The 72,089-nt window shown below is 44.8% G+C and overlaps 4 protein-coding genes and 1 long non-coding RNA gene across 8 annotated transcripts in view; 3 read left to right on the top strand and 2 right to left on the bottom strand.

Annotated features, from left to right (window-relative positions):
• The first annotated feature begins 5,460 nt into the window (after positions 1-5,460).
• LOC127294689 (senescence-specific cysteine protease SAG39-like) lies at positions 5,461-12,316 on the top strand. Its single transcript, XM_051324559.2, has 2 exons — positions 5,461-11,490; positions 11,585-12,316. The coding sequence occupies exons 1-2, from the start codon at positions 11,058-11,060 to the stop codon at positions 12,169-12,171; spliced, it is 1,020 nt and encodes a 339-aa protein (XP_051180519.1). The 5' UTR covers positions 5,461-11,057; the 3' UTR covers positions 12,172-12,316.
• Positions 12,317-22,882: 10,566 nt separating this feature from the next.
• On the top strand, positions 22,883-24,032 carry LOC127341798 (senescence-specific cysteine protease SAG39). The gene is made up of 2 exons (XM_051367760.1): positions 22,883-23,351; positions 23,446-24,032. Exons 1-2 carry the CDS (start codon positions 22,919-22,921, stop codon positions 24,030-24,032), a joined length of 1,020 nt encoding a protein of 339 aa, XP_051223720.1. The 5' UTR covers positions 22,883-22,918.
• Positions 24,033-28,452: 4,420 nt separating this feature from the next.
• LOC127294680 (UDP-glycosyltransferase 73E1-like) lies at positions 28,453-30,350 on the bottom strand. Its single transcript, XM_051324551.2, has one exon. The coding sequence runs from the start codon at positions 30,227-30,229 to the stop codon at positions 28,757-28,759; it is 1,473 nt and encodes a 490-aa protein (XP_051180511.1). The 5' UTR covers positions 30,230-30,350; the 3' UTR covers positions 28,453-28,756.
• Positions 30,351-42,545: 12,195 nt separating this feature from the next.
• Positions 42,546-45,513, bottom strand: LOC127294668 (uncharacterized). Of its 4 annotated transcripts, none has more exons than XR_007846905.2 (4): positions 45,362-45,513; positions 44,146-44,253; positions 43,638-43,746; positions 42,546-42,749 (listed from the first exon to the last, which is right to left on the bottom strand). It is a non-coding gene; the product is annotated as an uncharacterized lncRNA (long non-coding RNA). The 4 variants fall into 4 exon arrangements; XR_007846908.1 differs by having other exon boundaries at positions 44,146-44,265; positions 45,362-45,504; XR_007846909.1 differs by lacking the exon at positions 45,362-45,513 and adding an exon at positions 44,821-44,918 and having other exon boundaries at positions 44,146-44,265.
• A 26,420-nt stretch (positions 45,514-71,933) lies between these two features.
• The window catches only part of LOC127294663 (UDP-glycosyltransferase 73E1-like), a 1,690-nt gene continuing 1,534 nt past the window's right edge, over positions 71,934-72,089 (top strand). Inside the window, exon 1 of the mRNA XM_051324531.2 lies at positions 71,934-72,089. This exon is cut by the window's right edge and continues 1,534 nt beyond it. Coding sequence (XP_051180491.1) covers positions 71,994-72,089 — 96 coding nt within the window. The 5' untranslated portion in view covers positions 71,934-71,993.

Below are 72,089 nucleotides of genomic sequence, written 5' to 3'. Positions count from 1 at the left end.
AAAAGGATCCTCTCCGAGGTGGGAGGCTCCAGCTTGCCCCTCAAGTCGGCGGTGATAATCCACCTGCAGTTCCCCTCCCGGCTGGTCGTCCACCTGAATCCCGTGAAACTCGGGGTGTGGGCGGCCAAGGTGATCCGACAGGGAGTCGAGGTCATGCTCGAAGATCAAGCTTCCTCCGTTTCCAAGCTGATAGAACTTGGTGTGGAGGGGTTCATTTGGCTCCATCTGAAAGAGAATTGGATGAGTAAGTTAGAGAGTGCAAAGTGTGGCAAGGTTTTAAGTTGATTTAAATAAGATAGACATGATCAAATTTTGGCAAAGTCTCGAAGGCAAGAGTGTAGTAAATTTTCACAAATAAGTCCTTTCATTTGATTTCAAAGTTAAATTTTTCAGAACGCCCATTCTAACTAAGGTCTTCTAAGGTCAAACAATGGCTCTGATACCAACTTGTCAACACCCGGATTTTTAAGTCCGAATGCCTATTATGTCATACATCGCAATCCCAGGAATATTGTTGTTGCGAGGCATAATAGTTAAGTATCACAGTCATCATTCATTACAAACCATAAGTCTTACAAATTGGAATCACATGATCCATATTACACGAATAGTTGATCTATTGATCAACGAACAAACACAAGTTCATAGTTCAACATAGCGGAAGCGTAAGATACAAGGACTCTCTAGTCCACAGGCCAACGCTTGACGTCGGAAAGCGCTTAGTTGTTGTAGGCGTCCTGCTGGTCATCTCCTTGTTCATCTTCATACTCTGGCCATTTGAATAGCCAGGGACAAAGCCGTGAGTACGTTGAGTACTCGCAAACTAATACTAATGTAAGTGCTAGACATTCTAGTAGGGTTTGCTAAGCTCTAGTTTATTTGCATAAAGCTAGTTTTGGTTCACAAAGTTTTGAGAAAAACTTATTCAAGTGCTAACTAACCCAAGGGGAACATTAGTGTCATTCCCACCATTCAAGTGGTGATTTCAATTCAATCCACCACAAGTCAATTCACCATCACCTTTCAACATCATTTTCAAAGATATGACATCGGAAACTGTATGGCCTTTCCAACCGTCCGTAACCGTGGACGCGGCTATTCGAATAGGTTTACACTCTGCAGAGGTTGCACACTTGTGCCACAACATTTGATTTCATCCGTCGGGATTTCCCGAATAATCGTAACACGCACGCGGATCATCAACCATAACCTTTCACTTACGAATCCTAGTATGAGCACCTCTCCCCATGAGCTTGGCCTCCCAGTGAAGACCAACTGTCAACCTGGGAACTGCACAGGGCTTGGGCCGGACATTCACCTCATTTCGCATCATATCGTATCGTTTCTTTTGTGGTAGAGGCAGCTTTCGGCATAACCCCGATGACGCTTGTTTAGAGGGAACCCATACTAAGACGCATAAACTTCCAGTTAAGCCCTACCCATAATCAGGTATTGTGGGGGTACTTGAGAATTGGAAAGGTATCGCATTCAAACCAACATCATGTTTTATCAAAAATCACCATCTTCTCTTGGTCATATTCACCTTCAACATTCATTCAATGGAAGGCATCTTCATTCCAAGGTTTTCAAAATCCTTTCAAAATCACAAAGTTCCCATCTAGAGTAGTCAAGTTTAGTTCATTAGCACTAGCTCTAATTCATGAGAGGTGCTACCTTGCTTTGCTTGGAAAAGGCTAACTCACTACTCTAAAAACCAACTTGTATTTTGACCAAAGTTAACTATAAAAGGAAATCATTTGGAAAACAAGTAAAAACTTGGGATGGGTTCACATAAGAAAAGGTAAGACATGGTGCCTTGCCCCAAGGGGCTTTGCACTTGGCAAGAATAAAAGCTTGCATAGTAATTTAGCTTGCCTTGGTAGTTCTCAAACTGTTCCTCTTCCTCCTCCTGGTAGCAACCTTCTTCTTCGGCGTACTCTCCGGTGCTACCGTCTAAATTTGAATACGAGTATAATTACTCACTAATTCCAGGGCTATTCCACACATCACAAATCAACACACCACTACTCTAGGCACACACATAAATAAACTAGGGTGCATGGGTGGTGGGATTTAAATAGGATTTGTATTCTATATGTAAATGATAGTTTCCATAGGGTTCTTGAGAAATAATTTCCTCTCATTGAAATCTTCTTAAGATTTAATTTCTCCAACAATCATGGATGAACTCATCTTGACCTAGATCAAATGTTCATCATCATCATCATTTGGTAGAATGATTTAAATGAGGTGGAACACCTCATGCCATTTAAATAACACTATATTTGATTTAAATCTCAAGAAATTCATATAAGAGAGTTTGGAACCAGGGGTCCAAACATCCCATGAATTCATGTGAGACAAGTTTAAATGAAGTGTAAGACTTCACACAATTTAACTTTAATAGTTTTGGATAATATCAACTAGTTAAACTAGTCAAAATATCCATTCATTAAACCATGGCATGATCATGCAAAGTGACCACACCCTTTTATTGCATAAACAATTAGTGTAAGTCAAATGTGAGCTATTAGAGTTGGAATTAACTTAATATCTATTTTGGTTGATTTTTAAGAATTATTTGAATAGGGAAAAGTCCCTGGCTTGTTATTTTTGTCACATTAATTCTACAAAGAATTTGACCAAGAGGCCAGTGGCATTGGATAGAGAATTTTAGTGGCTTTCTAACAATGTCAAATTCACTAAATTTGGTTTAGCCAATTTGAAATGGTTGAATTTCAAAGTTTGGGCAGTATTGGATTGTTTGGAAAATGTTTAAAACGAATTTGAATTAAACAGGCCGGCGGGAAAAGCTAACGGGCTGAAATGGTTTAAACAGGCCCAAGGCCAGCCCACCACGCGTCTGTGCCCGCGTGGGCTGCTCGACAGGGGTCCCGCATGTCAGCGGCGTTTAAACGCCGAAGCGGTGCGGGCGACGTGGAGCGTAGGATTAGAGAGGGATCTAACGGCTGAGGTGCATCGTCTCGCCGGCGAGAGAGAGGTTCGCCGGCGGCTCGGGTAGGGGGTGGGAGAGCTAACCAGGGCTCCCGCGGTGGCTGGCAGTGTGCGTGATGTCGATGTGGACGACGGCGAAGCTCCTGGCACCGGCGGCAACTCCCGGATCGGCTCCAATCGACGGCGGCGAGGTGCGGTGCGGCGGGCTCCGGGCTTCAAATTGGAGCAACTCCGGCAAGAATCGAGCGAGTGGTTGGGTGGAGGAGAAGCGGTGGAGGGGGGAGAACGTGGTGGTGTGCTCAGCTTCGTCCAGGGAACACGGTATTTATAGATGGCCAAGGGTGCGGCGTGGCCGTGAAGAAGTCGACCGAGGTGCGGCGGTTCCGGCGAGGTGTTGGGCTAGGCGAGGGTGCTACGGTGTTCTCCTCGTCCAGGCGAATCTGTAGGTGGCGATGGCACGGTCGGGCGGCGTCTGTGGGCGAAGCATTGCTTCCGTGTCTGCCGTGCTGGTCGCGGGATCGCGTTGTCATCTCCGGCGACGGCGGCCACGGGTCGGGGTCGAGGGCATGTCTAGTGACCGCGTGGCGACGCGGCGATGCTCAACGGCTGGTCGGCGAGTCCAGGGCGTGCTTGTGGTGACGGCGCGGCGCGTGGCCGGTGTGTGCCCGCGGCTTGCACACGCGCGTCGTGCGCAGCGTCCAGGGCGCCATGGACGCGAGCTGGTCGCGGCGTTGTCGAGCTCCTCCTCGACCAGGGCTGGGCTAGGCGAGGCTAGGCAGTGTGGTGGCGTGCGGTGGCGAGGGGGCCAAGGTTGGCAAGCAAGGAAGAGAGGGGGAGGCTCGGCATGGTGATGCCATGGCCGGCATGGCCATGCCATGCAATCTAGCTCCTCCTCCTTAGCTCCACTATGCTTCCCTTAGGGTTAGAGGGGGCAGGGGAACCATGTAGTGTAGCTTTGGTGTGAATTATGTGAGGTAGATCACTATTTGCAATAGTGTGTGAATAGGGTTCAAAATTGGAAAATACAAAAATATCAAAAATGGAAATAATTCAAATGGTGAATGTTTTTGAAAAGTGAAAGTTGAGATAAGTTGTACTTGACCAGAGATGAGTTGAGGTGGTGGTGGAAAAATTGGATTTCAAAAATGGCCCAAAATGGCTAAGTGAAGATTGTTGAACTCATTATAAAGTTGCCACTTTGGGTGAGCATAGCTAGTGATCAAAGATGAATTTGGCAGGGTGGTCTTCATCAAAGTTGTTCACCTTGATGTTGACTTTGAAATGGTGCAAGGAGTTAGCAAAGAATGGTTTGGGAAAATTGAATTGCAGGGGCTCAAAGTGGTGATCAGACTGAAATTGGCAGATTTGGTCATCATCACATGTGAGTGGGAAAAGTGTTGGAAATTCATTTGAATGGTGAACCCTTGATTCCAAAAGTTGTAATAAGTGTTTCACAACATTATTCAACTAATGGTGAAGACCAAATAGGTCTAGGGTTAAAATTTCGAAAAATGCCATAGGGCATATGTGAGGGTTTTTAGGGTTTTTCAATTATGGGAATTTCTTCCCTTTTGATTTATTTGGTTGGTGATCTTCACATGATCACTCTAGGGTTTTAGAGCATATCAAGAACAAGTAATAACAATCATCATGGCATATCACTCAAATGCACAAGTCCTATGCATGGTACTATATGCAAAAGAAAAGTTTTTGTTGGTTTGAAAATTTGTAAATCTGGAATTCTCTAACTTTCTTTTTCATTGAAATTTGGGGTGTTACACCGAGAATCCCTTTGCCCGACGTCCTCGCCGCGCCCGGGTCCTCTTCCGCGTCCATGAACACCTCGAACGCTGACTCCGGCTTAGATACCCCGAGACGCGCCACCGCGTCCGCCGTGGCCTGGAGCTGTTGCGCCATGGACTACTGGCGCCTGTCGATGGTGTCCATGACACGCGTGTGGTCAGAGACCGCGCGCGCGTGAAGATCAACTTGCGACGCCAACTGCTGGTACGAAGTATCCATTAGATCCATGCGCGAGTCGAGGGCGCCCATCTGTGTCTGCAGCGCCTCGAGCCCCTCTCGAATTGTCGCCATCGCCGCATCCACCCACCCCGCCGCGTCCCCCATCGCCTCCAGCACGATCTGGGTTTGCGCGGAAGCTTTCAAAGGCGCCGTCGCGGAAAACGCTGCGGACCTCGAAATCCCAACGATCGAACGAACCTCTGATACCACTGTAACACCCCCTTGCCGCTGATGAGATCAGAGCGTGAGGCCTCCACCAGATCGAACTAGAAGATACAGCTTGAAGAAGAAGAAAGATAATGGAGATCTGAGAAAAGAGAAGCAGAGACGGGGACGAGTTTCTTACTCATTTGATTCATAGCCATATTCAGTTTACAGCTGGGCTTATAACCTGCCCTTCCACACACTCCACGCCACTGGACCCACATAATTAACCCACACACACACGCGCCATCGTTATTTGCCTTTGCTCCTCGATGGCGCAACCCAGGTCTACGTCTCTGCTGTTGGCGCGATACCTGCAGGTGTTACACTGCTCCTCTATCTAGCCGTGGGCAATGGCTGCATCATAGCCGCAGCTCGGCCAGCGGCAGGCGGCTTCCTCCACAGTCCATACTCCGGAGCCGCTGGCTGTTGCGGTGGTGGACGCAAGATTCTCTCCAAAGATCGCATCTGGAGCTGACGTAAACTGGACGCCCTGTTAACTTTCCGGTGTACTCCATGCGAGCACGTCCGTTCGATGCGGAGGGGGCGTGCCCGCGCCCTGTTCGGCAGAATTCCCCACCGAGGTCCCCGGCGCCGGAGCCCAGTCGGCCGTGGCTGCCTGTCCCTTACAGTGCAATGCAGTGCGGCCCGCGTGCCGTGGTGGGTCTCGAGGGGTTGCGTCCGTGCTAAGCAAGAACCGTCAGGCTGGCCTTGGTCCGGCCATGGCCATGGCCAGGCCTTTTGGCTGGGGAGTGCTGTGCCATCTTCGGCAAGGCTGTAAACGGTGGGCTCGGCTCTCCGTTTCAAACTGTTCAGTGGTTTTGTTCTTACACTGGAACAACAAAAGGCACGCAATGCCATGCACAAAAGAGATGACCGTCGTGCAGATGCAGAACTGATCTCTGCGGTAACTGCTGGATCACGAGTTGGTTGAGTGGATTTCTGTTAAAAATGGGAGACGTGGTGCCATTATCGATGTATATTCTGGATGATTGGTGGACACAGTGGCAGGCTGCTTTAACATGGGTGGGTCAGCCAGACAAGTTCACCATGGTGAGCGTCGCCCCAGCGGTCCAAGTCCTGCACAAGCTAGCCGTTCTCAACAGAGGAGCATGTGCAAAGGTTCACTTACATGGCCAGGATTTGTCTCACCGATGGAGGATCCACTGGTAAGTGTATGCCGAAACCTGAAACTTCGTCAGCATTGCACAGTTGCACGTACAGTTGTCAGTTGATAAATCCAGGGGAGTCAGCGAGCGGCATAGATGATTTTTTTTCCTGAAATATTGTCTGTGGTATATATTACTGGCAAATGGGAAGATGAAGAGGCTACCTGTACCTTCCACTAAAGAATTGTATGTTTAGATTAATATGTCAATTGCACAGTGCATTCCCTTCTGTCCATTTGCATTGCCATCCATACCATCAGAGATATCTAAGATATAGGTTCATAATACAATGAAATCACTGATGTGCTGCCCTTAGTGGAACTTCTCAGGTTGAGTTTCCAGCATATATGATGTGTCATCTAGAATCTCCAAGATTCAAATTCATCCATTATTTTCCTTATGGATTATCTGATATTTTGCTCATTACAGTTCGTACTGTTATGTTTGGATATTAGTAGATTTTCATGGCCATTCCAAGGAGCATGTTGCTGGTATATTATGAACTGCCCTAGTTTATCAGATCATCTCATATGATTTTTTTTAGACGTGCCTTTCACAGGGGAGGTTCTTACATTAGATTTTCTTTATTTGGTAAAAATGGTGCCAATAGCTGGAGCGGGTGTTCTGAAAGATCTGCACGAATGTTTAGAGCCTGTCAATGTTCCAGTGCTTAGCTAAACCAGGTAAATATCCTTGAAGTATTCATTTTTTCTAGAACTGATCTTGAATCTTGACATTGGAGTGGCATGTCCCCTACAATACACATATTCTTAACAACTAAGTTGGATATGAAACTATTGTCATATTACGGTTGACTGCGAGAAAAAGGGGCATCAGAAGACACATCATTGAAGTTCTGTTTACATGTCTCTGGTCAAAACATATTCAGTAAGGTGAATTACATTGATGTATATTCAGATATTAGTACATTTTCATGACCATTCCATGGAGATTGCTGCTGGAATATTATGAACTTCCCAAGGTTATCCGATAATCTCATATGATTTATTTTAGGCGTGCCTTTCCGAACGGAGGTTCTTACATTTTTTTTTAGAACTTCGGAAAGGGTTTCCCCCTACCTAAAATTTATTAAAAAAAGGGGGACCTAAGGCAGCTCAAAGTTGTACATGCAAGAGATTACAGGGAGGAAAAACATCTAGAGAAAAAGCAAAAACACACAGAGAAGGGAAATTATATAGTCCAATCTGCTAGCCAATGTTGGATAGAAGCCTTCTCCTCATGTTTGGCTCTAAGAGCCCAAAGCTTGCAGGTGTCCATGCACTGCTTGGCAACTATGTGAACTGGGGTTTCAACATCATCAAAAACTTTCCTGTTTCTTGCCAACCAGATTTGCTTTGTTTGGTAAAATGGTACCAAACTGCCAATAGCTGGAGCGGGGTGTTCTTAATGATCTGCATGAATCCTTAGAGCTTGTCAATGTTCTTTCTCAGACAAACCAGGTAAATATCTTTGCCGCTTTCATTTTTCTGTAATTGATCTCCATCCTTGATTTTGTAGTGACATGCCCCCTATAAAACGCAAGTTCTTGACAACAATCATGAAACACTGGTGTGGGTCCTATTTTTGGCTTTTGAACTGCTAAACGACCAGTAGGATATCAGATATAATTCAAGAATTTAGAAGATTACTAGGAGACTACTAATGCTCTCTCAACTGCAAGAATGACATATAAAACAACATCTGAGTAAAATACGTTATATTATGAGAAATGAACTAAGTTGGAAATGCAACTATTCTTGTAATAAGTAATATGTTCTATCCTCTAGTTAATAGAAGCTGCTAGTGACCACAGCATAGTCTATCATTTCCTCCTCCAGAAAAAACCGGTATCAGAAGACGTATCTCTGAATTTCTCTTTATCTGTCTCTGGTCAAATCATACTCATTCAGGTGCCTTAAGTTGTTGTTCAATGGTCCTTTATCTATAGCATTCTATTCTGTTACATTTGCAATCCTCTGCATCATGACTCTGCATCTACCTCTTCACTTTAACTTCGATTTTTTGATTCTATCTGGTCCCTCTTTAGTTATTACTACATAAACTTCTTAATCCTGCATTGTCGTATTTATGATTCTATCCGCATCTACTTTTAGTACATCCACGGCCACTTCGCAATGCTTCCCATCAACTGCTGATTAGCAACTGTGGCTGTTACTGCACTAATGTCAGTACTGCAGAGAAACATCGGTCTAATAGGACATTCATTCTTACCTTTTTTTTCCCACTATGCTCAGTGTTCAATACCTCTAGTTAATAGAAGCTGCTAGTGACCACAGCGTAGTCTCCTCCAGGATCTAACTAATAAAATTGTCATCTGGTGAGTGGAACCGTTGATGTTCCCGTGTTAGAGCATCTCCAGTCGTGTCCCTCAAAGGGATTTGGGGCACGTCGGACAATTGACCGCACCCAGCCGCGCGCCCCAAAGGTCCTTTTAATGTTCGTCGCCCTGAGCCTGTCCCCGCTACACAAGGGTGGTTGCGGGCGCGCCAGGCGCAACGCGGGGGCGACATGGCGACTACCGGGCTAGCCGTTTCGTCGACATAGAGTTGGCCATGCGGCATGTCTTCTTATTTATAAGTAAGCCTGTCGCCTACCTTTGGTCCCGCTCAGGTCAGACAGGGAGACGTCTCGTCGCGGTGAGATGTTTCGTCGCGCATGGCCATGCACGCCGGCGTTAATACGCCCTACCGCCCCTCACCTGCCTCCGCTCTATAAAAAGGCGTGCTCGCGCACCGCCCCCTCTCTCACACATACCTTGCCGCCCCACCCCTCCTCATGCGCAGGCAGCTGAAGGCGCCTCCACACGCACTCCATGGTGTCAGGTTCCAGGGGCAGGGGTCGCGGTCGCCGGGGAAGGGGAAGGGGCCGTTGCCATGGACGATTGGCAGGGGCAGTGGACGATCACCGACACCGATGGAGGAAGACACGGCCGGTTTCGCTGACCTCTCCGACTTCGAGTTTTCATCCCTATCTAGGAAAACCCTTGAGCAAAAAGTTACGCGGATTGTTCCCCCAGATCTATGCAAACATCGCTTCTGATCTATTTCGGCCGCTAAGTTTGCGCACTTTCTTGATGGCCAGGGGCCCGCCGAGGTGAAACTACGGGCCAACGGCTGCGCTGCTTGCATGTGGCCCGTGGAGGTCCTTTTTCGACGGGCAAGGCCAGATCAACCTCGTCAACGGTTGAGAACAGTTCACCCGCGCACACAGGGTAGAGATCGGTTGCTTCCTAAACTTCACATACGTCAGCAGGGATGGCGTGCTCACCATGAAGGTGTTCGATGACACAATGTGCCGTAGGCACTCCCACTGTGACAGCGACGAGACACAATGCGCCGAAGCCTCTAGTTCAGGTTTATGTTGGTCACTACTATGTAAAAAGGCAAGTATTGGTAGTTTTATTTAAATTTCCGCTACAAAGAAAAAAGTTTTTGGCGACCTGTTTAGGGACGTGGCAAGGAACGGTCGTCCCCCAAATGCGGCACGAAGTGCCGGCGGCCCCCAAACAGCCGATCCGGCGCTTCTGCCAAACGTCGTTTGGCGGATGCGACTGGAGATGTTCTTGTCTCTCCTTTGATACCACAAAGTGATCAAGGAGCCACAGGAGGACAACCATTAATGATAGACCTAAAACACTGCTACAACTGGATTTCGTCCGCAAGGCATGTAGCGGGGGTGGTGATGAGTATACCGAGCCATACGTCTGACCGGGCCTTGGGCTGGGCCGGGAAAAGCCCGACTGCAGAAGACTAGGCCCAAGCCCATCCAAAAGCCCGGAAAGCCTGTCGGGCCGCGGGCTGGGATCCATCATTAAATGCTGATTTTGGACTACCCAGGCCTGGCTCGGCAGTCGGGCCAACATTTTTGGGCCCAGGCCCAACAGTTTCGGGCCAGGCTGGGCCGGGCTGCCCATGGCCAGACATGGTGACGAGGCTCACCATGGCACCAACTTGGGCAAGGAGATGAACCACATCAATCATGAGGATGGTGTGGCACTGTGGCATGCCTTGAGCCACAAATGCAACCAATATATTCTGCACCGAGTCAAGTGCCATCTTGGTAGTCCGTGCTTATTGTTTCTTCAGATAAAATGGTCTTATTCCCATAAATCACCATCCGATCATATGTAATAATCATTGCTTTTGGTGTTGTTATACATATAAATACCACAAATTAATATCCTGATATACACCTGAGCAAGTCGGTTAGTTTCTCTCACACTTGAGTTCAGTTTAATTCCTATTTGTATCGATTATACAAGAGGGGTCACCATTAATGGTTCAAATTAACTTTAAACAAGCATCTATGGTTCCTTCGGAAACTCCGTTATAGGCCTGTCATATGAAAGAGACACTGAAGATGTAGACTCCTGCATTATCAGGGGTCGTTCTCACAGTTTCAGCAACTGTACGGCTGATGCACAATAGTTAACTCTGTTCTGCCGAGGAGATCAAATACTCTTTCACGGCTACGCAGGAAATGAATACTCCTTCACGGCTACGCAGGACTTTGCCCCGTTTCCACACAATACAGCTTCGTCCACGCACCGCACCTATGTACCTATCTCCTACATAATAAACAAAGCACATGTGAGTACTATATATATCACCTAGTTCCACTGAACAATGCAAACCAAAACGTACTCAGTCCTACAAGTAAGCAATTCAGACGAGGGCCTGATCAAACATGGCCATCCCAAGGGCTTCGCTCCTTGCCATCCTTGGCTGCCTCTGTTTCTTTAGTTCTGTCCTTGCAGCTCGAGAACTCAACGATGACTTGTCCATGCTCGCAAGGCACGAGAGTTGGATGGTGCAGTACGGTCGCGTGTACAAGGATGCTACTGAAAAGGCGCAGAGGTTCGAGATATTCAAGGATAATGCTCGATTCATCGAGTCGTTCAATGCCGGGGGCCGCAAGTTTTGGCTCAACATCAACCAATTTGCGGACCTTAGCAATGATGAGTTCAAGGCAACCAAGACTAACAAGGGGTTTATTCCGAACAAGGTGAAGGTTCCTACAGGATTCAGGTATGAAAATATGAGCCTTGATACACTCCCAGCAACGGTGGACTGGAGGACGAAGGGTGCGGTAACTCCCGTCAAAGATCAAGGCCAGTGTGGTAAGTACATTTAGGCTACAAGTGAGTTAGATATGAATCTTCTCCATGAGAATGCTGTTTATAATTGCATATATCGCAACAAAATCATTTGCAGGTTGTTGCTGGGCTTTTTCTGCTGTTGCTGCAACTGAGGGCATTGTCAAGATAAGTACTGGTACTCTTATCTCACTCTCGGAGCAAGAATTAGTGGATTGTGATGTCCATGGTGAGGACCAGGGCTGCGAGGGTGGTCTCATGGACGATGCATTCAAGTTCATTATCAAGAATGGAGGCCTTACTAAGGAGTCCAGCTATCCATATTCCGCAGCAGACGGCAAGTGCAAGAGTGGATCTAGCAGTGCTGCAACTATCAAGACCTATGAGGATGTGCCTACCAGTGATGAGGGTGCCCTCATGAAGGCAGTGGCAAGTCAGCCTGTGTCAGTGGCTGTCGATGGAGGCGACATGACCTTCCAATTCTACTCAGGAGGCGTGATGACTGGTTCCTGTGGTACTGATTTGGATCATGGTATTGCAGCCATCGGTTATGGAACGACAAGTGATGGTACAAAGTATTGGTTGCTGAAAAATTCTTGGGGCACAACATGGGGCGAGAATGGATTTTTAAGAATGGAAAAAGACATTGCTGACAAGAAGGGCATGTGTGGCCTTGCCATGGAGCCCTCCTACCCCACAGCTTAGCTAGACTACAAAATGCCACATATTCACACACATACACAAGATTGAATAAATACATGTCCCTTCTTCTAGTGTTGTATATATGTCTATATATGCTAGTGTTGTATATATGTCTATATATGTTGTAAATTGTGTTACTCAAACTCATTATATCTATCTACATTGTCTATGTTGAATGTAGCAAGACTGATGAATATATTGTGGTTATATTTGCCAAGGTTTTGGTTCGCCGAAAAAAATTCTGAGGGAGGTCAGGATTTCCGGTTAGCACGGTTACAGGAAAATCCCGACAGGTTACCGGACAAGAAATCAAAATTTTCAATTCAAATTTCTTGGTATCACTATTTACAGAGGGTTCTAGCTAAAATTCAAAATGTTCATTTTTTAAAAAGAAGTTGGAATTTTTCTTGCCAGTAACCCTATTTCCCGAGGGTTGTCAGGATATCCGGTTACAGACCGGTAGCGGTAAGCAAAACGCTGGTGATAGCTAAGAAGTTCCAAAAAAAGGTATTGTTGGATGTAAATTTTGAGTGGATATCTGTGAAAATGGGAGGCAAGGTGCCATCATTGATGTATTCTGGATGGTTGGTGGACACAGGGCTAGGCTGGTTTAACATGGGTTGGTCAGAAAACAACTTCACCATCTTGAGCATACCCACAGTCCCGAGCACAAACTAGCCGTTCTTAGCAGAGGAGCATGCGCAAGGGTTTACTTGCGCAGCCAGGAGTTGCCTCAATAATGGAGGAATCCACTTGTAAATGTGTGTGCTTAAACCTGAAAATTCATCAGAATTGCACATTTGTACATACAGTTATCAGTTGATAAATCCATGGGATGGGACTCAGAGAGTGGTAGAAATGATTTTCTTTTGTTGCTGCCTTGTTTGTGTCCTGGTGGTTTGGACTAGTAATAACGACAAAGTGGCTACTTGCACCTTCCGCAAAAGAACTCTACGATTCGTAAATTGCATATTATGTGAGAACTCTTCGCTGTTCTCATATCTCATATCATGCACTTGGAGTTGGCAGTGATTTAGTCGATAATGGAAGAATGGCTTGTATCTAGTTAGCCTGCATTTGTGCTACATGGAGTTGTAGGAATGACTCCACTGTGTATATTAACTGCACACAATGACTATGGTTATTCGTGCACTCATTATTACATTTGACATTACCTTCATATAATCTAATATATCTTAGATATTGGTTCGCAACACAAACAATCACTCATTTTGCCATTTGTCAAATAAGATTGAGTTTCCTGCATACATGATGTGTCAACTAGAATCTCAAAGATCCAAATTGATAGCTTCTTTTATGAACAGGTTACTGTTACACATGTGAAAGTTGATTTCAAGATATTACGTTCATTTAACAATTCATACTGTTATATTAGGAAATTAAGTAAAGCCTCATGATTTTAAGTATATTTTTATGAGCATGCCATACAGGATTGTTGAATTTCAAGGTTATCAGATAATCTCATGATTTATTTTATGCGTGCCTTTCAGTAAGGAGGTTCTGACATTAAATTTGATTTGTCTGGTAAAAAAAATTGTGCCAGATACCTTGACCGGGTGTTCTAAACGATCTGCATAATTGCATAGAGCTCATCAATGTTTTTTAGATCAACAGGGAGGACCCCCTCCCCAGTTCCATTGATAAAATCAACGAAACCAAACAGGCCCCGAGGTTCAGTACAGATCCAAAAGAAAATGAGATCCAAACGAAAATAAGACTGAAAAACAGCGAAAGAAATGTTTAACAGCACTAGTCTTCCCGACTACAAACGATCAGGCTATTTTCACGCTCCAGCAAATAACTGCATCCAAAAGGGACACCAGCGATCAGGCTTCACGCTCCAGCAAGATCTGGCGAGATGCATGAGGCCGCCTCCAAGGTCGAGGTAGGGGTAGACCAGGTACCAGGCAGCGCCTTCTTCTTGGCTGAAGGAGGGGAGGGACTTTGGCGGGAACGGGCATCAGTTAGCCACCCTCGATGTAGAAGTTTGCCGACATCTCCTTCAGTGCCAGGTCGCAGAAGTGGTCGACGAGGGGAAGCATGTGGTCCTTGAAGATAATCTTCCATCGTCTGACTGACAACAAGATCATCCGAAGAATCTGGTGCAAATTAAGCCATGTTTGCCCATTAAAGATCATATCATTACAAAATTTCCAAATGCACCAAAGAGTGGCAGCACAAATAGAATTCAAAGCCGAGTGCTTCTTGTTTGCCACCCAGAATCTAGCAATAGAAATATAATCATGACCAACTTGGATGTTGAAAACGCTGGTTATGAATTTCCAAATTTGCTTCGCCACAATGCATTGGAAAAAGAGATGATCAATGCTTTCATTTTCAGAACAGAAAACACAACAAACAGGTTTATTCAAATTTCTTTTAAGCAGATTATCCCTAGTCATAAGCTTGTTATGAGAAAGGAGCCACACAAAAAATGTGAACTCTAGGAGGTACTATCAATTTCCAAACAGCAGGAATGTAAATTGGCATCACACCCCAAAATTAATGATAGCATACAAAGAACTGGAAGATAGACCCCAGAAGATTCATACTTCCATATCAGAGAGTCACATTCAGCTGAGAGGGTAATGCTCATAGCAATTTCTTCAAGTTCCTGCCATTTTTGCATAAGAGCAGGAGGAAAATTCCTTCTAAATGTAAGCATAAGGGTATTTCCATCCCAGACCTGAGAGATGGTTTTATTTTGTTCATTACAAACTACAAAAAGGTCAAAGAATTGTACAGCCAGAGGGGAGGTACCAAACCAGGTATCTTCCCAGAACCTGATTTTGGTCCCATTCCCAACTTTCCATCTATAACCAAACTTGACACTCTCTGCTGCCCACATCACCCCTTTCCAAAATTGGGAGATACCAGATGTGGAGCTACAGAAGATGTTGGGGTTATGTGTGTCATACTTGGCATCTACTAGGGATTTCCAAAGTTTCCCATCATCTAGGGAATATCTTTTTATCCAGGAACCAAGGAGACACAGGTTAACATTGGCCAGGTCAGGGTCCCTAACCCACCAAATTCTTTCTTTTTGCAGACCAATTTCCAGTTAGTTAGATGAAGCTTCCTGTGGCCTTCAAAATCATTCCACAAACAATTTACCATCTGGGTATTAATAAGATCCAGGGCCCATTTGGGAAATTTAAAAAAGGAGAGGAGATAAATGGGGATGCTAGCCAGACATGCCTTAATAACGGTTAGTCTAGCAGCATAAGAGAGTAATTTCCCTCTCCAGCTGACATAGGCATCCCCAATGGGCCTGCCGAAGATGGTACCCGGGGTTTACTGGAGGCCCATGACTCGAAGGATAAGAAGATTCGGAAGCCCAAGTTATTATTAAGGAAAACTAGAGTTGTATTAGGAAATACCACTTGTAAACTTGCGGGACGGGTTGGAAACCCTCCCGGACTCTGTACGTAACCTGTGTATTATGAATCCCTAGACTCCGCCTCCTATATAAGGGGGAGTCGAGGGACAAAGATAGCATCGATTCATTGTTTCACGCAACCCTAGTTTTCACATCGTCGAGCACTTTTCGGCTGAAACCTTCGAGATCTACTTGCCCTCTACTTCCGACTAAAACCCTAGTCTACAATCTGTAGGCATTGATAAGTTAATCCCTTGTCAATTGGCGCCGTCTGTGGGAATTAGAGGCGTCAAGGATCTGATCTCGATGGCACGTTCAAGATCGTCGACTTCGTCAACTGCAAGCAACGCGATGGACAGAGGTAAACATATCGAAATTGGTCTAGTCGATTTTGTTCCTCACCCGCCCTCCCGTTTGGATGCATATGCGTATCTGGAAGAGCCTATGGAGATGACGTTCGGAAGGTTCCACTTTCGCGTCGAGAAAGAAGGAGCGTATCGTCTCGAAATTCCGATCTCGTCGGGATTATCAGCGGTCGATCCTGATTTTTCGGGTTCAGCATCATCAATCGAGTCAGGCGACGAGGAGACTTCGTCGCCACGCTTCATCAGCACCAGGGCAAGCAAAAAACTCGCCAAGATCTTCAGCGACATGTCATTCGAGTCATCTACGGACTCCGATATAAGCGATGACTCGAGCAACATCGACAGCTTCAACTTCATCGACAGATCCACTACTGTTGGAAAGGTCTTCACCAATCTCTATGATGGTGTCACTTTTCGGCTGAAACCTTCGAGATCTACTTGCCCTCTACTTCCGACTAAAACCCTAGTCTACAATCTATAGGCATTGATAAGTTAATCCCTTGTCACCAGCCAGCAATCCTTTTTAGGATTTTATCTATCAGTGGCTGGATATCTTCTCTTCTAAGCTTATTATAGTGCAAAGGTATACCTAGGTATTTGATAGGAAATTTACCCAAGGCACATCCCAGAATGTCGATGTAAGAATTTACTTCTTCTTCACTAACCCCCAGAGGTATAAGCTCACTCTTCTCATAGTTTATCCTCATCCCTGATACTTGTTCAAAACAAGTGAGCACCACCTTAAGGTTTGATGCAAGAGCAGGATTTTTTCAGAGAAAAGAATGGTATCATCTTCATACTGGAGGCAAATAATTCCCCCAGGGCAGAGATTTGAACAAAGACCTCTAATGAGGTTAGCATTAGATGCTTTAATCAGCATCCTAGTTAAAACATCTACTACTAGATTAAAGAGAAGGGGAGAGAGGGGATCCCCCTGTCTCAACCCTTTGCCTGTGATAAAAAAAATTCCAACAGCATTATTTAACTTGACTCCAATAGAGCCTTGAGTAGTAATAACTTTGATCCAGGCTAGGACTTTAGGGCAGAAGCCTCTCTTATAGAGAACATCTAAAAGAAACTCAATGTCAACTTTATCAAAAGCTTTTTCATAATCTAGCTTAAGGACAAGCCCTTCTTTTTTTTCATGAACTATAGAGTGAAGGACTTCATGGGCAGTCACTACACTTTCCAGAATAAACCTGCCTTTGATGAATGCAGATTGGTTAATGGATGTAATGATTCCCATGATAAGAGCAAGTCTATTAGTTAAAACCTTAGTAAAGATTTTAAAACAGCAATTCAAAAGGCTAATGGGCCTGAACTTCTTCATGCTACTAGCCTCAGGTTCTTTAGAAATCAAAGTTAAAATGGAAAAATTCAGCCTAAATAAATCTAATTTACCCTCATGAAAATCTTTAAACATATCCATGAGATCATTCTTTCGCATGTCCCAAAAATGTTGATAGAAAACAAAAGGCAAACCATCCGGACCAGGGGCTCCATCAGAGTAAGAATCAAAAATAGCTTTCTTGATTTCCTCCTCTGAGAAAGGAGCCTCTAGACCTCTATTCTGTTCATCAGTAACACATTCATTAGAGGAGTAAAAATCCTCAGCTAACCTATAAACAGAAGGCACTTCTTTTTTTAAAAGCTCTTTGTAAAAGGAGGTAGCTAATTCAAGAATCTCTGCCTCCTCCGTGATGGGCCCATCAGGACCATCCAGGGAATGAACTAACATTTTCCTCCTCCTCTGGTTGGCCACAGCATGAAAGTAAGCTGTATTTCTATCTCCTTCATTGATATCCCTATCTCTAGATCTTTGCTTTGCTTAGCTTTGATTTCTTCCTTCAACCAAAGGTTGTGCATCTCAGCATAGATGCTTTTTAACCTAAGAAGCTCTTCAGGTGACAGCTCCTCAGATTCAGACTTTATATCTAGGAAGTCATATTCTTCCATCAGATCTTTTTTCAGGTTTCTGAGCTCAGATTCTATATTTTTGCTCCAACCCTTCGACCATTTCCTAAACCTTCTAACTTTCTCTTGCCAGACATCAATTGCAGTTCTTCCTTTAACAGGAAGGGCCCAATTTTGTCTAGCTAGAGTTTTAAACTCATCCCTCATGAGCCACCATTTCTCAAATCTGTAAAGAGGGGGTCTTGGGGCACTACCATCACCAGATTCCCACAGAATTGGTGTATGGTCACTCCCCATTCTTGGGAGAGCTCTAATGGAAGCTAAAGGGAAAATCTGATCAAGTTCAGTGTTACAGAAAACTCTATCTATATTGGACATGATCAGATTTTCCTGATTATTAGCCCAAGTAAATTTTCTATTTCCTAGCTTAACTTCCATCAGACTCCAAATCTCTACCCAAGCATTAAATTTATCACTCCATCTATGATCATTGACTCCATTACTCTTATCTCCCTGAAATCTAACCAGGTTGAAGTCACCACCAATGATAGAGTGCCCATTAAAGTCTAAACAGAGGCTATGTAATTCAGAAATAAAAGCCTCTTTTTTATCCACATAAGAGGAACCATATACAGTGACAACTCTAAACATAATACCAGAGGCCTTAACTTTAAGCACAACTGAAACTGAAAAACATCTGATATCCCAGCTAATAACATCAAAAAGATCCGAATCCACTCCAACACAAATGCCTCCTGCAGAGCCAATGGCTGGAAGGGAATTCCAAGAAAACATTTTATTACCTACTAAAGAGTTAAGATAATTGTCAGAAATGACTTCTTTTTTTGTTTCCTGGAAACCTACAATGTTTGGTTTGTGCTTTTGGAAAAGGTCAAGTAAAGAACTTTTCCTCCCTGGGGCCTGGATCCCCCTTGGATTCCAGAAACAAATAATCATTTGAAACTATCTGTCATGGGGTGCTTGCCCCGCCTAGATTTTTTCTTGATGCTAGACCATCCTAGAGCATCAGGGAAATCTTCATCATAGTCAGGACCCTTCAGGTGAACATGGCTAGAACTTTTTACAGGAATAATACCATCATCAACAGGTGATGTAAGTTTATTAATGACTAGAGAGGTGTCAATACCCACAGTATTGGCAATATCTATAAATTTGTAAGGAGAAATAACTTCAAAAGGATTGGAGCTGGAAATACCTGTTACTCTTGAGCTGGCTGGTACCACCTTCTCGAGGTTTTTCTTCTGGGCCAGTTCTTGAGCTAGCTGCAACATAGACTTCCCTTCATTGCCAAAGAGCCTTGAACTCTGCCTTGTGCCAGCTATAGGTCCCCATCTCTTGTTTTGTTTAGAGAGAGGCACAGGCTCTAGGTGTGCAGAGAGCTCCTCCTGAGACACTTCCTGTGTTTGGCTTTCATAGAAATCACCTTCCTCTTGTCCAAGCTCCATATCTTGAAGCAGATTGATGCAACTGTTATCAATCCGAGTTGTTTGATTTATCCAATCCACCACTTTGTCATTTGCAGTTATCATGTCAGGAATAGGACTGAGCCTGCTTAGATCTGTTGAGGCATCTCCTTTTTGCTTCAAGTAGAACTGAGCAATCTCATGAACTTTCCTAGATAGAGTAGAGGTGCTTTTCTGCTTGTCAGTAGCTGGAGCCCCAAGGTTAGCACGTGAGCCTCCAGTAGAAGTTTGACCTGCTGAGGGGGTTGAGTGATTTCCAGTGTCCATAACATCATTCTCCTTCAGAGTTTCCTCCTCATTTTCTTGATCCTTATCTTTATCATCAGGGTCAGGGTAAGGGGGATGGATGTTATTTTCACCTTCCTCAAGGTTCACCACACTAGTTGGTCCTTCCACATCAAATCTCATTTGAAAAAGAACACCTTGCACTTCAAAGATCCTGGAAGAAGGGATCTTGCTATGGTCTATGCATTTAATCTTAACCCTGACTATTTCATAGAAGTTTTTGAACATACCATGCCAATCTACATCTACCATGATGCCAAAGGCAGTCACAAATTGCATGAGGATAGGCCATTTACACCATTCTTGATTGAGACCTCTGATTTGAAGCCAAATTTCCTCTAAATCAGCATAGTAGTCCATAACACCACTCCAGACATGCACCTTGACAAAGACATTTTCCTTGGGAAGACCAAAACTTGGATATCCAGCAATTTCTTCAACATTAAGATGTGGGGGAAACTTCACAAGATAGTTCCACTCATCAAGCATTCTGATATGCCAAGGCCAGTTTGTTCTGTAGATTTTTGCAAGCCCGTGATAAAGCTCCCCCTTGGTCACTTCTCCTTGGTCAATGTAAACCAAAGCTATATTGTGATGAGCAGGAGCAGGGTTGGTTGTGGTCTGAAATGGCAACTCAATGTGATAGAAACCCAGGCCTGAGGCAGCACTCCCAACAAATTTGGCCAGCTGCTGAGGTTGTTTCTTTACAGGACAAACATCCACCTCATGTTCCAGGGAGCCACAGATGAAACATGATTTGGGAGCAGGACATGCAGCTTTGTGATGCCCAGGTTCACCACAATTATAGCAGATGACTTCAGCATATTGTTCCATTTTCCCAGTACTAGGAGACCACTAATACTCCCAACTGAAGTATGAAACAATATCGGAGTACAATACGTTACATTACAAAGAAATGAGCCAAGTTGGATATGGAACTATCAACTTTGCTTGTTGTAAGTAATACGATTGGCTCATGAGAAAGAAGTGGTATCAAAAGGCACATCACTGAATTTCTCTTGATATGTCTCTGGTCAAAACATACTGAATCAGGTACCTTTTTATCATTGTGTAATGCTCCATTTCATCTGTATCATTTCTACATTTTCCCTAGCTCTCATTCTTCTCTCATGTGCATTTGCCTCTTCACCCATTAGTTTTAGCTTTCAACTCGCATTTGATACCACAAGGTGATCGAGGAGCTAGAGGAGGAAAACCAGCTGATTTCATCTGCAACATCCTTAAATATCTTCGGCTCATGAATGTGAACCTAAAAGGCTAAAACACTGATACAGCTGGATTTCATCCGCAATGCATTTAGCAGGGGCGGTGATGAAGCTCACCATGGCACCAGCTTTACTAAGGAGATGAATCATGAGGATGGACTAGTATTATTCCCATAAAGCACCATATAATCGTAGGTTACATTCATTGCTTATAGTGTCGTTATGTATATACCACAAATTAACATCTATATACACCTGAGACTTCTCCGAAAAGAAGATACACCTGAGCAAGTCGTTGGGTGTTTCGCCCACTTGAATCCATCTTAATTCCTATAGGTATCGACTAGGTCAATGCCCGCGCGATGCTGCGGAAGAGAAAACAACTGCTAGTCATGCAAGAGAGAGTAGTGTCATATCAGGTAGATTTATGAACTGCTCAGCAAAATTCCTAAAAAAAATCATGTCAATTATATGCTAATAAATAAGTTTAACTATTTTTATGAATTTATGTTTCACATCATTTACACATAGCAAGGTGGACACATTGGACTGACATCAATGGCACTCCCCAAATTGTCCACCGACGTCTGTTTTGTTCATTTTTCTTCTTTTCTCGATGTCATTTTGAATTCTAATTAGGAAATAAAGGTTTGCACATTAAAAAATTACACTGATTGATCCATATAATTTAAACTAAAATATGTTTTTTTCCTAAAGTAAAATAAATCTGACATTCAAATCAATTATTTGCAATTTTATCATTTACACGTATTATCCAAACACAATCAGCTAGAAATCAGATAACAATCAAATTCTCCCGTATCTTATCCCAGACGAGGAAGACCGGGCAGGAGAGCATCCATTGATGCAAGCACCAGCCTCATTCTTAAAGAAAAAGAAAAAGGCAGGGATGGATCCGGACGGAGCTTGCGGACGACCAGATCGTGGAAGTCACCGGCGAATAGGGAGGTGCTGGGGCGGACCGGCCGAGTGCACCTAGCATGGATGGGGCGAGCCAGCGAGGAGGAGTGTCCACTCCCCATAGCTGTGTGTGGCATCGTCATAGCAACAGGGTCCGTATCCTCCTCGGACCAACAGCGGCGAACTCAAGTCTAAACTCTGGACCGCGCGCCGAGCACGTATATAGAAACATGACGCAAAGTCCAGACTCCATGGTTCTCATTGACCTAGTATGGCTCGTGTAACCATTGACCAGGCAAGAAAAAAGAGGGGGTCACGATGTGGCGCTCACGTCGAGAGGTGCACGATCCGGCCTGGGCGAGAGCTACACCATCAAGGCTGGCACGCTGGCAGGAGTGCTACAGAGGCAGAGGGAGTTTCGACGCCGACGCCAAGATCGGGAGATTCGTACGTGCCTCGCCCTTGCCAATATATTTTCCATACCGTCTCCTCGATCACCCGTGTCTACTCGATCTGACGGGTATATATAGGAAACCAGGCTGTTAGGAAAGCCTAAACTCGAATACCCGATCGACCCGGAGTTAGTTTCTTTCACTATTGACCATTGCCGATTATCTTAGAGACATAAAGCAGAGGAAACTTGGACGACTACACTACGTACCAAGGCGCACTTTGCGGCGGACGAAAGCGCACTTCAACGGACCGAACCAAGAAAACCTTATTTTCTTTATTATTAGGTATAGATTATACAAGGCGGTCAATTTTTGTGTGTAGATTAACTTCAAACAAACAGCTGTAGTTCGTTTGGAAGCTCCGTTATAGCCCTGCCCTGTCATATCAAGGAGATGCTGAAGATGTGGACTCCTGCACTAACAGAGGTTGTTCTCACAGTTACAGCAACTGTACGTCTCATGCACAATAATTAATTCCGTTCTACGCATGAGATGAAATACTCCTTCACGGCTACGCAGGAGCTAGCCCCATTCCACACAGTGTAGTTTCGTGCACGCACCGTACCTTTGTACCCGTCTGCTACTTAAATAAATAAAGCACCACGTGAGTACTATATATATCATCTAGTTCCATTGAGCAATGCAAACCTAAACGTACCCACTATTACAAGCGAAAGCAATTCAGAGGAGAGCCTGATCAAAGATGGGCATCCCGAGGGCTTCGCTCCTTGCCATCCTCGGCTGCCTCTGCTTCTTTAGTCCTGTCCTCGGAGCTCGAGAGCTTAACGATGACTTGTCCATGGTCGCAAGGCACGAGAGTTGGATGGTGCAGTACGGCCGCGTGTACAAGGATGCTGCTGAGAAGGCACAGAGGTTCGAGATATTCAAGGCTAATACTCGATTCATCGAGTCGTTCAACGCTGGGGGCCACATGTTCTGGCTCAACATCAACCAATTTGCGGACCTTAGCAATGATGAGTTTAAGGCAACCAAGACTAACAAGGGGTTTATTTCAAACAAGGAGAAGGTTCCTACAGGGTTCAGGTATGAAAATATGAGCCTTGATGCACTGCCAACAACGGTTGACTGGAGGACAAAGGGTGCAGTAACTCCCGTCAAAGATCAAGGCCAGTGTGGTAAGTACATTTAGGCTACAAGTGAGTTTGATATGAATCTTCTACATGAGAATGGTGTTTATAATTGCATATATCGCAACAAAATCATTTGCAGGTTGTTGTTGGGCTTTTTCTGCTGTTGCTGCAACTGAGGGCGTTGTCAAGATAAGTACTGGTACTCTTATCTCACTCTCGGAGCAAGAATTAGTGGATTGTGATGTCCACGGTGAGGACCAGGGCTGCGAGGGTGGTCTCATGGACGATGCATTCAAGTTCATTATCAAGAATGGAGGGCTTACTAAGGAGTCCAGCTATCCATATTCTGCAGCAGACGGCAAGTGCAAGAGTGGATCTAGCAGTGTTGCAACTATTAAGAGCTATGAGGATGTGCCTACCAATGATGAGGGTGCCCTCATGAAGGCAGTGGCAAGCCAACCCGTGTCAGTAGCCGTGGATGGAGGCGACATGACATTCCAATTCTACTCCGGTGGCGTGATGACTGGTTCTTGTGGTACTGATTTGGACCATGGGATTGCAGCCATAGGGTATGGAACGACAACTGATGGTACAAAGTATTGGTTGATGAAAAATTCTTGGGGCACAACATGGGGCGAGAATGGATTTTTAAGAATGGAAAAGGACATTGCTGACAAGAAGGGCATGTGCGGCCTTGCCATGGAGCCCTCCTACCCTACAGCTTAGTGAGACCACAAAATGCCACATATTCACACACATACATGAGATTGAATAAATGCATGTCTTTTCTTCTAGTGTTGTATATATGTCCATATGTAAATGCTTGTAAATTGTGTTATGCGAACTCATTATATGTATCTACACTTTTTATATACAACTGAGAGTCATGTTATGTTGAATGTAGTAGATGAAAGATATATTTGTGGTAGATGAGAAATTCCAAAAAAAAAAGTATTTGTTGGATGTAAACATTATGAAGTAAATCTTGTTATCCTTGTATGCATAAGGAACTTCTGGAAAAACTTGTGTTACCAGAAGTAGTATCTTACACACAAATGATTGGAAACATAGATAAATAGCTACAGACAATTCCTAAAAAAGTTAGTTCTCTGGTGGTTCATAAAGTTATTTGCTTGTGAGAGAGAAAATTATCGGAAAGAATATCTTAAATATAAAAACATAATTAAATATCAAGTATAGATGATATAAATTATATTTTGTTCGTAACAAGTATACAACTAGCCCAATCAACACAATTGTAGAGGGCGGTATGCTTCTTTATCCAAAAGTTATACATTCATATTGTTATTACTTAAGTTCTAACTATGGATTCCTACTCTCAAGTAAGATCCAACCTTTTATGTTTAGAAAAGGAATGTGTCAGGACACAGTTAACCTGACAACTGCTAAATTGGTCACTGTGATCGAGCACCATCTTCTTATTCAGTTGTTATTGATTAGAAATTTGAGCCAACATATTAATGAGTGATAAATTAAAAGGGTCAAGCACTCAAAGTTGACAAAAAAAAAGTGTACAAAATGCAAGGGTAAAATGAGGCATATTTAGGCAACGCATTTAGCCTGTCCGCTTCAATTCTAAAAGTGGTTTAACATGCAAGGTTAATAAAGGTCAATTCCACTCTAATGTTTGTTTATATCTATCAAGATTTTGATCTAATTATGATTTTCGGTAATGATTTTATTTTAAATTTTTATTTGTCTTATCCAAAACAAGTCTAAAGGATCGAGAGATCTCATAACCAAGTCAAGATAGAGATGTAGATATCATCGAATTTAGATGGGTGTAAGTTTTTGGCACAATTTTCTCCGGCAAAGGCACGAGAAAATACACAACAAAATTACACATGTTTTCCACCTAGTTGACACTCAAAGTGCAAGGTGATGTAGTAAGGGTGATTTTCCACACGAGGGTTACTCGAGGGTTTATATCGAACTTAGGGAATGGAGTGGTTCCATCTTCCTATCCCTTTCTAGCAACATGTAATGTAAAAGAAAAAGGTTAAGGTTTGTGTCCTCAACTCCAGCAAAGTGTTTGTCATGCACAACTATGTGAAGCAATACGAAACAAAGTAAAATATAACAAGTATGTAAAGTATTTTTGTATTTTCATATTTAATAAGTACTGAAAATAAAAGTGCAAGTAGACCAAGTTTATAGTTTAAAATGGACAGAGGTTTATGGTTTCACTTGATCTCTCATAAACATGGTTGTATGAATAAAGCACTCAATAACAAGCAACACGTGATAGAAAGCAATAATATGTTATTGATAAACATTCTCAAACATTTATATGAGCATCACATCCTATCATAGAGATGATGCAAAAACATCTCACTAATACTCCCTTTATAGAAAAACTTTTCAAACCAAGATTAAGAATTAACAGCTATTGCCTTAAGAACTTTGAAATGAAGTGGATTACATATTGCCATCTTGAATGAACAAGGCCACCTAGATTGCCACTAGATAACAATAACATACATAATCTTTTATCCATATTAAGTTAACCAATGGAAAGGTAAAAACCTTAATAGCATTCACTTACACAGGCATATTACCAAGTTACTCCACACACACACATACACACACATGCACGCACGCACACACGCGTGCGCGCACACACACGCACACACGCGCACACACACGCACGCATGCACGCGCGCGCGCACACACACACATCATCCATGAACGAGGTTGCAGTACATGCATCTATCAATACATCAAGCACACACAAAAAATCATTGCACCTCATTACTCATCTCATAACAAAAGATCCACCAACATTACATATGTGATCACAATCATGTAGGCAGCTCATGTGATTCTTATTAGTGAATATCATAGGGGGAGATTTGACACAAGTTACTTCCACAAACCCATAGTCCAGGGGTGATGGTGTTGATGAAGGTGGATGTGTATTTATCTATTGATGATAGCCTCCTACCAACTTCACTACCGTAGTCATATTTATAGTCAGCTTTAGGGCAAAACTCATCGTATGGTGTTGAAACTGAGGCAAAAGATTGCACAAGGGTCAAGGTGGTCCCATGGCGCGGCCAGGGGTGGGCCATGCGCCCTATATCCTGGCCAATGTGCCTTATGGTTCATCTCCTTCACTCATATATTGCTAAATCTTTAAAAAACCGACGTGTAAAAAGTTCTAGCTCCGTTTGATGTCCGCGGAGTCCCTAAAAGTCAAAATAAGAAAAACATGTTTTCCTGTGTATGATAGGGTAAAGAATGAATGAAAGGAAATTTGTTGCAAATCCCCATAAATCAATGTAAAACAATTAAGGAATCTCACATAGCATCAAATATTATATAATATCATAACAATATCACCAAAGTTCATGGATACATTTTTAATGTATCGCCGCACTAACTTCCGACGTAGATTGGGGGAGGGGGAGTAGACTTACCAGGGACGGGAGCGCTGGTTAAGATGCTCCACATATCACTTTTAGTGCAGAAAGTGGCTAGCATGCGATCATGTTATTCCTGGATGGATCATGTGTTGGGGAACACATATAGAAAACATGAAAATTCCTACGAAAAAATAAAGATCATATGCGAGAGGGGATGTAACGGATCATACCCTCGTAGAGTGAACTAGTGGAAGTTGTCGGTGACAAAGGTTGATGAAGACCTCCTTGGTATCCACACGTACGGGAGAAGCTTCACCGCTTTTCCGTTTGATCAAGCACACCGTCGAAGCGGGAAACGTGTCGATGAAGATCTGCCAGTGCTTCTGCAATCACCACCTAGATTGGATCTAGATGGTGGATAGAGATCCGACAGCAATTCCGCGTCCAAGAGAGAGAGAGAGAGAGAGGAGCACCTACGGTTTTTCTGAAACTAGGAGCACCTAGGGCTGTCATGCCCTAGGGTTGTGGTCGACATCGATGAGGAGGCAACGGCACAAGGGTGATGGTGGTGGCGCACAAGGCGGCGACGCGACTAGGGTTTTTGGTGCATGAAGTGTCGGCCAAGGAGGGGACCAAGGGATGCGACTTGGATGTACTTGGGGCTCCCCTTGTCCTCATTTTATAGGTGGAAAAGGCCGTTGGGTCGGCCAAAGACCTTCCCCCCAAGTTTGAGGGAGTTCCGGTAGGATACCGTCCACTAAAACCTATTAGAATTAGGACTATTTTGCAAATTTCAAATTTGCTTTAGGAGGAAACTCCTTGCCCCTCAAGGAAACATGGATACATCTATTATGGAATCTTCCAGACTTCCTTAGACAGCTCGTGCCATCTCGTACACTTCTGGAACCTTCCATTATATTTCGAACCCTTCAGGTCCTTCCAAAACCTTACAAATATGACCAAAACCGTTATAGACACTCCCGAGACCATTCAGAACACTTCTGGGATCATCCGAGACCTCACAGAACCATTCTGAGACCATCCAAGACACTCTCGGATTTCATCTCTCTTATTTTCATATAAAACTCATGTTCCTAAATGTTGCTAAACCGTTAAGTGTGTAACCCTATGGGTTCAGATACATGTAGACAGGCCCGGAACACCTTCCGCGACAATGATTGATGTTGAGCGCTTGATAACCGCAAGAATCCCCACACATAACATGGAGATCTTTATCGTGTGAACATTCCAATACTCAACATTTTCCGAGGTGAACCCCTAGGTTATCCTAGTTACTCGCCATGTTCTCTTTACTCATTTTGTATCATCGATGTTCCTGTGACGTAACAACTTAGTCACATGTCTGGCTAGATGATGACGAACATGATAGATGAGTGGGCCCATAGCGTATCTCTCCATCGTCGGAGTTATTTTGAGAGTGGGGACTTTCTTCACTGTGAAAACATAAGATTTTTGATCGGGTGATGAGGCCGTTTGTGCATTGTTTTCGTCTTGGAACCGTTGCTTTTGGAAAACTTGGACTTCAGATGTTGTCTTTGTGGTGTTTCTGTTGCTGCTATAGGACTTGGACACTTTAGGCTTCTTCTTCTTTTTGTTGGTTGTGTTTATCCGTACTGCTATTAGGATATTACGTTGTTGTAGATGCTTGATGTAATTGGTATCTTCGTAATATTATTATATTCCTATCCAGAAAATTTGGAAAAAAGTTAAGGAGAAGGTAAAAAAATTGACAATAAATGAGAAGATAACTTATTTTTAAGGAAAGAAATAATCTACACTAAAATCTCCAAATAATAATAATAAGCTAGTACTCCATCCGGTTTATATTAATAGACTCAACTTTATCTAGATACACATATATCTAGTCTAAAAACTTCGCTAGATACATATAAATCTAGATAAAGTAGAGTTAATTAATATAGATTAGAGGGAGTACTAAATTTTGGGGCAGCAGAGGAGGCCTCATGAAGAATGTGTCTTTTAAGCATCCAGAAGAACTGGGCCTAAATTTTGAACCGGCGAGAGCTGTGCTCTTCTCAACAGTTACTGATCCTCCTTTTTTGTGAGCTCGGCAACATGGCGAACCATGTCCCCGATATCCACGTCCGACGACCCTCCTGATGCCATCGCGTCCCTCGCCTTTGTTGCGAGCTCAATGGCCCTGGACCGTATCGCCACCCCATGATCCATTATCTCGGCCACCGCTTTCTTTACATCCTCCCTCCCGACCTGAAATTTTGACACCTCGGGGTGCATTAGTGGCACCTTAATGCCGGCACGGACGCCTGCGCCGAGCACGTCCACGACGAGTGCCTCGGTGAGGAACTGGTCGGCAAAGTGCGGCCAGGTAAGGAGCGGCACGCCGTGCGAGAGGGATTCCAGCGTTGAGTTCCAGCCGCAGTGCGTCAAGAAGCCTCCAACCGAAGGGTGCGACAGGATGGTCATCTGCGGCGCCCACCCGCGGATGACAAGGCCACGGCCCGCCACGCGAGCGTCGAAGCCGGAGTCGAACCCTTCGGTCTCCTTCGCCACCCAGATGAACGGCCGGTTCGACGCCTCCAAGCCAGCGGCGAGCTCCGCGACCTGCGGCGGGAACAAGCGGGCGATGCTCCCAAAGCTAACGAAGAGCACGGACTGCTGCGGTTTCGTGTCGAGCCAGGAGACAACGTGGCCGGCGTCGACGACGGCTGCACCGATCTTGCCTCTCCCGGCCAGCGTCTCGGCGTCGGAATCAAGGAGGCAGAGCGGCCCCACCGCCCAAACCTTCTTGCCGAGCGCCTCGCCGTACCGCTGGATGAATGCGCCCTCGAAGGCCGCACACGTGTTGATGACCAGGCCGTCGGCGCTGGCCTCGGCGTCCAGCGTGTCGCGCCGGTACCTCTCGAGCCCCGGCAGCTGGAGCAACCCGAGCGAGGTCGCCTTGTTGACCACGGTGCGCACGGGGAAGTCCGGCACCTCGAACGGCTCGAGGACGTCGGCCACACGGCCATGCACGCCATGCTTCTCCACGTTATGCACCGCCAGAAGGAAGAACGTCGACGGGCAGTGGAAGACAAGCCGAGGGACGCCGAGCCGCCGCGCGACGTCGGCCGTCCACGGGCTGAACGTGTCGGCGACGAGGCAGTCCGGCAGCCGCGGCAGCGCCCGGAGGTACGACTCGAGCGGGCCGGCGAGCAGCCACACGGCCTCGTAGAAAAGAGCGAAATCGGAGAAGCCCTTGACCATGTCGAGGCTCTCACAACCCTCAGGCAACCCCACAGCCGGACCTGGGAACTGGAACTCGGCGAAGTCGATGGCGAGCCCCGCACGGCCGGCGTGCTCCAGGACGGCCCTGCTACGCGCGGCGTGGACGGGGGTCAGGACGACGGTGACGCGCGCGCCGCCCCGGCCGGCGAGGAGGCGCGCCATGTCCATCATGGGGATCACGTGGCCTTGGGCAAGGAGCGGCACCAGCACGAAGTGGAGCGGCGCCGCCATGGTCCCTGTACTGGTGCTGCTGGAAAACATGGCTGGCATAAATGTTTGTATGTATCTGTCCGAGGGGTGCAGTGAGAATCGAAGAACATCTCCAATTCTCCATCGAAGTAGCTCGGCGACAGCAAGAAAAGATCACACAGGCGATGGGGACGTCTGGCTCCGGCATGGGTGGACGAGGAAGGAAGGCCTTACCCTGGCGCAACACGAGGTGGCCACGGCTTCGATGCCGCACATGAGTGGACACTGAAAGTCCATAAAGTTTACTACCTTCTAGAAGCCTTGTACCTTGGTCACACAGACACAGGGACGTAGCCGAACCTTCGCAAACCTTCGCTATCCTGACTTCCAGGTCTCCGACGTGCTACGATCCAAGATGACCTGCACCACCACTATGCAAGCATCTAGTATCTTCGGAGTGAAAAAGCGATAAAGGCCATGGCTACCTCGGATGGGAATGGTGTTTTAGCTCATGGGAGTATATGCTCTCTTTATTTTAAAACGTATCTTAGACATATTTTGAAATATAAAAAAATAGAAATAAAAATTCAAACGTATATCTTTATGTGCTACATGTCAACAAATTTGTTTCACGAAAAAATAACTTGTCGTGTGGCGTGCTCTTTTTTACGTAGACCATAAAAAATATTGATTTTTCGTGAAACTTGACGAACGCATATATTATGGAGATCTACATGTATAATATTTTGTTAAAAAAATTCGACACTTCAAAATACGTTTTTATGATACAGGGATCATATGCACCTAGGAGCCGAATTAAATTTCCACGGATTTGTTCTGTGAAAGGGAAGGACGCGATCATATTCTGAACCTTCAGGTAGCATTTATGTTTTGAATTAAAGAGATCACAAAACTATTTGTATAAAGGCTGCTTTTGTTACATTACTTAAAAGGTTTAACTCCTCTACATGACTAAGATACACTTGACCCCACTACAAATAACCTCAATAAACTGTACATGTAGATTGAAGACAATCTGAAGAACGCTACCATTTATGTTGAATAAAAATATCTTTTGCCATGTCCTTTAACCATGTAAATACCTACATAAATACTCCCACCGTCCTCAAATAAATAAATGTGCATCCTCAAATTTTATCCATAAAAGAGTATACTTGTACGTTTTCAATGCACTTCTCTCCTATCGCACGAAAATCAAACCCAATAATATTGAGCATATATTATCTTTATTTTTTACATGTAATTAGCTTATTGAAGGTGTAACAATTAAAGAGGAGAGAGATATTGATTTGCATCTTCCCAATGCAATTATCTCGCCACTTAATAATCTCTTTTGAAAAACCCGCACGTCCACTTATTTATAGACAGATGGAGTAATTCTTAATTTTACATATGTAATAAATACGACCATTAACAAAACAAACTTGTGCTGGACTTAAAAGAAGAAGGTGTCCCCATCTCAAACGAGCGATGATCGTGGATGCTAGCCGTGCAGGACACCCAGGATGATCGGCAACACCGCACCACTCACTGCTGCTCAGCTGCTGTATGTCCATCATTCGTACCGTAGTATGCAGCATCTGGCATCTTCCCAGTGAAAGGGATGTTCTCTTGGAATGATTCATGTAACAAGTCCAGGCATCAACATAACGATTGATAAAGTTCTTGTCATAGTTTCTCTGTTTTGAACACATGCCGCTCCTTTGTACACATTCTTTGGACAAGCATCCAAGATTCTCTTGATATCTCATATCAAGGTTAAATAACTAATTACCCAGTTTTTTCCATTGACCTATGAGCTAGCAATGACATGTATCATCCGCACTAAGGTCTAACAGCTTGATTACAAAAGTCTACGTATGTGACTCCTTCGTGCTCACTGTTTGACCCATGTGTCGATGTTTTCCCACCAAACCGCTCAACTACTACCTCCTCTACCCCCAACCCTAACCCTCCGCCCCCAACCCTCCGCTGCCGCCGCCGGTAGCGCCGCCGGGGCAAAGTCCCTCGGGGCGTGGCGGCGGCGGGGGCCCTTCCTCGTCGCCGCGTGGAGATCGGCGGCCGGATCCCCACCTCCTCGATGCTTGGTGGAGGACACGCGTGGGATGGGCGACGGCGGCGGCCCTCCTCCCGTCGCTGTCCCCTGGCGGACCGGCCGGCGCGGGTGGGATGGGCGGCGCTGCGGTCTCCCTCTTCTCGTCGGCTTCCCGCAGCACTCCGGCAGGAGTTGGTGGTGGGCGGCGGCCAGACCCTCGGTCTGCGCCATGCCATCCACCCCCGCCTCTCGTTGGTGCGTGGAGGCGATCTCGGGCATCTTCCGCGACTCGAGGGCGCCCGGGGCAGCAGCCTTGGGTTTGACGGAGGAGGTGGCCTCTTCTTCGCCGGAGAGGGTCGGCCTGCGGTTGGTGGTGGTGGATTTTTGATCTATCATCGCCATCCGGAGGTGAGATGGAGGTGCATGGAAGCCGGCTATGGTGTCGCCGGTGGAGGGTTGGGTTGGCCAGCCCGGGATGGTCGCCGACGTGGGGGTCCGGCCTGTATAAAGGCGGCGGTCCTAGGGCCTCTCTTGCGTGAAGAGGAGGACCTACCGAAGGCTTGGACTTGTGATCTGGCGGAGGGTTGAGTTCCGGAAGGCTCCGCCGGCGAATGTAACAGTGCTTTGCCTGGAGTTTGCTGGATCGGATTCGGTCGTGCGCACCCATGCGTTTATTCCGACCATTTGGTTCTGGAGGGAGCGGCGCGAAGCTCTTTTTCTGTGTTGACATCAAGTGACTATGGATCCATGATGAAAGTCGGAAGAAGAGAATTTCATGAAGGCCGGAGGGGAGGACTAGCTAAGGGAGGTTCAAGTCTCCGCGCTGTTGAGGGGCTTGCTTGGTTTCCGGGCTTCACAGCAGCGGTATGAAAGTGGGGGCGACAACACATGTGAAGCGCAGAGTCCTACCTTTCAGGGTGAAAACCCAAGGTCTGGCCTTAACTGGTTGTGCCTGGCAGTGACCTTGGTGGAGGCATTGTTTTGAGAGTGGGGACTATCTTCAGGGTGAAAACCTAAGATCTTTGATCGGGCGACGATGGTGCTTCTTGGATGCGTCGTTTTTTGGAGAGTCTGCAATTCAGGTGTTGTCATGGTGGTGGATGTATTGCTGTTGTTAGGTCCGTGATACTGTAGCGGGACTTTTGTTTCTTAGTTTTCTTTTCCTTTTTTTGGCTGTGTGCATCCGTAGTGCCATTAGGGTGGTGCGTTGTTGCAGAGGCTGGGTGTAATTGGTATCTCTCGATATTAATATATTCCCTTTATCGAAAAAAAGCTCAGTAGAGCAGGTTGCCTACCTGCTAGACAAGAAACTTCAAAAGTTGATGTAAAATAAACTAGATCATTTTGACATGCAGAATCCTCTTCTTTACTAAATGTCTGTGGTTGCTAGCTGTTGTGGGTATACTTTATGAGTATATCAACGGCGTGGTCTAGATCCGGTAAGCCCGGGTGGCCCACAGATGGTGATGTGGCATGAGGCCCATCGGGCGGCCCAGTTACTGTAGATCATGAAGGATGAAGTTCAACCCAGGAGCAAGGAGCCGGATCCTAACCGACCTACGAAGGAGGCCGGATCCGTGAAGGCCCATGAAGTATCCGGATCCAGTGCGACATTGATGGAAGGCGGATCATTGACGTGCATGGCAATGTAATATTTCGTAGTTAGGCAACTTGTATTCCGGCTAGAACTCTCTGTGTAAACCCTAGATCCGGGCGCCTTTATAAGCCGGATCCTGGGAGCCCTATGGGCACAACCATAACTCATTGTAACAACGCGAAAGCGCCCATATAATCCCAGACAAGCAGCAGTAGGCCCTATCCTCGAGCAGGTGTTCCGAAGCTGGGTAAATCGCGTACCACCAATGGCCCCTACTTCTTTCTCCCCTCATGAGGATCCCTCCTCCGAGGTACCGTCGAATAGGCAATGACAGTTGGCGCCCACCGTGAGGCCAGCGGCGTCTGGAGGCCGGAACCGGGAGGGTTCTACCTTCGGAGGCATCGGCGATACCGTCGCCGTGGGGCGCGTCTTGTACGCCGGAAACTTTCTGATCGTCCCTCTGGACGAGTGCTGGATTCCGGCTAGGGCAGACTCCGTCTATCTCTCCATCATCCTGATTGGCGGGATACACATCTTCATCGGCGAGACCGTCGATTTCGACGGGAACGCTCGTGTAAGTAACGCTGACGTGACTACTGCTAAGCAGGACGCAGTCGCGAAGATCCGATCTAAGATGCAGGAACTTTCTAAGGAAGATTCCGCCTTAGATCTGGAAAATTCAAAACCCACCCAATCCGCCCCTGAGCAGGAAATAACGGTGGAAGACCAGTGCAGATCCGCCTGGGTCTCCCAGGTGTTAGAGAAGCAAAGGTGCCACTTCGTGCACTTCCTCGCACATACCGCAGGAACCGCCCCTCATCCAGACGGAGCTGGACCCATGCAGGATGAGGCTGCCGGAGCCGGCGACGCTCGGGAACAACAAGAGGTTGTCGGAGACAGCGACGCCCTGGTTCAGCAAGAGGATGCCGGCGAAAAATAAGAATCCATCCTGGGTAACCTAAGCCCAATTTCCGGCGATTCTTCCTCTATGGACACGGAAGAGTATAACCGCGTCACGAAGGAATTGGAGGACGCGGAGAAAGCCGAGGCAGAATCCGCCCTGCCTAAGGAGGTCTTCGCGACCATAACTGGGCTGGAGCCAGGAACTGACGAGGAAGCAAACTCCTCCGACCCCATGGAAGCATGTCCATCCGACTACGAGCTCCGCATCAAACGCGACTTCGCACCGTGCAGGAATCCGGAGAAGGATGCATCCCCGGGAACGAGGAGCATCTATCCACAGAGGAGATGGTCGAGCAAGCAGGCATAGGTGCCATCGCACACGCGGAAATCCTCAACAAGCCAATAACTCCGGACGACGTCGCAGATCTGGAAGCTCGAGAAGCTACAAGGATGGAGATGCTAGGCACCGCTAGGACAATTGCTAACACCGCGATGGCAATGTTGGAGGAGAGATCAGAGGCAGATAAGGTGATGCAGAACTTCCTCCAAAGAGAGCGCGAGGCTGTAGACTCCTTGCAGAAGGTTAAGCAACTCCGAGCACACTGGGAGTCCATGATGGGCGATGCCCACAAGGAAGCAGATAGGATCCGACGAGAGGTTGTCACCCCTCGCAAGATCAACTTTGCAACCCCCACTGATCAGCAGCCACTCACAACTCCAAAAGATAACATGAAGAAGGCTGCGGAATTGCTGGCTAAAAAAGACGAAGAAGTTGACGTCAACCACATCCGTACACTCGTTGCTTCAGTAATGAAGCAGCAGAGCAAGGCAGACACTTCGCATGAGTTGGAATCCAACCAGGAATTATGCATATCAACTGCGCAGATGGACGCCTCCGGAGGCCAGCATCGTGATGATGAATCATGCACCGGATCTACGGAGCGTAGAAGGAGAACCAGAGAACATCCGAATCCAATCCCCATACCTTCAAAGACACCTCCGTTAGACCCGAAGAAGGGGAAGGGTCCGATGTACACTAGCAGGGACAAATACCGAAACCCATCACCTCCGCCCCACGGGATCCCGCGTCCTCCACCACCTCGCCGCCGTAGTCCAGTCGGAAACACTAGAACCCATGGGCCTGGTGGAATAAACATCCGCGACAACGTGGCACCTCAGAGGAACAGGAATACGGAGCGTACGTCGGAGCTTCGTCGGAGCCGGAATGACGAACACGAGCCGGAGCCTCGCAGAAACCGGAACGACGGAGGCGACCGCCACCATGGCGAAGGTAGCCACCGGAGCCAGAGTCAGCAGCGCGATGGAAGCGGAGAATCTGAAGGCGGAAGCAAAAGCTCGCATCGGCCCCCTCGCAGATCTCCCTCACCACCACCCAGTGGCGGAGGCGGAGGTGGAGGCCGGAGATCTCGCTCACGCTCAAAATCTCCCCGCAACGGCCCGCGTGACGCAAGAGAACGCCTCAACGAGTACAAATCTGACTACATCGGTCCAAAATGCTTTGGCAGGATGATCCGGGAGGAGCCATATCCAAAAGGCTTGAACCTTAAGCTACCCGGAAATCTGAAGCACTATGATGGCAGTGACAGGCCCGACAATGGATCGAAGATTACTTCAATGCAGTAAACTTCGCCGGAGGGAACCAAAGAATAGCCTGCCGCATGCTCCAGTTGTACCTTATTGGTCCAGCTCGTACCTAGCTCGGTGACCTCCCAGAGAACACAATCTTTTGTTGGTTTGACATGAAGATCGCTTTCGAAAAGCACTTCAAAGGCACCTACAAGAGACCTGCTACCACAAGCAACCTGCAAGCATGTATCCAGAAAAAAGCGAAACTTCAAAGAATTTCCTCATGCGATGGTTGGCAACCATGAACGAGTGCGAGAACGTGGATAATCGCACAGCTATGCACGCCTTCATAGGTGGACTGTAGAGGGGAGGACTGCTCCGGCATAAGCTTACTTGCCTGATCAATAAATTGCTAGAGGGCATATATGGGATAAGTGAATCATAAACATGATTTTTATATATTCCTATCCTATGCATCTTCTCAAATTACTCAAATGTACAATAAGAAGTTTTTTTAAAAAGCATTTTTCAAAAATGCAATATTTTCGAAATAAAGAATTTCATGCCAAGATGCAACCTACAAGATGTTGGATGCATGAATAAGATACTTGTTACCGAGATAGCAATGGCATGATGTAGTAGATAAAAGTTCATCGATCATCCTAGCTTGGCTCCAATTCTCATATGGTGACAACACCTTCCTTATAGATGAGACAAGCCTCCATTGCATATCCAATGTACCTAAAACAACATTCAAGTACATCTTGGTTCCCAAACTTATTGGGTCCAAAATGGTTAGACTAACCACAATATATAGGATACACTCCATATCAATATGTGCATATTTATAGACGAAATTTGAATTTCATGCACATCTTAGCCATTTAGGAGTATACCCTATATAATGGATTAAAGTAAGCAAACATGCTACAAATATAGACAAATTACATATAAGCATGCGCAAAGACTTTAAAGATCCAAGAAATATACACTTTGGACAAAACATCAAATGAATTCAAGAAATCATAAAGGTGTGACCAAACAAATTTGTTGTCCAAATTATATCAAAGAAGCAAATCACAAAATATTTGTACAATAAAGTTCACAAATGAACTAAGTAGAAAAGCATTGAGCATAAAAGATGAATAAAGCCACACATGCTCAAAGATTTATCTCATTCAAGTAAATAAAACATGTAAGAAGTAATGAGACAACACACCCCCAAAAGAGCAAGGTTCGAACAAATAAACCAAACCATCTACACTTTTCACAATGTCACAATGTACCGTAAAGAAAAGGTTTGTCTTCCAAAATAAACACTTGATATGAATCAAGAGAATTTATCAAAAAAAAAATTCAAAGGGACAAGGAAGACACATGGGAGCGACAAAAGATTTCTTGGAAATAAAATAAGGCAATAAGAAGCAATCCAAGGTGAAGATGATCCATAAATTCAACCACATATAAGGTTATCAATTTTCAAAGACATATTGGAATTAACTTCCAGTGGTATATTTCAAGGCTTCGGGATCAACTTCACAAGATGCATATGATTAAAGATATGAATTACGAACCATGCATAAATAGAGATTCTCAATATATCTAATCATGCAAAGCAATGATTATAATAACTTGGAGCAAATGATTTCCCAAATAAGATGTATAGATATGTCTTTGAGAAGACCGCACTAGGAATCTCTTACTCAAACAAAACCCAAAAGATAAGCAAAGGGATCATTTAATAAGAGTGATTTTGTTTGAGAAAACATGCCACTTAGGAATAATATAATTAAAACTATCAACTCTAAGAGGCAAATAAAACGATAATCCAAGAAGAAGATGACCCACAGATATTAACACATACAAGATTATTAATTGTCAAAGACAATGAGAATATTGGAATTAATTTCCGGTGGTATATTGTCAAGGATCAACTTCACAATAAAAGGCATAGGATGAATATATAGGATTAAGCACTATGCACGGATGAAGAATCTTGATAGCTTAAACTAGTCAAAAAATCACGCACAACAATGATTAGAATAACTTGAAGCAAACGGTGTCCCAAATAAGATATAGAGATATGTATTTGAGGAGATCCGCACCAAGAATTTCTTACTCAAACAAGAACCCGTAAGATGATCGAGCAATAAAAGTTTTTTAATAGAAGTGGAGCTTGTTTGAGCAAACATGCCAACTATGAACAAGATAATTAAGAGTATCGACTCTAAGTGGCATAACCTCATATGTTCACATTTTCTAGGCTTGTGATATGTACAAAACATATTACTCCCCCATAATGTGATAAAACATTTCTTCTAATCAAGAAGCAATTAAAATTCGAGTAGAGATGATTAACGTACATTTAGAATTTGAATTTCTCATGAGTATGACACAACACATAGTGACTAGATAATCTTGCAATATCAATACTAAGTGGTGGTACCCATGAACACACATTTTAAAGGAAGAGAGATGCACAAGGCATATCACTCCCCCAAAATGGGATGTTCCATTGATCACTCAAATAGAGCAAAATAAGATGTCATCAAGATGCATTAGGCTCAAAACAATACACAAGTATATGATGAGTCAAATAAACATAATTGAATACACAAGATAGGCAAGTAAGACACAACACATACAAACACATAATTGGTACAAAACCAAACATGCAAAGGGGAAAGTAACTTACAATTAATATGAAGAGTTGAAGTACAAGTTACCGCAAAGAGGAACATTGGATATAAGAAATATATGATAATCCTTATGACTTTGCTTGATAAAAATACAATATATGAAGATCCCTTAATCCTTCATGAAGTAGCCAAGTCTCCAATGCCCTCCAATACACCTATTGATCAAGTTTGAGCTTGTTGGTCCCTAACCAAGTTGGGTCCTAAGAGGTTAGTCACAATAGGCTTGGCAACCCAAATGGTTCTTTTCTTGAAACCACTTTGATTTCCAACAAACTTGGCAAACACATTGCCATTCTTATCCTTTTCAAGAGAGTAATCATCATTAATAATGATAGGGTTAGATAAGGTACCATTTAAGCATGAAGAGGCAAAGTGCCCCTTCTCATGACATAAGTAGCAAGTGTTCCCCTTTCTCTTCTTTATTGGTTTCTTTACTTGGGGAACTTTATATTCATTCTTCTTGGGAAGTGGCCTATCTTCAAGAAGTTGAGCTTGTGATTGGCCTTTACCATGAGGCCGCTTCCCTTCTTGCTTTTTACTCAAGTGCTTCTTTTTCAATGGGCATGATCTAACATGATGCCCTTCAACCTTGCACTTGAAGCAAACAATCTTGGCCGGATCCTTGACTTTGTCTTGGCCCCTCTTCTTGTTGCTCTTGGTCTTAGATTTATTCTTGTTATTGGAGTTGAATCCAAGTCCACTCTTGTCATTGGGGGATTGTTTCACACTCAACATCTTGTCAAGTGCGGATTTCCCTTCATGACGCTTTCCAAAGTCTTTCTTCAAATAAAGGACTTGGGCCTTGAGCTTTTGATTTCCTCTACATTGTTAGTAGATATACAAGTACTAGAGGAAGTAGAAGCTTCATTGTTAGAGCAACAAGACAAAGCAAGTAATCCAACACAAGGTGTATCACTAGTTTGACTAGATGGATTACTAGGACTAGCACAAGACAATATAGAATTTTGAGTAGAGGTTGTGCTAATGTCCATGTGAGTCTCACAATAGGTTACCTTAGTAATACTTGCCTCATGAGCTAATGTTAACCCATCATAGGAAATTATAAGATCATCATGAGAGCCCGAGAGCTTTTTATGACTTTGAGCCCTTAGCTCAACATTCTTCTTTAAGATAGATGCTTCACAAAAAGTAGAGTTAGTAGCACAAGAATTAATAATAGATTTTTCCTTTTCAAGCACATAGGATTCCATTTCTTGCTTAAGACCATGAGTTATGCACCTTTCATTTTTCAGCTCTTGTCTAAGGAGATTGAATCTCCGTTTCTCATTTTCAATATGAGATTCCAACTCCTCAATGTACTCACCCCTTTCTTTGCGGGAATCCATCATGAAATCGAATTTGACAAGGGCATCACCATGAAGGGTGCATCTAACATGGTGACATAGGCATCCCCAATGGGCCTGCCGAAGATAGTACCCGGGGTTTACTGAAGGCCCACTACTCTAAGAATAAGAAGAATCGGAAGCCCAAGTTGATATTAAGGAAAGTTAGAGTTGTATTAGGAAATGATGTTTGTAATCTTGCGGGATGAGTTGGAAACCCTCCCGGACTCTGTAACTTGTACAATACGAATCCCTCGGCTCCATCTCCTATATAAGGGGGAGTCGAGGGACAAAGAAAGCATCGAATCATTGTCTCACAAACCCTAGTTTTCATAATCGTCGAGTACTTTTCGGCTGAAACCTTCGAGATCTACTTGCCCTCTACTTCCAACTAAACCCTAGTCTACAACCCGTAGGCATTGACAAGTTAATCCCTTGTCAATTGGCGCCGACCGTGGGGATTAGAGGCGTCAAGGATCTGATCTCGATGGCACGTTCAAGATCGTCGACTTCATCAACTGCAAGCAACGCAATGGATCGAGGTAAACAGATCGCAATTGGTCCTGTCGATTTTGTTCCTCACCCGCCCTCCCGTTTGGATGCATATGCATATCTGGAGGAGCCTATGGAGATGACGTTCGGAAGATTCCACTATCCCGTCGAGAAAGAGGGAGCGTATCGTCTCGAAATTCCGATCTCGTCGGGATTGTCGGCGGTCGATTCCGATTTTTCGAACTCAACATCGTCAATCGAGTCAGGCAAAGAGGAGACTTCATCACCACGCTTCATCAGCACCAGGGCAAGTGAAAAGCTCGCCAAGATCTTCAGCGACATGTCCTTTGAGTCATCCGCGGACTCCTATATAAGCGATGACTCGAGCAGTGTCGACAGCTTTAATTTCATCGACAAATCCACTACAGTGGGCAAGGTCTTCACTAATCTTTATGATGGTGTCACCAAACCCAGCACAGATCTGAATACAAAATACCATCAGATTTATGCCATCGGAGAGCCAAGCCGTGATCTGGAGGAAACATCTGAGGCTTTCGACGATTTGGGAAATCCATACGTCGATCTCTCTGATTTACGACGAGGTCTAGGCAACAAATATATCGGACCTGAGCCTCGTGATAGAGTTCAACTCCCGCAAGCAGCATGGGATAGAGCCGCAAGAGCTATGGATGGCTCAGAACCAATGGCCACAGCAGCCACGCCAGAAGAGTTGCAAGCATATCAATACAGGCTCGCACGAGCTGCAAGGGAATTGGAAAAACAGACAGCTGCTCTGAACAGAAGAAAGGAGGCAGCCTCCGCATCAAGCAGGCGAAGAGCGGAGTTAAGTCGACAATCTGGAACTTCGGGAGACAGCCACAGGGAAGCTCGGAACAGAGCAAGATCAAGGCTGCAAAACATACCTGAAGGAGAAAGAGAGCACTTGGTTCAAAACCTCGACATGTCTTTTATGTCGATAGACACGAGAGGGAACATCATCCCCAAGACACCAGAAGCTGGGTATATGGCGACACAAGCTTTTATCCTTGCATCCAGGCCACCTCCAGGAGATCCAAGGGAGGCACTGTACAACATGGCAATGGCAGGAGTCGGAGCCATGGGAACGGCGTTTGCATCAACACCTCCCGAAGGAACAGTAAGCACTACAAGAAATCAGGTCTATTGCAACAACAGTATTCGTGGCAATAAGTGCTGAATCGTGGCAATAGGTACCTACTGCCACGACATGACTTTTGTTGCCAAGCGTTGCGAAAAGTCGCATGGTAATAGGTTATTCCCACAAAATACAAAATGTGGCAAGAAAACGTGCTATTGCAACGACGTTGTGACAAGTTGCCACATTTTTTATCGTGGAAGCACGCGCTTGTTGCTACAATTTGGTTTGCGGGGATATCTTAATGCAACATGCATCAACATCATGGCGATTGGCCGTTTGTCGCGATAGACATTCGTGGCGATAGCCTATTCCAACGACAGTTGTTTTCATGGGCATAGCTCTTTCGCCGCAAACCATCTATAGGCTGAATTTGGTTGCAACAAATGGTTATCACAACGGCGAAACTATATGTGGCGAGTAACTATTGCGACAATACAAACATTTCATGGCGGAAGGGCTATTTCAACAAAACTGAATTTGGTGGCGTCAAAGAGTTGCAACCGAAACTAGGTTGTGGTAATTGATTATTGCAACAACAAAAAATAGTACATCCATTCAATTATATTATTCAAACCATAAGTATATGATGTAGATTCATAAAATATCATAGATCTCATCACAAATATCCTTAAAATGAGACTGAAATATAATTTAGCAATCGTTTAACATAGTGAATGTGCCATCCTAATCAAATGCAAAGACTAGTGTTCGTGAAGTATATTCCAGTCCAGTTAAGTTTTTTGTTTCCTGCAATCAAGAAATCAAGAAACTATTTAGCTCAAGTTAATGAGTCGAATATAATAGGAACATGGAAGGCAATCTGGGCACATGTCAATACAATAATATATTTTCTAGAGATCATCAGTATTTGAAAAGTATTAGCATGACAGTCCAATACATGGCATGCATAATACTGACGCATAAAATGAGGCTAATTGAACTACTATGCAACCAATTTGAAACAAAACAACTGCGTAAGTTTTATAGATCATAGCATGGGATACTAATCTAGTTGTGGGTGTACAAGCGGAGGCGGAGCTACAAACAAATGTATGGGTGGGAAAAATTAAAGAAAAGCACAAAAAATCATAAGTGTGTTGCTGCTGTTAAAGCCTAATCGAGAGACGTTGAGTTTTTTTAAAACTATGCAATCTTAACAATTTGGCAAAGAAAAAGATACACGTGCTGGTGTTGCCTTCCTACAACTTAAGGGAAACTGGAACTGAGCAGCTCGATTAGTTCATGTACTGGTATAGTTTTTTTTTTGGCAAAAAACTGGGCAGGCAATGGCAAGGTTTTGCCCCTACATAGGTCCGCCAATGTGTACAAGTATTAATCACGCAGAACAAAATTGACCCACCTACTGATAATCAACTACAAACTAATATTCAGCTAGTGTCACCTACATGTGTGTAATGCTACATTTGCAAGAAAAAAATGAGGAATTATATATATATACCTTGAATAAATAATACGCATGCTACAATTTTTAGTGGACTTTGCATGATGTTATACTTATAATCCTTGTTACGAGAACAAATCCTTTTTTACTGAATACAAGAACAATTAATGGACTTAGCATTATCAATGTGCAACCATTTAGAATAGTGATTAAGATTTAAGGAAGTGGTGTACCTTGCAGAATGGAGTAATGTGAATCATATCTTTCCTCTTAAGCTTGCACTTAGTGTCCCGTCAGTGGTCTCCCACCAGCATGGTCTTGCGTTGAATTTGTCATTGTACCCTTGTGTAGGTAATCACAAAATTAGAGTCAACTAGTCATCAACCCGTGTATCCACAGGATAGCTTCAAAATATATTTAGTGTTTGTCATAATTGATCAAATTATAAAAATGAAATATGCAACTTTACTGGAGAAGACATACTCAGAGCATTGGATCTACTGACAATGGTAACATGCAAACAAAGATAAAAAAAATATCCACATGTAAGTGAAAAATTCAATAATTCAGGAATATTTTATATTCTTTAAGCATGGAATGCAGAGTTCGATTCCAGCACGAAAAACATTACTAGTTAACATTGAATTGACTTCCATTACATAACCCAAAAAATTTTATGGAAAATTCATGCTTAAAGAATAGATTTGTGAAGATGTACTTATTTATTTTGGGCGAACATACCACTGTCTCACCACATAGCTGAAGATCCTAGAATCTGGTCACGTCAGCTATCACACCAAGTCCTCCAACATAATCCTATCCTGAACTTCAATGGCTTTGTTCTTGAATCTGCACCAAGTCCTCCAATAGAAAAATAATTTCAGCATCAGCATCCAAAATCTCAAGATATATGCCAATCAGAATCCTTCCCAAGTGAAAAATCTACAACCAATTGGAGCAGTAGGAAACGACTGTAAATATGGCCAACTACTGCCATGTAGCTCAATCCAAAGTGGAGTTGTGGGTTAACCCCTTGAAGACCCAGGGCTGCCATAGTGTCATTAGCTTTACAAAGATGAATGTAGTTGCAGCCAAAATAATCACTGGAAAACGCTTATTACATCTGGTTGTCTAAGGTTTAGACTACTGTATGAAGGTAGAAGATAATATTCTCATAGGCACCAAGAATTTTTTTGTTCACACTAAGCTTCAAGATTAAATAATTAATGCTCCACTGACACATAGCAAGAAGCACTCACTGTTTCAAAACTAAAACAAAAAAAAGGCTAGACGCCTCGTGCAGCAAAGCACCATTGGATGGTCATGGTTCAATAAGAGGTGGTAGTATTGGTGGAGGCAACTAGCAAGAATCCAGCGATCACAGGATGAGACGATGAGTGATTGCCATATTCTTACCCGGTTTTGAACTTTTTCGATCAAAAGCAGCATACTGTCTGACTTCAAACAGGAGAAAATGTTCTTTGGAGCAGATCAGCGAGAGACTGGTGTGAGAGACTGGTGTGACAGCTCACGGATGGCTGAGCGAAGTTGGCTTCGAGATATAGACGACCGCTGCCGTGCAGCCGCATAACCAATATGAAGTGGATAGCCCCTTCATATGCAGAAACGGATTCTTCATAGATCAATCTTCAGCAGGCCATAGAGCATGACGGCGGCTAGATCGGACCACCATATTGGCAGATCGGGAAGGAGGCATCACGATGATGTGAAGGAGAGAAATCACACCTCTTATAGGTGAGATACAGAGCGCATGCCAGAGGCGAGAACGTGGATTGAGGACTGCGGTCAATTCTACGATTGAAAGGGGGCGCAGCGCTGAGAGGGGTCGACGGGCCGGCCGGCCGGAGGACGACGGGGAGTTTGGTCGCTTCCCTCTTCGCCTCACGTGAGAGCAGGGAAAGGGGAACGAAAGGCGGTGCGGAGGAGAAGGAATTACCTGTGACTCCGGTGTGCTCGAGAGATTCGACGGCGCCGTCATGACGCCGTGAGGACGGACAAACGAGGTAGCTCTCAGATCCGATCTCACGATTTGCTTATGAGAAATAATCGGGAGTACTACTTATTATAAGGGGATTTAGCGGGAGGTTAGAAAATTATGGCGCAATACAGGACCAAAATTTGGTGGGAAGTTACAAAATAATTGAAGGTTAGCGGGAGGGTTTAGGTGGAAGGAAGAAAATACATCTTTATACGCGCTTAATTATTTGTTCGAACTGTATTTATTTTAAATGATCGTTCATAATAATGGAATAATTTGGAAAAAAGATATGGAATATATCTGCTTTTATTACTAAAATTTGTTTGTAAAAGGCTATTTCACAAATTGGCCGAGATAGATATCCACATCGTTGCCAATCGAACATGTCGGTTGTGATGGCGGGGAGAGTATGCAGTCTACACAAGAATAACTATGAAGCCAAGCCGGCGAGGGTAATGGAGGTGGTGTGTGCTACACTCATCGAAAAAAACCTCATGCCACCCTCGCCACCATTTACCCATCTCATCTATTTATCCTACGCCCCAACAATAACCCTACCCGTGGCTATAAATAATATGTCAGAACACTTTGAGGCTGCCTAACGATTTTTCGAGTGAGTCAGAGAGGAGGAGAAGAAGATGGGCCAACACTCCAAGAAAAAAATAATTAAATTTCCTAGCACGTTACGACCGGATTAACGAAGTGCCAACACGCTCTTGCCGATTCCTCATCGCCGACAGATTCACAAGATTCTGAGGAGAGCCAAGAGGTCGTATCCATTGGTGGATTGAGGAAGGCCGGATCATGGAAGCGCTAACACTCTCGCATATTCCTCATCGACGACGGATTCAAAGGATTCAGAGGAGGTCATGGGGATGGAGCCCATCAATATGTCGTATCTATTGGTTGATCGACACAATACGGATCAAGGAAGCGCCAAGATGCCATGGCCACTGCCGGATCCAGGAGCCATGGCCCAGGTGGCCCATGTGAAAGCCTGCTATTGACTATGGAATATTGTTGCAATATCTTGTTCATAATTGCAACAATAGAGGGTTGTCGTAATATGCTCTACATATTGTCACAGATACAAAACTTGTCGCAGTAAACAATAGTTATTGCAACACAGTGAAATTGAGGCGAAAGATATACGCTATTACAACAAATGTGTGATTTGTTGCAATAGGTGGCCAATTTTTGCCACAATATTTGTGCCTATCGCAACGTGACACAGTTGTTGCAATATGTGTATGAATATTACCATGGATGTATATTTTGTTGCGAGACCTAGCTTCTATCGCAACAAAATGAATAACAGGAGCAACAAAATTTGGTTGTCGCATTATCGTGGCCATAGTGCAACATCCATGCATATTGTTGCAATATACGACCTATATTGCAACAAAACATGAACTTATCACAACAAAACTAAACCATGGCAATATGTGGGGCCTATTACCACAAAAATGAAATTGGTGGCAATATTTCATTTTGTTGCAACGAAATGTGGTTGTAGCAATAAAAATTGTTGCAATAGACCGGATTTCCTGTAGTGAAGGCAAAGTAGTCCACGACCTGCGGCAGCAGCAGCAACAGCTCCTGAAGGAACAAGTGGAGCAAGAGACACAGCAGCACAAGCAAGGGTGGACAGAGCACGACAAAGTAGAAGGGAACATCGGCATTCCCCAGAACTAAACGACGAGGATATGTGCGGGTTGCCATGCTTCACGAGGAGAGTCCGAAAAACTCGAGTCCCTTCGGGATTTAAGTTGCCTGATAACTTCAAGAAATTCGACGGCCTGCAAGATCCAGAGGATTGGCTAGTTGATTACCTCGAGACGGTGAAGCTCACAGGAGGGACCAGAGCAACAGCTATGCAAAGCATCCAGGTGCATTTGAGTGGAGCCGCGCGATCTTGGATAAAGAAACTTCCTCCAGGATCTATCGACAGCTGGGATAGCTTCGAGGACGTATTCGTCAAGAATTTCCGGTCCACATGCAAAAAACCTGCATCGCTAGAGGAATTGAGGGCGTGTCGACAAAAGCCAGACGAACCAATGAGAAAATACATCCAAAGGTGGAATATCATTAAAAACTCGGCAGCGAATATATCTGACGAGAGAGCAATAGATGCGTTTGTCGCAGGAATCAGGCGAGGAGATTTTGTCGAGGATTTGGGGAGGACCAACCCAAAGACAGTATCCGCATTAATGGAGATAGCAAACAGATGGGTAGATGGAGAAGATGCTGTTCATAACAAACGGCATAGGTCACCAGAGGAGGACCGCGGCCGAAATTATCAAAGTAGGCGACGATTTCCTCGGCAGTACTCGAGTTATGATGCTCCTGGGCAAATTTCGGCTGGCTTCCGAGCAAGCGCCGGAGGAAACAACAGAGATGATTACCAGAGGAGCAACGAGCAGCGAGGCAACAATAGAGATGACTCTCGAAACAACAGGCAAAATACCGGGTCAAGGTTCCAGAGACCTTTTGTGTCCCCCGAAGAGATGATGAACGGGCCGTGTCAGATGCATTTTTATCTCGACAATAACGGAAAAAGATAGTCAGGACACTTGCAAAAGGATTGCCGAAATTTCCAGGTAATGTTAAGGTGGGCAGGGCATACTAATGCTCAGGCAGCGCACAGAAATCCTCAAGGACCCAGGAGTGAGATTCACTTGCCACCTCCTCCCGCGATTACGGACGAAAATTGACATCAGCTTAGAATAGCGGCAGCACCTGCACCACCGCCTTATGTTGATCCCAACTCTAACGGAGCGGTCTCGATGATTCAGAAAGGCAGGCCATCCAATAGAGCTCAAAAAGTAATCTCGCGACAGGTGTTCATGGCAGAAAAGATGCCTCCACCAACAGTCGAGTATCTTAACTGGTCAGGGCAAGATATTGGCTTCACAATAGCGGATCATCCACAGCAAGTTCCTCGACCAGGGCAATCAGCACTTATCTTACCAGCAGTAATTGCAGGATTCGACGTATCTCGAGTGTTCATAGATGGCGGCAGCAGTTTAAACCTTATGTATGCAGATACACTAAGGAAGATGAACATATCCCTAGCAAACCTAAAACCAACCGACACGCGATTCCACGGTATCACACCGGAGAAGCCAAGTTATCCGCTGGGGAAGATTAATCTCGACGTTCAGTTTGGGACCCGAGAAAACTACAAAATAGAGAGCCTGGAATTCGAAGTCGTGGATTTCCCATCACAATACCACGCTTTGTTGGGACGCCCAGCATATGCTGGGTTTATGGCGGTACCACATTACACGTACCTGTTGTGGAGGATGCCTGGACCTAAGGGACCAATCACAGTCAAAGGAAGCTTTGCGCTAGCCGATAAGTGCGATAAGGATTTTCATCGACTGTCAGAAACTTTCGGGATGCAAGCAGAATACATGGCGTCAAGACTCACGACTGACTATGATGTGTTGCCAGATGTAGGAAGGCCAAACAAAGAATCAACTTTCAACACTGAGAAAAATTCTAAGGAGGTGCAGATTCACCCGACAGACCCAAAAAAGACGACGTCCATTGCAACAGACATGGACCTCGCATAGGAAAGCGCGCTCGTCGAGTTCCTCCGTGAGCACTGGAAAATCTTCGCATGGTGTCCAGCTGACATGCCAGGAGTACCCAGGGAACTTGACGAGCACCACCTAAACTTGGATCCACTAGCGAGACCAATCAAACAACCTTTGCGGCGTTTTTCGGAGCGAAACCGCAAAGCTATGCTGTCAGAAATCGATCGACTAAGAGAAGCTAGTTTTATCAAGGAGCTGCATACAGAGGCCACATGGGTAGCAAATCCAGTGTTGGTGCCGAAGAAAAACACTAAAGTCCTTCGCATGTGCGTCGATTTTACGTGTCTGAATAAACATTGTCCAAAGGATCACTTTCCCCTCCCGAGGATCGATCAAATTATCGACTCCACGACAGGATGTGAACGTCTTTCCTTCCTGGATGCATACTCTGGTTATAACCAGATCAGATTAAAAGAAGAAGATGAGGTCAAAACAGCGTTCATCACACCTTACGGCGTGTTTTGCTACAGAACAATGCCTTTTGGTCTGAAAAACGCGGGAGCAACATACCAGAGGATGATGCAGAAGTGTTTGGCGACACAAATTGGGAAAAACGTACAAGTGTACATCGACGATGTCGTCATAACATCAAAGAAGGGGACGACGCTAATCGAGGATCTGAAGGAAACGTTCGACAACCTCGACAAGTTCCGCCTCAAGTTGAACCCGACGAAGTGTTCCTTTGGCGTCCCTGCAGGAGAACTTCTTGGGTTTCTAGTCTCAGCAAGAGGGATTGAAGCAAATCCCAAAAAAATCCAAGCTATCGTAACAATGAGGAAGCCAACAAAGTTGAAAGAAATACAGCAGCTAACTGGGAGAGTCGCAGCTTTAAGCAAATTTGTCGCCAGGCTGGGAGAAAAAGCGTTACCGTTCTATACTTTAATCAAGCAAGGGGAGAAATTCCAGTGGAACGAAGAGGCCGATAGAGCCTTCGAGGATTTAAAGCGCACAATTTCGACACCACCAATCTTGGTGGCGCCAAAAGAGAAGGAACCACTCCTGCTATACATCGCAGCCACACCTCAGGTGGTTAGCACGGCGTTAGTCGTTGAAAGAGAGGAAGAAGGAAAACTCCATGGAGTGCAAAGGCCGGTATATTTCATCAGTGAAGTTTTATCGCCTTCCAAACAGCGGTACCCGTAGTACCAGAAGTTAGCATATGGAGTTATCACAACAGCAAGAAAATTGCGCCATTATTTTTCGGCACACCCGATAATAGTGGTCAATGAAGCACCTCTATCAAACATACTGAACAACCCAGAAGCTACAGGGCGTGTCTCCCTTTGGGGAATAGAACTTTCCCCTCGGGACATCACGTATGAAAAAAGAAAGGCAATCAAGTCGCAAGTCTTACCAGATTTCATTGCAGAATGGATGGAGCTGCAAAATACAGGACCCCCAGATTTGTCGAGAACTTGGACCATGAACTTCGATGGATCCAAGAGAGTAGAAGGAGCTGGTGCAGGGGTGATACTCATATCACCTGAAGGAGACAAATTGAAATATGTCCAACGGATGACGTTCCCAAACGCATCTAACAATGAAGCAGAATATGAAGCCCTTATACACGGGATGAAGATGGCGAAAGCTTGCGGCGCAACTCGACTAAAAATCTTTGGCGACTCACAATTGGTAGCTCAGCAGGTTATGAACCAATGTGATGCAGTCAATGATAGCATGGTGGCATACAAGGAGGTGTACAACGAGCTTGAGAAGCTGTTTGATGGATGCGAAGTAAATCACATCAGTAGGCTGAGCAATGATGAAGCCGACGTTCTCGCAAACATCGGGTCGCAGTGCCTCCCAATCCCGCCAGGTGTGTTTTGGGAAGAGATAGCTGAGAGATCCACAAAGACAAAGAAGGCGCAGAAGAAGACGAAGGAGGAGAAAACTTCGGTATATCGTATATGATGGTAGAAGTCCCATGGATGCAAGCGTACATATCGTATATCCTGAGAAAAGAGGACCAGGAGTTAGTGATGATGGTAGAAGTCCCATGGATGCAAGCGTACATATCGTATATCCTGAGAAAAGAAATACCCGACGATCCAGTTGAAGCAAGGCGAGTTATTCGACGATCCAAAGCCTTCACAGTGGTCAAAGGGGAGTTATACAAGCGAAGTATTTCGGGCGTCCTGCAACGGTGTGTTACACCCGAAGAAGGAAGGATAATCTTAAAAGACGTGCACGAGGGAATATGTGGTCACCACGCGAGCAGTCGAGCTATTGCGGCCAAGGTTTTTCGGGCTGGATTTTACTGGTTGACAGCGATCGAGGATGCAAAAGAGATAGTACGAACCTGCGACGCATGCCAGAGATTTGCCGAAAACCCCACTCTCCGGCAGCAGAATTGATGCCAATACCATTGTCTTGGCCCTTTGCCCAATGGGGACTCGATATGGTGGGCAAATTGCACAAGGCTTTGCCAGGAGGATACGAGTACATGTTGGTTGCTGTCGATAAATTCACCAAGTGGATAGAAGCGAAGCCGATAAATTCACCAGATGCAGCATCAGCAATAAAATTCGTGAAGGGCATCGTTTTTCGATTTGGAGTACCTCACAGCATCGTCACAGACAATGGTAGTAACTTTACGTCCAAGGAGTTCAAGGCATACTGCGCAGAAGTAGGCATCAAATTGCACTTCGCGTCAGTTGGGCACCCGCAAACCAACGGTCAAGTCGAGAAAGCCAGTGGTATCATCTGCAATGGTATTAAAAAGCGCCTGCTAGGACCGCTTGAAAAAGCTCGACATACCTGGCCAGAAGAATTGCCAAGTGTCCTGTGGAGTATTCGAACAACACCAAATACGGCGACACAAGAAACTCCGTTCTTCCTCGTCCATGGAGCTGAGGTAGTACTACCGATCGAAATAGAGCATGACTCCCCAAGAGTCACAGAGTATGATGAAGAAACTTCAAGAAGAGCTTTGGAGGACGATGTGGATGCACTCGACGAAGCTCGAGATGAAGTACTCTCACGAGTCACCAAGTACCAGCAGGACCTTAAAAATTACCACAGTCGACGATTGCGGCCAAGATCTTTCCAGGTCGGAGATTTGGTCTTACGGCTCAATCAGCAAAGTACAGAAAAGCTCGAGTCACCATGGCTGGGTCCTTACGTCGTCACGGAAGTAATCGAAGGAGGAGCATACAGGATCAAGGACAAGAAGACAGGGGTTCACGAGAAAAACCCTTGGAACGTGGCGCAGCTCAGGCGGTTCTACGCTTAGAGTCAAAAAATAGTCCTCCTTTGTAAAAATACAATGTACTGAAACGCCCGCGAGTTTTCAGACGCACTCTTTTCCTTTTCAGGGCACCGAGTGGGGCTGGAAAGGTTTTTAATGAGGCGGGCTCGCGGTGCTGCAATATAGGAAAAGATAGTGATGAGATACATCTTTTTTCTTCGACAGGCTCGGGGGCTCATAACCCGCGACAGCAAAATACATATATTCTCGCAAAAAAGTAAAGTTTTCGAGACGACAAAATAGTATAAGCTCCAGCCAAAGGCTCGGGGGCTTCACAATATAGATTACACTTTACAATATAGACAACTTCATCAATACAAAGAATTTGACAAAAATATAGACATAACTTTTCACAATATAGTACAACTCAGTCAAGGCCTAATATACTATCTATGGATAAACCTTTGGTTGTCTTGTGCTCAGCATAGCTCCCCTTAACGAAGAATTCGGAATCCATCCGAAGAAGTTCATCCATCATCGCTTCGGCCACAGGAGTCACCATGTCATTGATTTCGTCGATGTTATTTTTTCGTCGCGATTTTTTGGCCAAGCAGTCAGCAACAATCTTCTTCAGGTCCAATTTTGGATGGCAAATATGTATCATGATCATGGCGAATCTTGCTCCAGCAGTCAACTGAGCTCGCACAAAGTTATGAATACGAGGGGCATCTCGGAACTTTTCCATCAATCTAAGAAGAGTTTCGGGAGCTTCATTTCGAGGAAACATAGTCTTGTAAACAAGGGTCAAGGTTCTCGTGCAGAAGTTAAGAAATTCGCGAACCTGACAGGCGCGGTCTTGGAACCTGACAATCTGTTGGGTTCGCTCGGGAGTGGCCCAGAAGAGGCAGCCATGGTTAAGAGAAAGGTTAACAAGGAGGTTCGTTCTCACATTCACCCTTTCATCTTCAGCAGCAGCGTCGAGAACAGAACCTATTGAGCGACAGAACAAGACATTCAAAAAAAGGGGGGGTACAGCAAAAGGCAGAAGCAATTCTAGGTTGAAAAAGCATACCTAACATATCCACACTAGCTTCAGTCATTAGCTCGAGCATATTATTTTCTCGAGCAGTTGCTTTTTCAGCTTCCGAAATAGCAGCATCCTTGGCAGTTATAGCTTCTTTAGCTTGTTGAAGGGCAATCTTCTCTCTTTCGGATGCTTTACGGGATTACTCCATCATCGCAAGAGTCTGCTTTTTCATGGACTGAAGTTGTTGGCGAAGTTCTTGCAAATCTTGCGAGGAGTGTTTACTCGAAGAACCTTCGATAAGGTTATCATCGACAAGTGCTTTCTTCGAGAAGGAAGAAGCAGGAGAAGTATCAGCAGGATGAGGATTGGCGGAGTAGTTATCAAATATCAACTGGAAAAGAAAAATTCAGTATCAACGACCATGCAAAATAGAATTCCATTGATCTTCGGGAAATTTACACAGATATTACAGAAGGGTTCTTCAAAAGTATTACTACGACAATTGTCGCCAAAGCTACTATGGCGACAACTTCAAAAGAAACAGGAAAACAAAAAAGATAGGGCATTCTACTAGACCTCCGGCTTTGACGAGCTAGGGGCAGGAGTAGGCTTGAATCCAAGATAAGCGAGGATCTTCTTTGTGTTGGGCTTCGCAGCCTTGATCAGCGATCGCCACTTCGTGGTCTCCATCTCCTGTGTGTCGCCAACTTTGGTCCAGTCGATGTTTTGCTGGCTGTCAGCAACCAGGGCGACAGTGCTTTCAACGGCAACCTTCATATTTTCTTGGCGCAGCTTCAGTCCAAGATCTTCTGGCGGATTAAAGTCCTTGGCAAGAGCAAGGAAAGTCGCGGGTTCCTTTTTCTTCGGGAAGAAGTAAGGGTAGAGCCGCGACAATCCTTCCTTGGCCTGATCAATGCCTTCGCGTGCTTCTGTTCCGTGAAACTCAAGGAAAGCAAGCGCGTCAAGAAGAGGATCATTGTCAGGATCTTCAAGTTCAAATTCCTGAGAACCTGTCAAAGGCAGAAATTTATTGATCAACAAATGAGTAAAGAAAAGCAAATCCAAAGAACACAAAATGGTTCGAGTACTCACTGACAAAGCGACGGTTTTGCGACTTCAGCCGTTTAGTAATCGCGTCTTTGCGAGCAGATTGTGCGGCTATATGCTCGCTCAATGAAGTCTCGGCGTCGTGAAGCCTCTTCTGAAGATCTTCGACACCAGCAGCATCGGCCTTGGCCTTGTCAGCCTCTGCCCTAGCTTTACTAGCATCTGATTCAGCCTTCTTACGAGCCTCCTCACTTTGCTCTAATTTTTGAGCAAGTGTGTCGGCACGTTTGTTGGCCTCCGCCAGTTTTTCTGCCAAAATAGTCAAGTCCAGTCAAAATCAAGACAAGAAAGGAGTGAGAAGGAAAGGGTAAAGAGCAGCAAAAAGACATTACCTTCAGCTTTGCTAGCGTACTCGCGGTACCCAACGAATTGGGCACCGAAGCGGATGAATTCCTTAATCAAAGGCTGTTAAAAGAAAGATAGAGAAAGAAAGCGTCGGTAGGGGAAAAAGTGCGATAGCACAAAATCAAAAGAAGCAAACAGAGAAAACATCGACAGCATCAGAAAGCATTCAAGGACTTACATCATCCAAAAGAGGAGTCGAGGAGCTACCCATTGGTAGGGTAGGCTCCGTGATTGTTTCAACCCTCGCCCTTTTTGGTGAAGGGACAAGGGGGCTTGCGGGAGGAGCAGGTTCGTTGGTGTTTTGTTGAGGAGGCGAAGATTCTTCTCCTTCAACTTGCACTTCAGAAACAACTAGAGTATGCGACGTACTCGTTCAAGCAGTCGCATCAATAGCTAGCATTTCTTCCTCGTCACCACTACGATTAAATGGCGGCAGTATAAGAAGCAAGATAGACAAAAATCTTCAAGTAGCAAAACAGTAAGAAACAAAAGGTGACTTACGAACTGACGAGGGCTTCAAGGTATGGATCGAAAGCTGCCTTCCGACGTGAAGGAGCAGCTTCTTCGGCTTTGGAGGTGCCGGAATCTTCGACATCAGTCCTCTTCCTTTTGTTCTTTGGAGAAACAGCAGGAGGAGGAGACTGTGCCAATGTGGTAGCCTCAGAGGCAGCCTCCTTTTCAGAGGATCCCACAGATTTTCGAGAACCTGCGGGTTCATTCTCAAAAGAAGGAGCATCTTGGTTGTCATCAGTGACAACAGCTCGTTCTTCGACTTCTCCACCTTCAGGAAGGGGAGGAAGCGAGACAAGATCTGTATGGTCAAGGGGAGGTGTCAATAAAAGAGTTATGTAAAGGATGGCAAACAAAAATGAGCCAGTCGACAAAGGTTACCTTGGGAAGCGCATTGGTGGCACTATATGGTTTTACGTGACAAGAAGAAGGGACAGGATCTTTTGAAGTTAGGGAGGAGATCTTCCGGACAAGTTTTTCTAAATCCTTGACCGACAAATCCACCGACAACCGATCCACATCATTGTCGCCAGCATACTTCCAGAGGGGATTTTTGCGAGCCTGTAGAGGCTGCACTCTGATTCTAAGGAAATATGCCGTGATCTGGATACCCGACAGCTCTTTGCCGCGGGTGTTTTGCAGTTCGTGGATGCGGGTCATCAATGCCTCCGTCGCCGTTTTTTCTTCCTCGGTAGCCTTGATACGTCTCCGACGTATCGATAATTTCTTATGTTACATGCCACATTATTGATGATATCTACATGTTTTATGCATACTTTATGTCATAATTATGCGTTTTCCGGAACTAACCTATTGACGAGATGCCGAAGGGCCAGTTGCTGTTTTCTGCTGTTTTTGGTTTCAGAAATCCTAGTAAGGAAATATTCTCGGAATTGGACGAAATCAACGGCCAGCACCTTAGAATCACGCGAAGCTTCCAGAACACCCGAGAGAGGCCAGAGGGGGGCCACTGGGCCCCCAGATGATAGGCTGGCACGGCCAGGGGGTGGGCCGCGCCCCCCTACTGTGTCGCCGCCTCGTCAGCCCTCCGACTCCGCCTCTTCGCCTATTTAAAGGTCCCTGACCTAAATCTTCGATACGGAAAAGCCACGGTACGAGAAACCTTCCAGAGCCGCCGCCATCGTGAAGCCAAGATCTGGGGGACAGGAGTCTCTGTTCCGGCACGCCGCCGGGACGGGGAAGTGCCCCCGGAAGGCTTCTCCATCGACACCGCTGCCATCTCCACTGCCATCTTCATCAACGCTGCTGTCTCCCATGAGGAGGGAGTAGTTCTCCATCGAGGCTAAGGGCTGTACCGGTAGCTATGTGGTTAATCTCTCTCCTATGTACTTCAATACAATAATCTCATGAGCTGCCTTACATGATTGAGATTCATATGATGATGCTTGTAATCTAGATGTCGTTATGCTAGTCAAGTGGATTTTACTTATGTGATCTCCGGAGACTCCTTGTCCCACGTGTGTAAAGGTGTCAGTGTGTGCACCGTGTGGGTCTCTTAGGCTATATTTCACAGAATACTTATTCACTGTTATGAATGGCATAGTGAAGTGCTTATTTATATCTCTTTATGATTGCAATGTGTTTTGTATCACAATCTATCTGTGTGCTACTCTAGTGATGTTATTAAAGTAGTTTATTCCTCCTGCACGGTGTAATGGTGACAGTGTGTGCATCGTGTAGTACTTGGCGTAGGCTATTATTGTGATCTCTTGTAGATTATGAAGTTAACTATTGCTATGATAGTATTGATGTGATCTATGCCTCCTTTCGTAGTGTGATGGTGACAGTGTGCATGCTATGTTAGTACTTGGTTTGGTTATGTTGATCTGTCATGCACTCTAAGGTTATTTAAACATGAATATCGAATATTGTGGAGCTTGTTAACTCCGGCATTGAGGGTTCGTGTAATCCTACGCAGTTAGTGGTGTTCATCATCCAACAAGAGAGTGTAGAGTCTAGCATCTATCTATTTATTCTGTTATGTGATCAAAGTTGAGAGTATCCACTAGTGAAAGTATGATCCCTAGGCCTTGTTCCTAAATACTGCTATCGCTGCCTGTTTACTGTTCTACTGCATCTGTACTGTCCGCAATATTACCACCATCAACCACACGCCAGTCCTGGACAGCAAAGCACTTTTCTGGCGCTGTTGCTACTGCTCATACTTATTCATACCACCTGTATTTCACTATCTCTTAGCCGAACTAGTGCACCTATTAGTTGTGTTGGGGACACAAGAGACTTCTTGCTTTGTGGTTGCAGGGTTGCATGAGAGGGATATCTTTGACCTCTTCCTCCCTGAGATCGATAAACCTTGGGTGATCCACTTAAGGGAAACTTGCTGCTGTTCTACAAACCTCTGCTCTTGGAGGCCCAACACTGTCTACAAGAACAGAAGCTCCCGTAGACATCAAGCACTTTTCTGGCGCCGTTGCCGGGGAGGAAAGGTAAAAGGTACTCACACTCCGGATCTCGGCTACTAAGCTATTTTCCGGCGCCATTGTAAGTACTCAAAGCTATTTCCTTTAGATCCTGCAATTGCATCTTTTTGTTTCTTGTTTACACTAGTTAGGCATAATGGAAAACAACAAAAATATGAGAGATCTTTATGAACTTTATCTTGAATTAGGACATGATGTGTTTGAAGAGAGAATTAAAAAAACCCATGGAACTTTATATGCATGCTAATGGGAATGTTATTAATATGAATGCTTTGAACACTATTGTTGCTAATGCTATGGAAAATTCTAAGCTTGGGGAAGCTGGTTTTGATGAGCTTGATATTTTTAGTCCCCCAAGCATTGAGGAGAAAATTTACTTTGATGATACTTTGCCTCCTATTTATGATGATTATAATGATAGTAGTATTTTGCTGCCGTCTGTTATGGAGGATAAATTTTATTATGATTACAATATGCCTCCTATATTTGATGATGAGAATAATAATGATAGCTACTTTGTTGAATTTGCTCCCACTACTACTAATAAAATTGATTATGCTTATGTGGAGAGTAATAATTTTATGCATGAGACTCATGATAAGAATGCTTTATGTGATAGTTATATTGTTGAGTTTGCTCATGATGCTACTGGATATTATTATGAGAGAGGAAAATATGGTTGTATAAATTTTCATGTTACTAAAATGCCTCTCTATATGCTAATTTTTTTGAAGCTACACTTGTTCTATCTTCCTATGCTTGTTACTTTGCTCTTCATGAACTTATTTATTTACAAGATTCCTTTTCATAGGAAGCATGTTAGGCTTAAATTTGTTTCATACTTGCCTCTTTATGCTCTCTTTTGCTTCAAAAACTATTTCTTGCGAGTGCATCATTAAAACTGCTGAGCCCATCTTAATGGCTATAAAGAAAGAACTTCTTGGGAGATAACCCATGTGTTTATTTTACTACTGCACTTTTATTTTATATTTGAGTCTTGGAAGTTGATACTACTGTAGCAAACTCTCCTTATCTTATTTTATTGCATTGTTGTACCAAGTAAAGTCTTTGATAGTAAGGTTCATACTAGATTTGGATTACTGCGCAGAAACAGATTTCTTGCTATAACGAATCTGGGCCTAATTCTCTGTAGGTAACTTAGAAAATTATGCCAATTTACGTGAGTGATCCTCAGATATGTATGCAACTTTCATTCAATTTGAGCATTTTCATTTGAGCAAGTCTGGTGCCTCAATAAAATTCGTCTTTACGGACTGTTCTGTTTTGACAGATTCTGCCTTTTATTTCGCATTGCTTCTTTTGCTATGTTGGATGAATTTCTTTGTTCCATTAACTTCCAGTAGCTTTGGGCAATATTCAGAAGTGTTAAGAATGATTGTGTCACCTCTGAACATGTGAATTTTTGATTATGCACTAACCCTCTAATGAATTTGTTTCGAGTTTGGTGTGGAGGAAGTTTTCAAGGGTCAAGAGAGGAGGATGATACAATGTGATCAAGAAGAGTGAAAGCTCTAAGCTTGGGGATGCCCCGGTGGTTCAACCCTGCATATATCAAGAAGACTCAAGCGTCTAAGCTTGGGGATGCCCAAGGCATCCCCTTCTTCATCGACAACATTATCAGGTTCCTTCTCTTGAAACTATATTTTTATTCGGTCACATCCTATGTACTTTACTTGGAGTGTCTGTATGTTTTTGTTTTTGTTTTTGTTTGAATAAATTCTTGTGTGGGAGAGAGACACGCTCCGCTGGTTCATATGAACACATGTGTTCTTAGCTTTTAATGTTCATGGCGAAGGTTGAAACTGCTTCGTTAATTGTTATATGGTTGGAAACGGGAAATGCTACATGTAGTAATTGGTATGATGTCTTGAATAATGTGATACTTGGCAATTTTTGTGCTCATGCTTAAGCTTTTGCATCATATACTTTGCACCTATTAATGAAGAAATACATAGAGCTTGCTAAAATTTGGTTTGCATAATTGGTCTCTCTAAGGTCTAGATAATTTATAGTAAAGAATTTGAACAACAAGGAAGACGGTGTAGAGTCTTATAATGTTTACAATATGTCTTTTATGTGAGTTTTGCTGCACCGATTCATCCTTGTGTTTGTTTAAAATAACCTTGCTAGCCTAAACCTTGTATCGAGAGGGAATACTTCTCATGCATCCAAATCCTTGAGCCAAACACTATGCCACTTGTGTCCACCATACCTACCTACTACATGGTATTTCTCCGCCATTCCAAAGTAAATTGCTTGAGTGCTACCTTTAAAATTTCCATTCTCTACCTTTGCAATATATAGCTCATGGGACAAATAGCCTAAAAACTATTGTGGTATTGAATATGTACTTATGCACTTTATCTCTTATTAAGTTGCTTGTTGTGCGATAACCATGTTCCTGGGGACGCCATCAACTACACTTTGTTGAATATCATGTGAGTTGCTATGCATGTCCGTCTTGTCTGAAGTAAGGGCGATTTACCACTAGTTGAATGGTTAGAGCATGCATACTGTTAGAGAAGAACATTGGGCCGCTAACTAAAGCCATGAATCATGGTGGAAGTTTCAGTTTTGGACAAATATCCTCAATCTCATATGAGAACATTAATTGTTGCTAAATGCTTATGCATTAAAGAGGAGTCCATTATCTGTTGTCTATGTTGTCCCGGTATGGATGTCTAAGTTGAGAATAATCAAAAGCGAGAAATCCAATGCGAGCTTTCTCCTTAGACCTTTGTACAGGCGGCATAGAGGTACCCCTTTGTGACACTTGGTTGAAACATGTGTATTGCGATGATAATCCCGGTAATCCGAGCTAATTAGGACAAGGTGCGGGCACTATTAGTATACTATGCATGAGGCTTGCAACTTGCAAGATATAATTTACATGATACATATGCTTTATTACTACCGTTGACAAAATTGTTTCTTGTTTTCAAAACCAAAGCTCTAGCACAAATATAGCAATCAATGCTTCCCTCTGCGAAGGGCCATTCTTTTACTTTTATGTTGAGTCAGTTTACCTACTTCCTTCCATCTTAGAAGCAAACACTTGTGTGAACTGTGCATTGATTCCTACATACTTGCATATTGCACTTGTTATATTACTTTGCATTGACAACTATCCATGAGATATACATGTTATAAGTTGAAAGCAACCGCTGAAACTTCATCTTCCTTTGTGTTGCTTCAATACCTCTACTTTGAATTATTGCTTTATGAGTTAACTCTTATGCAAGACTTATTGATGCTTGTCTTTAAGTACTATTCATGAAAAGTCTTTGCTTTATGATTCATTTGTTTACTCATGTCATTACCATTGTTTTGATCGCTGCATTCATTACATATGCTTACAATAGTATGATCAAGGTTATGATGGCATGTCACTCCAGAAATTATCTTTGTTATCGTTTACCTGCTCGGGACGAGCAGAAACTAAGCTTGGGGATGTTGATACATCTCCGACGTATCGATAATTTCTTATGTTACATGCCACATTATTGATGATATCTACATGTTTTATGCATACTTTATGTCATATTTATGCGTTTTCCGGAACTAACCTACTGACGAGATGCCGAAGGGCCAGTTGCTGTTTTCTGCTGTTTTTGGTTTCAGAAATCCTAGTAAGAAAATATTCTCGGAATTGGACGAAATCAACGCCCAGCATCTTAGAATCACGCGAAGCTTCCAGAACACCCGAGAGAGGCCAGAGGCGGGCCACTGGGCCCCCAGATGATAGGCTGGCGCGGCCAGGGGGTGGGCCGCGCCCCCCTACTGTGTCGCCGCCTCGTCAGCCCTCCGACTCCGCCTCTTCGCCTATTTAAAGGTCCCTGACCTAAATCTTCGATACGGAAAAGCCACGGTATGAGAAACCTTCCAGAGCCACCGCCATCGCGAAGCCAAGATCTGGGGGACAGGAGTCTCTGTTCCGGCACGCCGCCGGGACGGGGAAGTGCCCCCGGAAGGCTTCTCCATCGACACCGCTGCCATCTCCACCGCCATCTTCATCAACGCTGCTGTCTCCCATGAGGAGGGAGTAGTTCTCCATCGAGGCTAAGGGCTGTACCGGTAGCTATGTGGTTAATCTCTCTCCTATGTACTTCAATACAATAATCTCATGAGCTGCCTTACATGATTGAGATTCATATGATGATGCTTGTAATCTAGATGTCGTTATGCTAGTCAAGTGGATTTTACTTATGTGATCTCCGGAGACTCCTTGTCCCACGTGTGTAAAGGTGACAGTGTGTGCACCGTGTGGGTCTCTTAGGCTATATTTCACAGAATACTTATTCACTGTTATGAATGGCATAGTGAAGTGCTTATTTATATCTCTTTATGATTGCAATGTGTTTTGTATCACAATTTATCTGTGTGCTACTCTAGTGATGTTATTAAAGTAGTTTATTCCTCCTGCACGGTGTAATGGTGACAGTGTGTGCATCGTGTAGTACTTGGTGTAGGCTATGATTGTGATCTCTTGTAGATTATGAAGTTAACTATTGCTATGATAGTATTGATGTGATCTATGCCTCCTTTCGTAGTGTGATGGTGACAGTGTGCATGCTATGTTAGTACTTGGTTTGGTTATGTTGATCTGTCATGCACTCTAAGGTTATTTAAACATGAACATCGAATATTGTGGAGCTTGTTAACTCCGGCATTGAGGGTTCGTGTAATCCTACGCAGTTAGTGGTGTTCATCATCCAACAAGAGAGTGTAGAGTCTAGCATCTATCTATTTATTCTGTTATGTGATCAAAGTTGAGAGTGTCCACTAGTGAAAGTATGATCCCTAGGCCTTGTTCCTAAATACTGCTATCGCTGCCTGTTTACTGTTCTACTGCATCTGTACTGTCCGCAATATTACCACCATCAACCACACGCCAGTCCTGGACAGCAAAACACTTTTCTGGCACTGTTGCTACTGCTCATACTTATTCATACCACCTGTATTTCACTATCTCTTCGCCGAACTAGTGCACCTATTAGGTGTGTTGGGGACACAAGAGACTTCTTGCTTTGTGGTTGCAGGGTTGCATTAGAGGGATATCTTTGACCTCTTCCTCCCTGAGATCGATAAACCTTGGGTGATCCACTTAAGGGAAACTTGCTGCTGTTCTACAAACCTCTGCTCTTGGAGGCCCAACACTGTCTACAAGAATAGAAGCTCACGTAGACATCAAGACTCTGCATCCCAGGAGCGGCGGCGATAGATTTTCTCGGCACCGTCAAAAGGAGGGATGTTGTCTTCAGCACATCCATGGTTCTCCTCATGGATGTACAGCCACTTCTTGCGCCACCCTTGAACTGAGTCAGGGAATTTGACATCGAAGTACTCGACATCAGGGCGAACGCAGATAACAACGCCACCTATGTTATAGGCGACATTGGGAGAGCCATTGCGGCGACAGAAAAAGATACGCTTCCACAACGCCCAGTTAGGCTGGACGCCGAGGAAGGACTCGCAAAGGGTGATGAAGATGGAAATGTGGAGGATAGAGTTGGGTGTGAGGTGATGAAGTTGCAGTCCATAAATAAAAAGCAACCCCCGAAGAAAAGGGTGAATGGGGGCAGAAAGGTCGCGGATGAGATGATCGACGAAACTAACCCGATACTCCATTGGAGGGGTTGGGTAGCTCTCTTCGCTGGGGAAGCACAGCGCCTTGGGCTTCTTGCTGATCCCCAGTTTCTTCAGGAGGTTGATGTCTTGGGTAGAGATTTTGGATCTCTCCCACTCAGCGCTCCCCAGATCTGCGGAAGCCATCGTTGATTCCGGCGTGCTGTGCCTGGTCAGTCTGCGCGGTGGCATCAACAATGGCGCAGGAGTACAACTCGAGAGAAGTTGAGCTCAGGGAACTGTGGGGCGCAAGAGGAGATTTTTTGCAGAGGAGAGAAGAGGAGCGGCGCGAGCGAAAGTGCTGGAGGAAGAAGAAGGGGACCTTAAATAGAGGTGCGGCGAAGCGGCGTACCGTTGGATGGAAAAAGGGTGCGGCAGATGATGTACACGTGGAACAGGGGTAAAAAAGTAATTTCACCCTGGAGGAGTTACAGTGCGTGCGCCAGGAAAAGCGGAGGACGTGTGTCCCCCACTTGCACGACGTGTCAATACGATGCGTAATTTGGGCCCGCAAGGCAGCGAGAGAGAACTCCTCGCGATTTCCAGGAACTGCGGTCGTGGCTATCGTCAGCAATGACATCACTTTAGCAAGAGAAAAATTCGACTTAACAGCTTCATAAAAAAGGCGACAGCAAAAAATATTGGAGAGCCTTTGATAAAATACAATTTTTTGATCAAATGCTCGGGGGCTACTTTGGAAAAATGAAAAATTCGAGAAAGACAAAATAGAAATGGTGTGAGCCTATGATCAAATACAAATATTTGCTCATAGCCTCGGGGGCTACTCCCATCGGGAGCGCTGTTCGCGCACCCGAGAGATTTGAAAATTTCGGCAGAGAAAGAAAATATAGCGGCGTAAGGCGTGGAGCCTACACCCAAGCACAAGTCCTTGGCTGTAGACTCGGGGGCTACTCCCACCGGGAACGCTGTTCGCGTGCCCGATGAAATTATAAAAAAGAGAGAAAGATAGAAGAACAAGAGAGTATATTTCGAGTTATAAGTAACTCTACATATACTCCCATCGGGAGAGCAATATAAGTTATCCGTTGACTCAATAAAATGTGCCATTCCAACAGCCGAATAAGCACTCGACAATATATTCTCAGAACGCCAACGTTGCGAACAATTTCTGAATGCCGCAAAACTTTGCGAAGGAAAGACCCCAGATCCGTTCTGAGTGGCGTGGCGCCGTCTCTGACGTCGGTTTGCTACTTCTATCCGTATCAACAGATACAAAGAAAATTCCTAACGGACGCGTTAGGTACTCGATAAATATGACTGGGACTCGACAGAATGGTAAGACCTTAAGCGGCACCTGTCGAAGTTTACACCCGTATCCCGAGATCATGTCCGGGGACGTGATCTTGAAGTAGGTTTTTGCGGATTGCCACTAGAGTAGTTAACTAGTACCTGATCCGTTAGATGAACTAGCCCCAACTACCATTATCCCTGTACAATATAGAAATTCATATGAAGAAATATAGAGAAGTTTAAAGTTGTCAAGTAAATATAAACAGTGGAGATTTTCCCTGACTCTACGATTCAAGCAAAATCTTGGGGGCTACTGACATAGGCATCCCCAATGGGCCTGCCAAAGATAGTACCCGGGGTTTACTGAAGGCCCACTACTCGAAGAATAAGAAGAATCGGAAGCCCAAGTTGATATTAAGGAAAGTTAGAGTTGTATTAGGAAATGATGTTTGTAATCTTGCGGGATGAGTTGGAAACCCTCCCGGACTCTGTAACTTGTACAATACGAATCCCTCGGCTCCATCTCCTATATAAGGAGGAGTCGAGGGACAAAGAAATCATCGAATCATTGTCTCACAAACCCTAGTTTTCATAATCGTCGAGTACTTTTCGGCTGAAACCTTCGAGATCTACTTGCCCTCTACTTCCAACTAAACCCTAGTCTACAACCCATAGGTATTGACAAGTTAATCCCTTGTCACATGGTAAAGGCCTATAAGTAAGGCATTTTCATCTTTTTCATCATCATCACTCTCATCGTTAGGAGATGTGTTGGGATTCAAGGTAGGAGTTACCTTTGGTCCCTTTGCCATAAGGCACATGTGCATACCGGAGGATGACGATGAAGATGTTTTGGAATCTCCATTCATAATCATGTCTTGGCCCAAGGAGAGTTCGATTTCCTCTACATTGTTAGTCAACAAACAACTAGAGGAAATAGAAGCATTTTGGTTATGGCAGCAAGACAAGGCAAGCATATCATCATGAGATCTATGTATGCAATTTACACATGATATGCAAGGACTATCAACACAAACATGTAGATTATTTTTCAGTGCTAGAGGTGTTTAAGTCCAAAGAGGAAACATTGCAATGGGATAGAGATGAAGAATCATCACTATTGAGCACAATATCAACATTGGAATTTTCCTCACCACTCACCATATCATTACCTTGTGTCTTGCAACACGTTGGTGAAGTGGATGAAGATGAGAACTCATCACGGCCGGAGGTGGAAGCAAATTGGAGCTCTTCATGATGTGAAGAGGAAGAGAGCTCCTTGGAGACACCACCGACCATATGAGAAATGGATCCACCAAACATTTCCTTAAGCTTGATCCACATCTCATGAGACGACTTTCGCTTTATAAATATCAAGAACCTACGAAAATCTGGTCTCAAGGAGAATAAAATGTCATTAGATACTTGAGCTTCAAGATGTAAGTTTTTCTCATCCTCTAAAGATAGATTTTGAGGATCCATCGGAGGAGAAAAACCTACATCTAGAAATCGCTCTATATTTGGACACAAGGTCCGAAGATTACAAAGCAAGCGATTTCCCCACAAAAGATAATTTGTGCCATCAATGATAATTGTGTTATTGTGCACTACATTACTAGCCGACATCTTTACTCTCAAGGCAGTGAAGCATTTAAACAAGGAGAGACCTTGCTCTGATACCAATTGAAAATGATGAGATGTCGCCTAGAGGGGGGTGAATAGGCGTTTTAAAAACTCTTACGGATTTGGCTTGTAAGAATGCGGAATTAAACTAACGTTTATTTTACAAGAACAAACCCTAAATATGCTAGGCTCACCTAAGTGCAACAACAACAACTAGAGCTAAGCAAGATAGGCACAAGATATATGTAGCACAAGTGATAGCAAGATATATGTACTTCAATCACGATAGCTATCACAAGGAAGGTAAGCTCGGGTATAGAATTAACCGATGCACGTGGAGACGAAGATGTATTCCCGTGTTCCCTTCATTTGCAAGAAGGTACGTCACGTTTGGAGGGGTGGAGGTCCCACGTAGGATTTCCCAATGCCACGAAGGCTCACCCTATTCTCCGAGCCTATCCCACGAAGGAATAGCCCTTTCCTTATGGCTACCTTTTCCTCCACTCCGGAGATGGCAAGCTCCACAACCACTTCACAAGCTCCACGAAGGAGAATCCCGGGCCGCTTCACAATCTTCCACGAAGAGGTCACAAAGCATAACCCGGTGCCCCAACAACCACCTTGAGACCGGTAAAAGGGAAATCTAGCAAGGCCATACATTTGCCTTACGCATCCCGCTTGATCTTGATGATAACTCTTCAAGCTCCACTCAAGTCGGAATGCCTCACTTGATCATTGTTGCTTCGTGAAGACTCACAAATGCTCCCCCATAACCATGAAGGGAAAACTTCATTGATGCACATCTTCACATGTTCATTATCACCAAATGGACGGCAAGCTTCAAGCATATGATCCTCTTGAGATGCTCAACTTGAACTTGCCCAACTCAACCTTGGTGACGATCACCACTTGACGTCATCCTCTCATGGGCTATATGAGATCTCACTTTTGATGCATGCCCATGGAAAGATACCTAACCCACATAGAAAACACAAGGGAACATATATGATGGGTTAGTTCATAAAGCATAATTGACACGGCTTATCATACCACATGACTTCTTGTGGCACATTTGAATGCACAAGGACGTCGCCTAGAGGAGGGCTGAATAGGCGGGTTGTAAAAACTTCTACTTGAGAGCTAAACAAGGCGGAATAAAACTACTTAATGTTTACTTATTTAGCTCAAAGCCTATCAAGTAGGGTTTGCCTATGTACACCAACAACCTATGCTAAGCATGATAAGCAACAAGGTGATAACAAGCTAGATATGGAACAACAAGCATAAGGGCTATCACAATGTAAAGCGCATAGGTAAAGGAGCTCGGGTTGAGAAGTAATCGGTGCACGAGGAGACGATAATATATCCCGAAGTTCACACCCTTGGGTGCTACGTCTCCGTTGGAGCGGTGTGGAGGCACAAGGCACTCCAATGAGCCGCTAGGGCCACCGTATTCTCCTCGAGCCTTTCCACCAAAGGGAAAGCCTCGATCCACTAAGAGACCCTTGAGGATGGTCACCGAACCCGTACAAGCTTGGAGCACCCAAGTATCAATCTTGAGGCCACTCCACAACGATGGAGGCTCTCAAGTACAAGGCCACAAAGGCTACAACACGCCACACACGGCAACAAGGCCACGAAGGCTCCAACGCGCCACAACCGGCTCCAAGACCACAAAGGCTACCACACTCCACAAAGGCTACCACGCCACAAAGGCGACAAGACCACAAAGGAAACAAGGCCACAAAGGCTACCACGCCACATAGGCGACAAGCCCACGAAGGCAACACCACCACTAAGGTCAACAAACCCTCTACGAGACCGAAACCCCGGAGAGAACCCAAACCGATGCACCTAATGCAATGGCTAAGAACACCACTAAGATGCCCAAGTTCTTTTCTCCCAAATTCCAACAAAGTTACAAAAGCTATTGGGGGAATAAGGGAGAAAGAACAAATATGAGGAGGAACACCAAATTACTTCAAGATCTAGATCTAGCAAGATCCCCTCACTTGGAGATGGATTCAATTGGTGGAGCACTAGATGTAGATCTCCTCTCTCCTTTCCCCCAAAAAGATGCAACAAATAGTGGGGGATCAAGAGGATGATAAAGCTCTTCAAGGTCAACAATGGAGGAGAGAGAGTAGGTGGGAAAACTTGCCAAACAAGAGGTGGAAGAAGGGTATATATAGGGGCCTCCAAAATATAGTTGTTGGGGGTAGAAAAACGGCCAGAAATGCGCCCGACTGGTACTACCGCTTGTTGAAGCGGTACTACCTCTCGCGCAGAAAAGATAGATAGAAAATAGGTCAAAAACGTGTTTGGGCCGGTAATACCGCCTAATGGGCTGGTAGTACCGCCCCTGTCAAGATCTGCACAGAAGCAGCAGCAGATGCACAGAAAACTGGACTGGGGGCGAGCTAGACCGGGCGAGCAGGTAGGTGGGCCGGAAGGAGGAGGAGCGGCCCAGCAGCAGGTGCTGGCGCGCGGGAGCAGTGCTCGATCAATGCGCGCGAGCAGCAGATCGAGCAGCGGCAACGATTGGGGGGTGCTGTATACCGACCTGGTCGGCACGGACCAGGCGCCGCACACCCCGAGGTGGATGGTTTGGGCCGGCCCAACATTTGTTTCGCTTTTTCTTTATTTTTTCCTTTTTTTCTTTTCTTTTCTGCCTTTTCTTTTTATGTTTTTTGAAAGCTAAAATGTTTTTAAATTCGAAGTTTCAAATTTGGAAAACATAATTTTCGAAAATTTAATAATTTTTATGTATGAACAATTTTTGAATTTGAACATTTTAAAAAATTGAACAATTTTAAAATTTGAACATTTTTTATATTTTGACCAATTTTCGAATTTCAAAAATTTCATACTTGAACAATTTTCAGGTTTGAACAATTTTTTATTTGAACAATATTTTTGAAAACTATATTTTTTAATCTGAACATTTTTCAAAAATATCTATTTTTTAAAATTGTATTTCGATTTTTTAAATTTTAAGATGAACATTTTAATTTGAAAAGATTTTAAATTAAACATTTTTTTGATATGAACAAATTTTAAAATAAACATTTTTTTTAAGTTGAACATATTTAAAATATTTCTATTTTTCGAATCTGAAAAACAAAGGTAACAAAAAAGAAATGGAAAAAAGAACGAAAGAAAACAGAAAAGAAAAACTGGAAAAATAAAACAGAAAAAAGAGAAACAAAAAAGAAAAGAAAAAACGAAAACAGAGGGGGCCTGCACCTAACTGGGCCGGCCGGTACCGCGCGCGGGGTGTGCGGCGCACGGTACGCGCCGACCTGGTCGGTATATAGGGTTTACCGCAGCGAGCGCCTCGACCGGAAGCGTGCATGCGTGCGGCGGCGGCTGGGCCAGGCAAGCAGCGCGGAGCTAGGCCGCGGCGCAGGAAGGAGTGGCGGCCCACTGCGAGCTAGGCAGTGGCGGCCCGGTAGTGGGGAGCTGGGGAGATAGGGAGCTGGGCCGGATCTAGGCGGCGACCCAAGAGGAAGAGCCGGCCGGGCCGATATTACCGGGCCCGGTACCGCCCTGGTACCGGCAAGGCCATCCGAGCTTGCAGACGTCCTGCCGGTACTGGGCCGGAACCCATGCCGGTAATATCGCAGCCCAACAATGGTTTCCTGTTTTTGTTTTCCAAAAGATATGCAATACTAGAAACACAATAACTGGAGTTTGGGAACTTTCGATTGAGGTGAAATCAATTTTGCCGGAAAAAGGACAACAAGAGCTACCTCCACACAAGGTGAAAACATGGAAACAAGTGGAGGATGATTTTCTTATGGTCATAGATGTGTAACCTCTCAATATGGTAAACCGCGAAAATCATCCAACTCGAACATGCAACATGCGATGCATCCGGAATCCGTTTCCGATGAGCTAGAGCTTGTCATGAGAATGAACACAAGCTCTAAAACATCTCATGGATAAGAACCAATGACAACCAAGAAACACGATGCAATGCATGCAAGGTTTGAGCTCTCTCCGATGATGCGACCAACTATCCTACCGAGCACAAACCTTGACCTTCCGCGTTTCACTCGAGCCGGCAAGCTCCTTCTTCATCTCTCTTCAACCTTGTACATGCCACCATCTTCTTCCAACATACATGCCACCGTCTTCATCCATCTTCTACGCACGTCACGGTCTTCATCCATCTTCTATGCCGTCTTCATCCCCTCTTCATCTTCTACACCGTCTTCATCCCTCTTCGACACCGTCTTCATCCCTCTTCTTCATCGAACTCGATCTTCTTCATCTTGCAACCTTGAGACCAACATATGGCTTAAGCATTTCCTATGGACACGACCTAGGATAGATTCTCAATACAATCATTAGTCCATAGGGATTGTCATCAATTACCAAAACCACACATGAGGGCTCCATGTTCTTTCAACATTCTTCATGCTTCATGTGTTGACCAAACTTGAATCTATTCTTCACTCTTTGTATTGGTCAACCTTGTATCTGCTGATGTTATATCATACTATCTTGAGGTGTATATATAATTCTTCATTTGTTTGCATGCTCTAAATTTTAGTCAACCATAGCTCAACTTATGAGACTATCATGATACCGACTTAGAGCCATAACTTGAATTCTTCACTTGGAATCAAGCACTCAAGATCCTTATCATTCACTGCTTATCACATAAGCTAGAGCATGGCTAATGTTGAGTTCCACATCAGAACTCCATCTTCATTTCTTCTTCTTGATCATATCACATATATATCTTCAAATCGATGATCTTGATGCCAATACACAAGGTATATCTTTATCTTCATGGCATCCATACTTGAATCCAACACATGGAATACAAGTAGTACATATGGAATATTTCTTTATATAAACTCAATGAAAACATTAGTCCATAGGGGTTATCACTAATTACCAAAACCACACATAGGGGCAATATACCCTTACACTTCGCCTTTATTCAGGTTGGGCCCCCATGCCGGCGACCATCCCAGGCTGGCCATGGTTGCCGCTGGAGACACCAATCAGATCGCGTAGTCCGAAGACACCGCACACTTCTGGGCACCACCGCAGCCGAAAGCCAGCCCTCCACCGCCGGCCACCGAGAGGCGAGGCGAAGGGGACCTAGGGTTTCCCCTTGCAGCCCGCCCCCACCCATCCCTCCACCGCCGGCAGGGCACTCCACCACCTCGTCGTCCGTCATGTCGTCACCGAGCCAAGGCCAGGCGTCGCCATCGAGGTCCCCGACGAAAGGGCCGCGCTCTGGCCCGAGGAAGACGACCCACGCTCGACATCCACGTGGAGATGACAAAGAATCCCCACCGCCGGTGCCGGCCGGCCTTTGCCAGACCGCGCCCCTGGCGCGGCGAGGGAGGGGAGGGGGAGTGGGGGGAGGCGACGACAGCGGAGTAGAGTTCCCCCAGCCGCCACATGGGGCGGCTCGGGAGGAGGACGTGGGTAGGGGCGACCTGGCGGTCACTGGTGCTAGCGCCCCGAATACAGCCGGATGAGACGAGGTTGCACGGGGCACGACTCTCGCACGAGAGAACAAATGGTGAACAACGTGGCTGAGACGCTGAGTATAGCCGGTACTGGGGTGGTGTGTGTTGTAAACTGTGTGACATCTTGTTTGTATCGTGTAGGTTTACTTGGCGTCGCACTGTGGCATTTTTTTTTTCTTTTGACAGGGCCATTTGATTTTTTTTTCATGAATGTATTCTCGGGAAGAAAAAAGTACAGCTAGTACTAAATCAGAAGTGTCCTGTGTTTACTCTCATTGCACAATACCCTTGTTGGCTATAATCCGCCTCAACTCTTATCTTGTTGTACAGCGGCCATGGCGAAGCCGCTCCACTTCGTACTGGTTCCCCTCCTCGCGCAGGGCCACATGATCCCCACGATGGACCTCGCCCGCCTCATCGCTGGCCGCGAT

Source organism: Lolium perenne, chromosome 1 (genome assembly GCF_019359855.2).
Source record: "Lolium perenne isolate Kyuss_39 chromosome 1, Kyuss_2.0, whole genome shotgun sequence".
In the NCBI taxonomy this organism is placed as follows: domain Eukaryota; kingdom Viridiplantae; phylum Streptophyta; class Magnoliopsida; order Poales; family Poaceae; genus Lolium; species Lolium perenne.
The sequence above is the reverse complement of the archived record's forward strand: the minus strand, read 5'-3'. Positions and strand labels throughout refer to the sequence as shown.

Excerpts from the sequence above, each read along its gene's own strand:
- LOC127294689 (XM_051324559.2), top strand. The coding sequence starts at position 11,058 with ATGGCCATCCCAAGGGCTTCGCTCCTTGCCATCCTTGGCTGCCTCTGT. Across the intron at positions 11,491-11,584 it reads CAAAGATCAAGGCCAGTGTG|GTTGTTGCTGGGCTTTTTCT; the intron begins GTAAGTACATTT and ends AATCATTTGCAG.
- LOC127341798 (XM_051367760.1), top strand. The coding sequence starts at position 22,919 with ATGGGCATCCCGAGGGCTTCGCTCCTTGCCATCCTCGGCTGCCTCTGC. Across the intron at positions 23,352-23,445 it reads CAAAGATCAAGGCCAGTGTG|GTTGTTGTTGGGCTTTTTCT; the intron begins GTAAGTACATTT and ends AATCATTTGCAG.
- LOC127294680 (XM_051324551.2), bottom strand. The coding sequence starts at position 30,229 with ATGCCAGCCATGTTTTCCAGCAGCACCAGTACAGGGACCATGGCGGCG.